General features: G+C 46.7%; 2 protein-coding genes and 1 long non-coding RNA gene across 8 annotated transcripts; 1 reads left to right on the forward strand and 2 right to left on the reverse strand.

Annotated features, from left to right (window-relative positions):
* The first annotated feature begins 1,844 nt into the window (after positions 1-1,844).
* On the forward strand, positions 1,845-21,231 carry ANGEL2 (angel homolog 2). Of its 3 annotated transcripts, none has more exons than XM_016224623.2 (9): positions 1,845-1,918; positions 4,158-4,483; positions 7,569-7,825; positions 8,411-8,480; positions 9,802-10,223; positions 11,356-11,482; positions 11,904-11,961; positions 16,079-16,242; positions 17,866-21,231. In XM_016224623.2, the coding sequence occupies exons 1-9, from the start codon at positions 1,860-1,862 to the stop codon at positions 18,015-18,017; spliced, it is 1,635 nt and encodes a 544-aa protein (XP_016080109.2). In that variant the 5' UTR covers positions 1,845-1,859; the 3' UTR covers positions 18,018-21,231. The 3 variants fall into 3 exon arrangements, with proteins under 3 accessions (XP_016080109.2, XP_016080110.1, XP_016080111.1); XM_016224624.2 differs by lacking the exon at positions 1,845-1,918 and adding an exon at positions 2,777-2,877; XM_016224625.2 differs by lacking the exon at positions 1,845-1,918 and adding an exon at positions 6,833-6,891 and having other exon boundaries at positions 4,395-4,483.
* VASH2 (vasohibin 2) lies at positions 20,534-54,690 on the reverse strand. 4 transcript variants are annotated; one of them, XM_087827820.1, is made up of 8 exons: positions 54,480-54,503; positions 54,396-54,436; positions 46,439-46,527; positions 43,146-43,202; positions 42,542-42,616; positions 35,810-36,191; positions 34,329-34,444; positions 20,534-23,541 (listed from the first exon to the last, which is right to left on the reverse strand). In XM_087827820.1, exons 2-8 carry the CDS (start codon positions 54,432-54,434, stop codon positions 23,472-23,474), a joined length of 828 nt encoding a protein of 275 aa, XP_087683946.1. In that variant the 5' UTR covers positions 54,435-54,436; positions 54,480-54,503; the 3' UTR covers positions 20,534-23,471. The 4 variants fall into 4 exon arrangements, with proteins under 4 accessions (XP_087683946.1, XP_016080112.2, XP_016080114.2 ...); XM_016224626.2 differs by having other exon boundaries at positions 54,396-54,690; XM_016224628.2 differs by lacking the exons at positions 42,542-42,616; positions 43,146-43,202 and having other exon boundaries at positions 54,396-54,690.
* A 106-nt stretch (positions 54,691-54,796) lies between these two features.
* On the reverse strand, positions 54,797-55,513 carry LOC148090923 (uncharacterized). The gene is made up of 3 exons (XR_015716115.1): positions 55,467-55,513; positions 55,040-55,083; positions 54,797-54,868 (listed from the first exon to the last, which is right to left on the reverse strand). It is a non-coding gene; the product is annotated as an uncharacterized LOC148090923 (long non-coding RNA).
* Between the last annotated feature and the right edge of the window lie 14,935 nt (positions 55,514-70,448).

Below are 70,448 nucleotides of genomic sequence, written 5' to 3' on the forward strand. Positions count from 1 at the left end.
GTCCACATGTTGCCAAATCCTATGCTTTAAGAGCAAAAGGGCAAAAATAAAATTTTACCCCATATTTATATATGAATGTTAGGTACCTGTATATATGATTATGTAACCTCATTAACTGGGAGGTTTTCATCAACAACTGTACAAGTTTCTTGAGGAATAGAAATTTGTATCAACCAATAATTCCAAACAGTATACATCAGTATACCCATTCTTGGCTAAAAAAAAACCACCTGAGAGTATCAAATGGATACTTTACATATTGAATCTACACTATATTACTTTTCTAACATTTTTCTTCTTTTTAAAATTTCCTCTGACAGTTTCCCAAAGGATCTGCATAAAGTTCTGTTGTATGTGTAGTATGTACTCAGTATATGATAGTTCATTTAACCAATTTTACGTAGTCAAGTTTGTTTTGCAAACAGAACTGATGCACAATAAGGCAAAACATTTCTGCCTCTCTGTGTCTTATAACAGATTCTTCACAGCTACATTTCAATCCTCACAATATTTCAAAAGTACTATTACCTCCATTTATGGAGATGTGCAGGGTGGTGAAATACTCAGTTGCCCAAAACACAGGTTCCCTTCTGAGGCAGAAGGAAGCAAAGCTTTGCCTTCTTGTTTCAGCTCTCACACTATAAACAAATATCCTCTTCACAATCTACTTAGTGCCACATTTTTCACATTTTTTGTGCTTTTTTGTTCCCGATTTTTCTGTTTAAAATGGCCCCAGGTGTAGTGCTGAAGTGCTAGCTAAGGCTCCTAAGTGCAAGGAGCCTGCGATGTGCCCTGTGGAGAAAATGCGAGTGTTAGATAAGCTCCCCTGAGCACGAGTTACAGTGCTACTGGCCAGGAATTCATGTTAATGAATAGAAAATACATATATCATAAAGCGTCTTTAAATCACACGCATAGAAAGCAAGGGTCTGTATTGATCAGGGGACCGACACGTGGCGACCTGGCTCGCGGGCACCTAGCTCCGTTTTCCCCCGGGGCGCGATGGTTCAGGATTCGCTAATTCAGCGTTGGCAGCAGTTTTGCAGAGCTTAACTATCACAAAGAACGGGAATGAACTCTATTTATAATGAAGGAAAGAGTTCTTCAAATGCATCTGATTTCCTTATTTACCCAAGACCCGGGCGGGGGGTGGGGAGCCTTTCCAAGGAATTACTCCACTGCTCCCCCAAAGAGCCTATAAAAGCGGTGGTCCTGCCTTCCGTGCCCTTGGCCCCCTCTGCTCTCTCCATTCTATTCTTGTGCAGATCTGTCTTTTGGACGGGGTCTCCACTTAAATGTTTTCCAGAACTCGAGTCATGTACCAAATGTGATAGAAGGACGCACGACGCACAGGTACGTTTAAATGCGAACTCTGCGGATGTGCTTCTGCAGAATTCACCGCACAACTCCTGCTACCTCAGTGCCACGGGAACCCAGAAAGGGGAATTTCCCTACCTTGGGCATCCATCTTCCGAATCTCCCAAGAACATTATACAAATACGAGAAAATAATATTTTTTCCTTCTTACTCTCATACAGTAACCACCCGGTACCCCCTCCCATAGGCCTTAAAGCTGGTCAACAGTTTATTTCTGTTTCTTTAAGACGGAGGGCGGGTGTTTTGCCCTCTTCGGAAATGGCTGCCCGTGCTTCACACGCTCTGTGATGCTTACGGAACGCACTGCCAGGACTTTCCCGGCGCAATATGGGGACTTGGCCGCGCGGGACTGAACCTCCCAGCGTGCTTTGCAGCCCGGCCGCGAGGGATGGGGAGCCCGCGGAGCTTCTGGCCGCCCGATCTCCTCTAGAGGTTGCGATTGAGCCCGGGGCCTGAGGCCGGGACAGCCACCAAGGGGCAACATGGAAGCGTGGCGCTGTGTGAGGAGGGGCTACGGCCGCTGTGTGGTGGGGAGAGGCCGGTCAGTAAGTGTGGGTGGCGGAGGGCGGAGGCAGGGGCGGCCGCGGGGCGGGGGCGGGCGGCCCGGGTGAACCGGGGCGGGGCGGGCGCGGGAGGAAGGAGGAGGAGGAAGAGGGTCGGGGAGGTGGTGCTGCCGGGAGGAGCCTCCGGAGACCCCCAGGGATAGGTAAACGGGGCCCGCAGCCGGCGCGCGCTGGGCTGACGGGGACCCGGGCGGACGCGCGGGGCGCATCTGCCGCCGGCCCGGCTGGTGCCCGCCCGATCAGGCTCGGCCTGGGAGCCCCGGCCCGCTTCCCCCCGCCCAGCCTCCGGGGCAGCCTGAGCCTCTCGGTCCCCGGCCCCCGCCGCGCCATCCGGGCGCCGCGGGTCCCCGGGGGAGGCCGCCGGTCACAATAGGTCCCGCGGCCTGACCCCGACGGAGGCGCGCGCGCCGCGTGTTAGCGTCTCTCAAACTTCAGCCACTTGTATCCCGACCTTTACGATTATTACCAAAAGTCTCGTCCACTATTTACTGGATATTTTTCTTGAAACGGATTCGCTTTCAACGCACTTCAGCAGGTGCCGCCTGCTTGAGCGTAGCCCCGAGCAGTTACCTGCGACATCTTGGCTGTGATGGACCGATTGGGTGGTTTTTTTTTTTTCTTAATACGCTTTAAAATAAGTATTTCGATATTAAAAATGAAAAAGTTTAATTTTCATTAACCTACGGGTGTCCCCACGCGGGGAGCACAGCACCGTATGAATGATCACATCGGTTGCGGGGGTCGGGTGCCAACTCCCGTAGCCCGGGGACCCGGCGGCGGTTCGGTTGGGCAGCGTTTTCTCGAGTACCAGCTGTGTGCCAGGCACTGTGCTGGGCGCTGGGGAGGAGGCTGGGCTTGAAACGCTTGAGAAAGTTCTGGCTTTGAAGGAGCGCATCGTCTTAAGAGGAAAAGACATCCGTATCAGGGTGGGGCAGTTGTGAGTACTCAAAACAGCTTATTCTTATATTGTTATTTGTGAATTATTGTATGAGTCTCCATATGAACAACTGTAAGCCTACTTTTGCCCCGCTCTGTAAGTAACTGCAAATGCAGAGACTTTTGTAGTGCAAGTTTTGTACTTCAAACACGGCAGCTTGTTGGGATGGAAAGTGTATTGAGCAAGTGCCCAAATCTCTAAGGCTTTCATTGTGGTCACAAAACAGGAGAGTCTGCCCATGTCGTGCCTTTAAAGATTTACAATTAAGTTGAGTTTAGAGGACAATTTGAAAATGCGTGAGCTGCAAAAATAAATAATAAAAAAAAATTTAAACGTTGAAATGAAAAGAACACAACCTATAGAAGTCAAATAACAGAAAATACACCCTAAGCAAAACTCCTTCGGTAATAGAAGTGGATGTTATTGACACTATTTTGGAAATGTACCTTTAATGAATTCTGGAGGAAGGGATAGAAGTCCTCAATCCTAATATTTTGCTAGAATGGTAGAAGAAGAAGAAGATGGGGCCCAGTAGAGCCTGAGAGCAGCATGTCTATCCAACATAATGGTAACACTGCTTTGGAGATATTTTGGATGATAGGTTAAATTGGTGCTGTTGTGTTGGAGTGTTGGTGAATTCCTAGTGAGTAATCTCTAGCCTCTTTCATTTCCCCCAAGGAAATGCGTGCTTTAAAAAAATGAAAAATAAATAAAGATAAATTATCCACCTACCGATTAGCAAGAGAGGTAGTTTTGTGACGTTGTGATAGGCTTTTGTTTTCTTAGCTATACAGATGTTTGGAAAATGTAATCTTGGTATTAAAAAACTGTTCAGAAATGTGTTTTTACTCCAGACCAAGTTGGAAGAGAGATTCGCTTTAATTGTAGTCAGTTTATGTGTTCCATATTTGATTTAAGTATTATGTTTGCTGTGGATTTTATTTGTCCGTTGAGTTTTATTAGATGCTACAAAGATAATCAGAATACCAGTTTGATGGTGGATTTATCTCTCAGTTGAACTGTGGACTTTTTGGAGTGTATGTGGTGTTTGGGGAACCTGGTGGATTCTATGCTAAGTGTTAGAATACCATTCAATAGGGAGAGTATTGAGATACTGCTCTCATAGTTAAATCATGGCTGCTTTTCCCACATCCTTTGTAGATTTAGACATCAGATTTTAAATGTGAAACCTTGTATTCCGTTGAGGAAACAGATTTGGATTTTGTGTGCTATAGTTGAACCTAAAGTGGTGCCTCAAGGAGTGTATTTATTTCTTTTAGATACCCCATGTTACCCCATCACCAGAAGAGTCTGGGCAGAGACTGGACTACACCGTGGGAAAATCTGCAAAGGTGTTGCTGGAACAGACATATTTCTAGTTGTATGAGGTGGCCTGGACATTACTCTCGTGCTCCTTACCCCTACTTCAGTAGTAGGCATTTTTCATTAAATTGGAGACCACCTTGTTTGTTTGAGTCTAGAACTCAGTTTCAGTACTGGAGTTGGAGACCTGACAACCTGGGCCAGACATCTTTGATTCATCTCTCTAGTTCCATCATGAACTCTGAGGGAGATGAGCCTTCATCAAAACGAAGAAAACACCAAGGTAAAGGTGACATTTATCTTGGTGGAGAAATAGAAATAAGCCATAGACTGATTGAAACTTTCATATCTAATCCTCAGGAAAACAACCTGCAGGTTTTAGAGGTGTTTGGTGGTTATTTTCAGCCAGTAGTTCTCTATGAAGAAAAGGGAAATTATTTTTTTTAAATGACGCTTTTATTCTTATCTTTTAATTAATTGTGTATTTTTGGCAGTAAAGATAGAAGTGACTCTACATATAGAATAAGGTGGAAAAGAATGGAGGACTACATTAAAACATTAAGTTTAACTTAAGAATAATTTTCAAATCCAGTGTTTTTGAAACAAAGGTTCTTAGACTTCTTAGAAATTGGTGGGTGAATAATTATTGGAAGTCCACAGATGTATAAAACTAAATTTTGTGTTTTCATTTTAAGCTAACTTTTAAAAATGATAACTTTTAAAAAATAAGACAAAAGAATTTTCTTAAATAGAAGCAATCAAGTGAAAGATATTTTCTCAGAATAGGATTTTAGCTTATTAAATCTGTATTTTTCATACTGGAGTCTATAGATATAATCTTGAGAGTCTGTGGGAAGTTTTGTCTTTTAAAATATCTTCTTCAACTTTAAGAAACAGTTTTTTCTAAATATGTTGATTATTCCTATTTTTCTTATGTTCTTTTTACTCTAAACAATTGACGAGACTCCCTCTGTGCTTCCAGTCCTGCCCCTTGCCCAGTAGAATTTGGAACTGTCTTTCTTACTGAGCTGTGGTTTTCAGTGAAGATAATGCCTCTGAAGATATGAAAGTAGGCTGTGTAGGTGTCAATGTGTAGGGAGCAGATGTTTGCCAAAGGAAAACATTCACAGTGAGTGTCACCTGGAAATCAGAGCTAGAAGATGAGTTAGTGCTCTTTTAGGAAGAAATCCTACTACACATTTAAGCAGAAATTCTAACCACTCAGTAGTAAAAATCTCTCTGTATAGTACTTCACTACAGCTTGTGTTTATAAACATATTTATTTGAATGAATGAAAGGTTTATTTAGAGGCATTAAAATTAGGTTCCTAAGAACAATCCATAATCTATAAATCTAGGGTTGTATGATACGAAATTGCTTTTCATTGACGTATTCATGGTCCATCAGGTCAGCACACTTCTCTTTTGTAAACCTGGTAGCTGTCAGGTGGAGCCGTGCCATAGTGACATAAGCTTGGGCTTAGAAACCTCTCCCTGCTGTCATTCTGCTCCACCACAAATTGTATGAACTTGGCATGTTACTGAACTTTCTGCTCCTTGGTTTCCTAGAGTAAAATAATGCTTACTTTCAAAGCCTGTTGACAATGAAATGAGATGTCAAAGTGCCCAGCACACTGTTGGCTTCATAGTAGGTACTCAGAAAATTGTGGTGGTGGTGTTTTCCCTTTAATGGATGGGGAATTACAATTACACACTGATAACCTTGGATTGCAACCTGACTCTTTATATGTCCATTCTTCCTAGGTATTGTGAATAAGGAAAATGCTCTTCGTTAAGCCATATTTGTGACTTCCGATATTTCACTAATACTTTTCAATCAAGAGAACAGCATTGCTAACTTGCCTATCACTTTAAAGTGGTATTTGAAGGATGTTTGTGATACAATTAAGACTTTTTAATTAGGCACCCTAAAAACCCGATCAGGCCTATTGCTTACTTTCTTTGATTCACCTGTCTTCTCTGCTGTGATCACCTTGTTCCTCCTGACATGGAAGGTATATAAGCTTTTGTGGTATGAATTTATGTTGTGAAGTATATGAAGGCCAAGACTCTTCACTCCATCAGTCGTTTTCAAATGGTCTTCCATGGAACTCTAGCATTCGAACACATTTCTGTATGTTTATTCAAAGCAATGTGGTCAGTATAAATGTATTTACCCCATCATTCCAGCCCCAGTCCCAGCACACCAGGGATTGATTGATGTTCATGACATGAAAAGTAATGCTCAAGGGTTGTATATGCTATAGAGGTTGAAAAACCACTGTATTGGTGGAATTTTATGTATTGTAATGCCGTAAAATGAAAGTCTTCATGCAGGAAAAGGGAGAGATTCTAGGGCTGAGATTTTTTATATTATCGAATCACCTCCTAGTCTATTTCTCCAAGGTCTTCCCATTTCTTGTTTTCTCCTTCATTTGTGTTTATAGGTTCTCTAAAAGTTCCACATTTTGCTTCGTGGCTTCCACTGCAGTTAGTGTATGCCCTTTAATGGTGGTGTGAGGGAGACAAGATCAGAGAAGAAAACTGCATATGTGGTGGTCTTTTCTAAATTGAGGACTGCCTGTAATTGCAAAATCTCATGCTTTTTGATTCTCTTTTCATCACTTTTTCAGGGTGCAGGATGTCTTTGCAGAATATAAACCATTACACATTCCTGGTTGCTGCATGCTAGGTTCGTCAACCAGCCATTATCATTTACCAGCATTCTGTAACTATGTTACATGTAACTTTTGCTTTGGTATGCATTAAAAATATTTCTTTTGTTCGTTTTTTTTTGTTGTTTTTTTTGCATTGTTCCACTTCAGTGTTTTAGACACTAGCTACTGCTTCTATATCTTCTATATGTTTTCATTATACACCTTTCATTCATGTCTAAAGCAGATTCTGAGATAAGTTCTTTTTAGAACTCAGGTAATCATTGGATGATCTTATCTTACTAATAGGGATAAAATATGTGAAATGATTTTATTGGAAAGCCAGCTCTGATATACAAGTAATATTATTATGGTTATAAAGTTGCTAAGCCACTTCTTTACCATAAAGAAGTGAGAAACCATGATCCCTGTATAGTCTTAGTTTGCCTAACATACACTCTTAGCCTCCAGAATGACTTGCTAGATCCTTTTAAACCTGTTGCAGACCTCTTGGTCAGTATTTAATTTTACAGCCTTTTAATCTATTTGGTGACAACTTATGGTTATTCAGTGCTACATTGCCATTTCCTAGGGGAAAACATGTGTTCATTGCCTATGGAAAATTTTTAAAAACAAGAAAATACTTATATACAGGAAAACATATGGTCTGTTTTTTAAATTAATTCTTTATATTTCGTCCAATATGTTTTAACAGGCACCATAAAACGGCATTGGGAATATATATGTAACCATAATAAAGAAAAAACGAAGATCCTAGGAGACAAAAATGTTGACCCCATACATGAAGACAGTGAGGACAAGTTTGACTTTTCAGTGATGTCCTATAACATACTTTCGCAAAATTTATTGGAAGATAATTCACACCTCTATAGACACTGTCGGCGGCCAGTATTACACTGGAGTTTTAGGTTTCCCAATATTCTGAAAGAAATTAAAAACTTTGATGCAGATGTAAGTGCAAAATATCACAATTCTTCACACAAGTTGGGTTAAATGGTTCATTTGTGAACTAAATGGTTTTCTCTCTTTTGTTTGGTAGGAAGGGAAGACATTTAAATATAGTGATGGAACAGTTTTTAACAAGGCATCATGACTTCCAAAGAGTCCTTTGCTAATGGTTGTTGGCATACATAATCATCTAACTTCTCAAAAAAGATCCAAAAATCTTAAGTATTGATCAGTTCTGAGATAGAGACTGGCAACATATTAAGCGTTCAGTATATATTTCCTTTGATTTTAAATTTAAATAATTCATGCAAAAATTAATTTAGAAAATGACATATTTTCTTTGGGAAATACCAGTTTGGGATAGTAAGAAAGCTTCATGTGATTAAAGGCCAGGGTTTGGGGAACTGATGAAATTTGGAAACATGAATTTGATCTGTAAATTGCAAGAAAAAAGGATTTTTATTTCAACTTTCATTAGGCTTTTAAAATTTTAGAAGCTTGTATTTACAGATAGAAGCACCATAAAATTGATATTTATTTATATCTCCCTGTTTTAATTCAAAGCCTTTTTTTTTTTTTTCTTCCAAGGTACTTTGTTTGCAAGAAGTTCAAGAAGATCATTATGGAACAGAGATCAGGCCAAGTTTGGAATCGTTGGGTACAATGTAACTTTTATTTTAGCCAAATTTACTTTGGAAGATTGGTATGTTGTTAAAGCATAACTTGGTAACAAAGAAGTGTGGCGTATTTGGGCCAACAGTGTTAATTTTGAAAAATTTAATACCTTTCAAAAGGTCAGGAAAAGATTGAGGTATTTCAAGGGGAAACTTTTGTGTTGGTATATAATTTTAATTCAAAGGGAAAAGTGTGTAAGAATCTCTTAATAGCTTCCTTTGCTGGAGTTCCTTTGCCCATCATTAGACAGACCCCTAAGATTCTCAGCCCCATGAGATCAAGGACCAGCCTGTCTAGGGCATCATTATAACACAGGTGTTTACCAGTACTTAATGGATAGAAACTAACACTTCTAGAAACAGGTTATCTGTTTGAGAAATGGTGCCCACTTGGCATTTGCTCATTTAGGAAATATTTTTTGAGTGCCTACTATACATCATGCAATCTTCTAGGCAGTGGGGGATGCAGCAGTGAGCAAAACAAATAAATTTCTGCCCTTGTGGAATATACATTCTAGTGGGGAAAGGCTGACAATAAACCAAATAAATATGAAAATAGTGCCCGGCCAGGTGTGGCTCAGTGGTTGAGCATCGACCTAGGATCCAAGAAATCTAAGTTCGATTCCTGGTCCGGGCACATGGCCAGGTTGCGGGCTTGATCCCTGGTGGGGGGCGTGCAGGAGGCAGCCAATGAATGTTTCTCTCTCCCTCTCCCTTCCTCACTCTGAAATCAATAAAGATTTTTTTTTTTTTTAATAGTTCATTAAGTAATTATAGTTTTCTGGAGAAATACAAGAAAGTAGAATGGGTCAGGTTTCAATTGTAAACAAATGGTCAGAGGAAGTTACATGTTAGCAAAGACTTGAAGGAGGTGAATGAACAAGCCTTACCTGGGGCATTCCAGACTGTGGAAATAGCAAAGGAAACGCCCTGAGGTTGGAGAGGCTAGTGTGTATGGAGTAGAGCAAGGGGGAAGAGTTAGAGGCAAAAAGATCTGAGGTACATAGATGGCTAGATTATTATAAGGCCCTGCTGTCTTTGTCATGACTCTGACTTTTACTAGGATGCAAATGAGAGCGTGATAATGCATATTAGCATATTTAAGACTGAAGTCTGCCCTAAAGAGACCTATTGGGCCCAGTCCCAAACTTTTTTTTATTCCAACATGTATTAACATTCAACATTACTAATGTTTTGCAAAATACACTTTGATAAACATTGTTTAAAAATATTAGCTGTATTTTGCCATATATATGTGTGTGAATATATATAAACAGTCCCTTGTTTTAAATTTCTTTCTTATAGGTTATCACTGTGAATATAAGATTCGGACAGGAAAGAAACCAGATGGCTGTGCCATTTGCTTCAAACATTCCAAATTTTCACTCTTATCAGTGAACCCAGTGGAATTCTACCGCCCTGATGTTCCTCTGTTGGACAGAGACAATGTTGGATTAGTATTACTCTTGCAGCCCAAAATTCCAAGTGGTGCCTCTCCTGCAATCTGTGTAGCTAACACACATCTGTTGTATAATCCAAGGCGAGGTGATATTAAGCTGACCCAGTTGGCAATGCTGCTGGCAGAGATTTCAAGTGTTGCCCATCAGAAAGATGGCAGCTTCTGCCCTATTGTTATGTGTGGAGACTTTAATTCTGTTCCTGGTTCCCCGCTCTATAGTTTCATAAAGGAAGGAAAATTGAATTATGAAGGACTTGCCATAGGAAAGGTAAGTGCTTCATCCCTTCTAGTAGGCAGACTTAGTCCTCTGTTCACTGTAGTGTGAGGATAGTCATCACAGGGCTGTTTGAAACCTTGGATAAGCCAGTACCCTCACATTACCAAGCTATGTTGAGTTTCCACAACTACTGATAAGTAATTATACCCACTTGGTTGAATTTCATCTTTTCCGTCTATTTGTGGCAACATTCTGCTTGGAGGAATTGGCAGGCTACAAAAATCCAAAATGGGAGAAGAAGAAAAAGAAACATTGACAGACAATACTTCATAAATAAGAAACTATTCACAAGGTGACAGAATAGACTTTTGAATGTTGGATGTGAGCAATACAGTTAGCAAAACAGTCATTTAATATTTCTTTATTACATAATTTTCCTTTACATATGATATTTTAATTCCTTAGCTGAGTATAATTTATCACATTTTTATTTTCATTGTGCTCTCTTCTGCTTGCTTTTGATCATTTGATCTTCAGTATATTTAACCAAAATAAGTTTTTTACTACTAACTTTTGAGCGATGGTTTAAAATTTTATAAGCGTTTATCTCTCTTAGTATTTTCTATGATAGGAGCTATATTGCAGGTAGCAAAAATGGAGGGGTAGAATTAGTCCAAAGCTAATCATTTAGATGGCCAAATTAGAGAAAAACACATGTAGGAAAAGATTCCCATTTCCATGTAAATAAGTGCTTTCTGAACGTATTTGAACAAGATTTTATAATCACAAATAATCAGTATAATGAATAAAAAGTACTATTTGCCCTGGCCAGTATGGCTTAGTTGGTTGGGCTTCGTTCCTTGTACCGAAATGTTGCTGGTTAGATTCCTGGTCAGGGCACATGCCCAGGTTTTGGGTCCATCCCTGGTCAGGGTGCGAATGGGAGGCAACCAACTGATGTTTCTCTCTCACATCGATGTTTCTGTTTCTCTCTCTCCCCCCCCCTTCCTCCCTCCTTCCCTCCCCCTTCACTCTCTCCCTCTCCCTTCCCCTCTCTCTAAAACCAATGAAAAAAAGTAATATTTACCATTCTTGGATTCCCTTTCATTTAACACATAAACTTTTCAATACATAAACTATTTAAAATCTGCTCATTTAAGATACCTGTTGAAATTTTGTTTAGGTGTCTGGCCAGGAACAGTCTTCACGGGGACAAAGAATTTTATCTATTCCAATTTGGCCCCCAAACCTAGGTATCTCACAGAACTGTGTGTATGAGGTACCGCAGGTACCAAAAGTAGAAAAGACAGGTAAGTGTTTGCAATATGTTTTGGCAGTCTTCTTCATTATACTTTCCCTTTGAACATAAAACTAAATTTTTAAAAGGACTAAATATTCGTATATGAAAACATGTAGTTATTTGCTTATTCCTTTTTTTAAAGAGCTCTAAGTTTACCTTTTTAAAGTTGAACTTCCAAAATTATCTTTGCATGAATTACTTGCACGTTGCTTTGGAAATGTTTGCATCTTATATTTGCTAATTTTGGAGATCATCAAAACATATAGCTTCTATGATGAAACATTTAACTAGGCATCTGTCTAAACTAGATATGTCTTAAATATTGTTCCTAGAGTAAAAGGACCTACACTAAGGCAAACTAGAACAAAACAGTGTATTGGTAGTATTAAAATACTAATACAATACTAATAGTATTTTTCTTGTTCTTACAGACAGTGATCTGACACAAACAGAGCTGGATAAAACAGAAGTCCTAGCGACAGCTGAAAAGTGAGTTCTGGGAAGCAGCAGTGGACATTAGCTGACTTTAGTCAAGTAAAAAAGTCATTTCTCAAAACTGACTTTTTAAAAAAGTGATAAAAAATGAAGGTGATATTCTGTGCTGGTGAAGAGTGATGGTTCTTAAGTCAGATAGACCCAAGTACCAATTACAGCTTTGCTGCTTTACAGCTGTGTGATTTTGAACAAGAATCTTAACATCTCTGAGGTTCATTTCCTTATATATATAATTTGGGTTGTTGTGAGGATTCGATAAAACGAAGCATGTAAAGCTCTAGTAATTACTTAAGCAGTGTTGTTATTTAAAGGAATCAGCTTGTCAATGGATCTTGACCCGCTAGTGCTCTTTAAAGTTTATTGCTATTACAAAGGTCAAGATTGCAGAAAAATATCTGAGAGTTCAAGAAGATCCTTAGCGTCCTCTGACTTACTAGATCTCAAAACAATCTATAGGAGAATTGATCCGAAAAAGAATATGTGAGTAGGAAAGATAATTATTTATACGTATCTCTTAAACTACAGGAAAAGGTCATCAGAGGTAGAAGGGTGAAGATGCCTGGATTTTTAATTATTAAAGAAGCATGAGTGTTGAGGCTATGGCTGAGAAACATGTATTTTAATTTATCAGGTGGAGGCTTAAATCTTGTCTTTTGGGGAGTTTCTTAATGTCTTCATTGTTTTATAGTGTAGCTCTTTCATAGTTTAGATTTTGTTTCAACATTTAAATTTTGGGACCAAATTACAGTCACCTCTCATTTTGTTTTCTTCTCAGTCTTACTTTGTATACTTTGTTTTGAGAAAAATATCTCATGTATGAGAATCTAGTAAGAAAACAAAAATTATTTTAATTTTTAAAACAGAATATTTAAAAATTCATCATTAAACCATTCAAATATAGTCAAAACTTTCCTGAGTGAGGTTAATAAAAAAGTTAACTTTTCTAATGAATACTTAGTTTTGAATAATTCTAAAATCTTTTTAAACAAAATAGGGTCTAAGAAAAGATACTTTTAAGTATCAATATATAAGTATAGTGTTTATACACAGCTTATATGAGTAAACTGAAAAGTTGTTAGTAAGATAAGAGCTTGCAGAAAAATATGACACCTCTGACAGCTATAGCCTTCTGAATTACATTTCTTACTGAGACTTGTGATTCAAAATTATTCCTTGGTCCATGGGCTGCAGAATAGTCAGTAGTCTGGTGGGTTCTAAATGGCATTCCTAAAGGGCATTTTGATTTTCTTTCTTAAAAACAAACCAAAAAAAACATACAGGCATCCATCAGAGATACTGCAGGTTTGGTTCCAGACCAACCGCAATAAAGTATCTCAAAAAAGCAACTCACACGATTGTTTGGTTTCCCAGTGCAGGTACAAATTATGTTTACAATATACCCTAGTCTATTAAGTGTCTAATAGCATTATATCTAAAAAATGTTCATGCTTTAATTTAAAAATACTTTATTGTTAAAAAATGCTGACCATCATCTGAGCCTTCAGTGAGTCATAATCTTTTTGCTGGTGGAGGGTCTTGCCTCACCCTTATTGATGGCTGCTGACTGATCAGGATGGTGGTTGCTGAAAGTTGGGGTGGCTATGGCAATTCCTTAAAATACGACAATAATGAAGCTTGCCACATCGATGGACTCTTCCTTTTATGAACTATTTCTCTGTAGCATGTGATGCTGTTTGATAGTTTGAAACTTTCTCCACATTTTACCTGCAGTAGAATTTCTTTCAATACTGGAGTCAGTCCTCTCAAACCCTGCTGCTACTTTATCAGCTAAGTTTATGTACTATTCTAAAACTTCCGTTGTCATTTCAACAATCTCCACATCTTCCCCAGGAGTAGAAACTGCTTTCTTTGCTCACTCATAAGAAGCAGCTCCTCATCCATTCAGGTTTGATCATGAGACTGACTGCAGTGATTCAGTCACATCTTGAGGCTCCACTTCTAATTCTCTTGCTGTTTCCATCACACCTGCAGTTACTTCCTCCACTGAAGCCTTGGAACCTTCAAAGTCATCCGTGAGGGTTGACTTCTTCCAAATTCCTGTTAGTGTTGATATTTTTACCTCCTCCCATGAATCACCAGTGTTCTCAGTGGCATCTGGAATGGTGAAGGCTTTCCAGAGGTTTTCAATTTATTTTGCCTGGACCCATCAGAGGAATGAATCACTATCTATGACAGCTATAGCCTTCTGAATTATATCTTACTGAGACTTGTGATTCAAAATTATTCCTTGGTCCATGGGCTGCAGAATGGATGTTGTGTTAGCGGCATGAAAACAACATTAATCTCATTGTACATCTCTGTCAGAGCTCTTGTGTGACCAGGTACATTGTCAGTGAGCAGTGATATTTTGAAAGGAATCTTTTTTTGCTGAGCAGTAGGCCTCAACAGTGAGCTTAAAATATTCAGTAAACCATGTTGTTGTAAACACATGTGCTGTCACCAGGCTTTGTTCCATTTATAGAGCACAGGCAGAGTAGATTTAGCATAATTCTTAAGGGCCCTAGGATTTTTAGAATGGTAAATGAGCATTGGCTTCAGCTGCCCTAGCCTCTTACAAGAGGGTCAGCCTGTTTTTTGAAGCTTTGAAACCAGGCACTGGCTTCTTTCTAGCTGTGAAAGGCCTAGATGGCCTAGTCTTCCAATTGAAGACTGTTTCATCTACATTGAAACTCTGTTGTCTAGGGTAGCCATCTTCATTTACTATCTTAGCTAGATCTTCTGGATAACTGGCTGCTTCACCTTGTGCTTTTATGTTCTGAAGACTGCTTCTTTCCTTAAACCTCACAAACCAACCTCTGCTAGTTTCATACTTTTCTCCTGCACCTTTCTCACCTCTCTCAGTATTCATAGAATTGTAGAGAATTGGGGCCTTGCTCTGGATTAGGTTTTGGCTTAAGGGAATGTTGTGGCTGGTATGATCTATCTAAAACTTTCTCCACATCAGCAAGAAGGCTGTTTTGTCTTATCATTCATGTGTTTGTTCACTGGAGTAGCACTTTTAGCTTCCTTCAAGAACTTTTCCTTTTCATTCACAACTTGGCTAACAGTTGGCGCAAGAGGTCTAGCTTTCTGCCTATCTTGGCTTTCTTTCTTTTTTTTTTTTAATATATCTTTATTGATTTCAGAGAGAGGAAGGGAGAGGGAGAGAGAGATAGAAACATCAATGATGAGAGAGTCATTGATCAAGCCCGCAACCCGGGCATGTGCCCTGACCGGGAATCGAATCCTGATCGCTTGGATCCTAGGTCGACTCTCAACCGCTGAGCCACGCCCGGCCGGGCCGTATCTTGAGTTTCAACATGACTTCCTCACTAGACTTAGTAATTTCTAGCTTTTGATTTAAAGTGAGAGACATGCAACTCTCCCATTCACTTGAACATTTAGGAGCCATTGTGGGGTTATTAATTGGCCTAATTTCACTGTTGTGTCTCAGGGAACAGGGAGGCCCTAGGATAGGGAAAGAGGTGGGAAATGGACGGTCAGTGGAACAGTCAGAGCACACATTTATCAGTTAAGTTCGCTGTCTTATGTGAGTGTGGTCTGTGGAGCCCAAAACAATTACAATAGCAACATCAAAGATCACTGATCACAGATCACCATAACAAATATAATAATAATGGAAAATTTTGAAATATTATGAGAATTACCAAAATGTAGCACAGAGACACGAAGTGAGCAAATGCTGTTGGAAAATGGCACTGATAGACTTGCAGGGTTGCCACAAACATTTAATTTGTAAAAAACGCAATAGCATCTGCGAAGTGCAATAGTGAAACACAGTAAAATGAGGTATGCCTGCAGGTTGTTTTAGATGTGTGTTTATTAGTAAGTGGAGGTTCTCGAATATAATAACAAACCACATGAGTATATTAATTATTGAGCTCTTCCCCCCCATGTTTCACAGCCTTGTTAATGGGTTTTGGATATCACTGCATAAATAAATGCCAAATTGTGATGTCGTCTATTTAAGTAAAACTTGTCCTAATGTCTAGTTTTGTCTGGAAATTAAATGAAAAAGTGCTTTAATAGGAGGAATTGTAAATTCATGAAAAACCTGATGGAGGCTGAACACTTCTTCTTTTCAATTTAGGTTATCTTCACACTTACAGCACCATTTCCGCTTGTCATCTGTTTATTCACATTATTTTCCTGACACTGGAATTCCCGAAGTGACCACCTGTCATTCCCGAAGTGCCATAACCGTGGATTATATTTTCTATTCTGCAGAAAAGGAAGATGTTGCTGGGCAGCCAGGTAAAGAAAGCATGTAATCTTTTTTTTTTTTTTTTTTTTTTAATATATCTTTATTGATTTCAGAGAGAGGAGATGAGAGGGAGAGAGAGAGAGAGAAACATCAATGATGAGAGAGTCATTGATCGGCTGCAGCCCGCAACCCGGGCATGTGCCCTGACTGGGAATCGAACCGTGATCGCCTGGACCCTAGGTCGATGCTCAACCACTGAGTAATCTTAAGTTCTGCTTGAGAACAAGGGAACTAAAACCTCAAGGCCGAAGCTGACAAAGGTAGCTACACATCTAGATGAAGTTCTAGGTTTAGAAGTTAAAAATATTTTTAAATTGGTAGTATATTTGACAGATTGGTAATGTATTTGAATAAATGAGTTAATCACCTGTAAAAGATGGAGGCAGTGAAACACCTCAAAGCAAATTATTGCCTAGGAATTCTACCCTCAGGCTCTGGCCTCCAGTCCAGTCACCTTCTGAGTTCTAGGTCTTTCATACTGCCCTTTGCTTTTACTTGCCATAAATTTACTGTTTTCTTCTGCCAGCAACATCATATTGTTTGTACTTAAATTTTACCACAGTATGCTGCCTTCACTGTGGGACCTTGCTTAAACTTCCAATGATGGACAATTTTGTCCTGTTGGCCTTGGAATATTGTGTTTTTCTGAAAAGAGGTCTATGACTGTATTTTCAAAAACCAAAGGTGATAAAACACTTTTCCTTGTATGAGTCAATAAAAATAAGACTTTATTTAACCAAAGAATTTAATGTGGAGAAGAAAATGCAGTTTCATATAAGTGGAAGTAAGAAAACACCATTCAGAAAACTTTGAAAATCCATAATGTGGGCAGCTATTGTCTTTTCTGATTCTCCCTATTTTCTCTTCCTTTTTTTTTTCTACTTTTTTCCCCTTTTCCCTTTTGTTTGTTTTTTCTTCCTACTGAGGCTAACCTCATTAGTAATACTCAGAAGATGGCTTTCTCCCCCCCACTAGCTCAACTCTTCGGAATATGCCCGCTACTTTGAATGTGTATTGAGGTTCCGGTAGTTGTCATGCCATAACTGGTCACGAGGTGGCGGAAGTGTGTCATGCACCAGCATCTCAAATTTTAACATTAAGAGCATGTCCCCTTTTACTCTACTTCCTATGGGTACTGACTCTGGGACCAAATTATAAATTTATTCTCCATTCACCTTATAAACTTCCTACTTATCTGTGGCTGTGTATTTCTGGTTTTATACAACAACAGAATGGTTGATGGATGAATTTCTTATGCAGTTGTCAATCCCAAATCGCCCGTAACGTTCTTATTACATTGATGTTTTCTTCTGAATTATTTTCAGAAGTTGAAATAGAAAAAATATCTGAAATAGAAAAAACAAACATCTGAAACTTCTGTGTATTGAGAATTATAATTAGGTTACATTCAATTAATATTTAACCATATTCTGAAAATTTTTTGAAACAACTTGTTAGTAAAAATTTAATCATATTCTGAAAACTGTTTCATATTTAGACTTCCAGAGGGGTCTCAAGTTCTAGATTATTGTTGTTTAGAAAGTAGAGACTTTTGTATGATTAACTTGCAATAACATGTTGACACAGTTTCACTAAATGTGTTTCTTTAACAGGAGCTGAAGTTGCTTTGGTTGGTGGCTTGAAACTTCTAGCTAGACTGTCACTTCTTACAGAACAAGACTTGTGGACTGTTAATGGACTTCCAAATGAAAACAACTCTTCAGATCATCTGCCTTTACTGGCCAAGTTCAGACTTGAGCTCTGACTCTTCTTTGATTACATACATACTTTTCTTTCCAATTTTAACTCTTTTTCAAAGACTGTAAAGTTGTTCTTAAGAGTTTGCATGTTTATTTTTGCGCCGTGGAGTTTCTGAAGAGGTTTTGTTAAATGCTTGGAAAAGATATCAGAAGAAACAAGTTTACAACAATTTTCTTTTCATAATGAAAGAATATTTTCCTGACAAGTGAGATCTAAATGCTCTTTATTGTAAAATAATTGTAAATATTTTTTATTCCAAATACCAGTAAAATAGACTGATTTTTAAATATAGTGCATCTTCTTTAGTCCTCTTAGTAAAAGCTTCCATTTCATGTTTTTGGCAAGTCTTACGGTGGGTCCCAAGTGTCTTTGAGTTCTTGCAAACCACAACTCATTTCCCTTCCAGAAGGCCGGATTTATTGTGAGGACCATAAGTTTGTTGAGTCCTAATTTGTTCATCTCAGGAATCATTGGGTCATTCACAAGTATCCAGCCATTTTAGTTTGTTTTTGAGGGGTTTATAATGCTTTTTAACGTTGTGCAGATTGTTTAATCCATCTCGTTACTATCCTGGGACATGTAATACATCTGCATTTCGTTGAGGACATAGAAGTTCCGTAACTGGTGGGATGAGGACTTTCCACAACCCGCCCTTCCATCCTATACAGACCGACCGTTGCAGGAGGCGCAGATGGGGTTTATGCCTTCATTTCCCGAGCAATTTTTTTTCTTTTTTCTATTCAGTTTCAAGAAAAGATCCCTGGGTTAGGGAGAGATTTTATTTTAGCGAACCAATGCTGTAGAAATTTATATTATTAGGAAACTTGTCTTTGGAACAAAGTGGCAGCTATAAGATTATTTTTGTTTTTACCTCAAAAATTTGAGGAAGGCAGCAAAAGTCTAGTGGGGAAATACTGACTTGGAGACCTAATGTTCTTTTGTAATTTTAACTGTTTAGGGATTTTGTTTCTAAAATGTTTTCTATTATGATGCAATAGTGAGAGATATGCTGACATTTTTTATGAGTGGTTAAGAGCCGGTCTAATAATCTTGCAGTTGGCTCTGTATGTTTGAATCAACATTTTTAAAACATAGAAAGTGAAAATTTTCTCATTTTTAGACATGGAGATCAAAGAATTATGTGCATTTTTACTGAGTAATTTTATATTGAATTATACTAAATTATAAAAGTTTTACAGTGGGTTTTCTGAATAGGATGCTTCATTTTAAATCAGAAAGCAGTAGTTGCTTTATAGTCTTAGACTTTAAAAGTTTTTGTACTGAACTATTGACTGCCATTATTTAAAAAAATTTTTTTTGATGAATACCCCAAAAAGGCATGTGGGCAGGTTATAAGGATTTGTCTAGTAAAAATTGTAATAATACTTTTAAATGTTTAATTTCTCACTTTGGGGTTTTTAGTTTATGGTATTAACTATAGTTCTAGGATTTTCCACATTTTCTAGTCACAGTTTTCAAAATATTATAAGCTGTCCTAATTAGCAGATATTATCATCATCAAATAATAACAAGATAGTATAATTATCCCCTTTTAGTATTGGAGAAAGAAAAATGAAACTTCATTGATTGCTTTCTGTTGTGTGAATTATTAACAAATAACTTTATAAATAGGTAATTACTGACAAACTAACATCTCTGAAAACCTCTGTGGAAATTTAATTTTTCATATCCTGATTAACATATCGTGACTTTAGTCTCTTTTCATGTGCTTCACTTTGATAGAGTTAATCCATAAAATTGCTTTCTACTTTACCTTGTAGAATGAATTATTAGTTTGTGGGCTAGGTCAGTGTAACTTTTTCACAAGTTTTTAAGCTCCACCAGGATCCACTTGTCTTTACTGATTTTGGTCAGAAGAGTTGGTAACTGATGGAGCCTCGTTTTCACCTGCGAAAGCAATTAAATCCGGCTAACTGCTGAAACCAAGTCTCGCGCAGCCTCAAGTGCTATCCTGTCCAGGTTTTAAGTAGGAAGGGACATGGAGTAATGAAGTTTCAGTTTGACTCTTACTTTTGATGTCGAGAGAACATGCATGTTTGAATCCTTTTTTTTTTTTTTTTTTTTCCATTTAGCATTTGTCTGCTTTTAAGCCTTTGTTTCCTTAAAAACTAAGTTAGAATCCAGAGAGTTTAAGGGATTAGGGAAATAGACGTCAAGTCATTTGCACTTTGTATCTGTAAATTACCTAATAATTATACTAGTACATCTGCTCCCGAAGGCTTTTTGGTAGGTGTACTAAGCTGTGAAAGCTGGCATGTTGCCTCTTCTAAACTATTCCATGACCCTTTTCCGCCTTTATTACTTAGGCTGATGCTAAAATATAAGTGTATTACGATGTGCCAAAGTAGAGTGATGTTCAGTATAGAGGCTGAAAATTGTGAAAGAAGACATGGCTGAGCGAATGATAAATTAGTTTACTAGAACAATTATATAGGGAAAAAATCAACTAACAAGGGAAAAAAATCACATCGTCTTACATATTGAGAAGAAAAACAATCCTTAGGTTTCCAGGATAATTTTATTAAAGTCCCATGCTGTATAAACATACAAGTGATGAGAAAAACATGAACTTGAAACATGCACTATCTGGCATTCTCTAAAATACATTATACAAGTTGTCATTTACTTAGAAAAATACCCACTAAAACAATCACAGTTTTTCTTAAAGATTTAAAAAAAATGTATTGGCCAGAACAAAGTCCAATAGAATAAACAAGATTCTGAATTGTATGTCAAAAAAACTGTACAAGGTTGTACATAAAACTAGGTTACAAAAGCCTTGGGTATAGTAAGAATACTGAATTAAGATTTCCAAAGTTCTATTTACCAATATCTATTAATAAAATCCTTATGAAATAATTGACTTAGAAAAAGTGAAATGCTCATGATTTCAGAGTGTATAGAAAATACTAAATATCACTTTCTGAAATAAAGTGTACTCAAAACAGCACAGCATGAAGTCTAAAATCAAGATTTCTGTCATTCATTTAAACTTTGCATATACTGCGCCACATCGGCTTAAGCATAACAATTCTCTTGCATTAGTAACTTTTTCAAAACTAGATTTCAAATCATTTCAGTTTCATTTTTTCTAATTGTAGCCAGTTTCAAAATCAGTTTGGGGGGGAAATCATATCATGGGGTTTGTCTATTTGTTTGTTTTGCCTTAATATTAAAGTTACATTGCAGCACTAGAATTTAGACGTTTGGTTCCTTTCTCATCTTTAGAAATTAACATTCCATAGGCATTAAAAACAGAATGACAACTAAGAATATCTTCAATGAATTTTCATGTTTCTGTGACTGTTGCTTTGGGAAAATTATTAAAGTCAAGAAGTTAGTGTGAAAGGAATTAAGTTAATTGGCCGATTGGCAGTTATAAGGTTTATCCATCAGCATATTAGAAACAGTTTGTATTCCTGTTTCCCCCCCTTTTGTAGGAGATGAGGCTGTGCAACTCTTGACCTGCATTTTAGTTGGGACAGTGCATAGGTAATGCTTGGAAAATCCTATTCCAAACTCTAAGAATGACTGCAATGTTATAAGTAGTCTTCTTATTGGATAGTTTCAGATTGATAAACAGAAGATACATATATATTTATATATATCTTATATCTCAGAATTGTTTTCAGAGTGAGAATGAAGTGATTCACTGCCCTAAAGATGTGGTCATGAGCTGCAAATGGATTTGCCTTGTGAAGATATACAAAGAGAACTTTCAAACTCTGCTGACTGATAATACTGTTCTTGAAGCAATTAAGTTCAGAATTGTTAACTTATGCTACATTTTATTTTAATTGAGATGTATACCTACTTGCTCCTGTTTATGTAAAGGACATTAGACTTCCTTCTTTTTCAAGAAAATACTTTCCAGTAATAACATTGATTTTTAGGGTCAAGTGAGTTCACATGCACATGGCTAAAGGGTGAAGTCCTTTTGCTCTGTGCATCACCCTCAGAGGTAAAGAATCTGAATAAGCAGATTCTTTTTTTTTTTTTAATCCCTTCCTAAAATCACCTCCAGTCAGAGAACAGCAGAGGGGAAGCACTAAGACTGGAGTAACACTTTTCTTGACTAGTGGACTTCACTTAACTGTGCCTTTTGGTCTCATGAGTTGGCGGGGTTACTAAGATAAAACAAATGAAATAGCTGCTATACTCTTGATATTGCCTTGGGCTGCTGTTGGAGTTACTCTGTGTGGTCTGCAGCCAGAAGTCACACTGGCTACCTACCATGTGCAGGCCAGCTAGTCATACTGTGTGCTTCATGGACCAAGTCACGCTATAAAGTATATCATCGGACCTGAAGACTTTTCCATTTAAAAAAGGTTCCATGCTTCTCTAATTCATTGCATTTTTCCAATACCAGTTCCTAAATGTCAAAATCATACTGAAAAGCAAGGTACGGGGAAATAATCATATTGCACCCCATTTGGTCTTAATATAAGACATCAGTAAACATCTCTAACAACAGTGAGTCCTTCAGAATCAAGGCCCCGCTCAGAGTTTAAAAATCAGATGCAATGTGAACAGAAAGATGATCTGTTTCTCAAGACCTACTGTTTCACTGCTGGCCTCTTTGCCTTTCTGAGTTGTTACTATCAGAGGTAAGTAATCACCATGCGGCTAAAATTCCCTAATATTGCACGACCGCTTCTGCTTTTTGTAGAGTCTGCAAAGTTTAAATGTTAGTGACAGAACATAGACTAGCTTCTGAACGCGCTGTTTTTGTTTTGTTTTGAAAGAACAAAAGCTACTGTCAGTGAATGCTTTAAGAAAGATTAAGAAGTAACTCCAAGACCCTAAAAATGGTTTCCCGTATTGCCAGAAGAATTTCAGTGCTTTTTAGCAAAACACCTGCATATAATACCTTAAATCTCATCACATGTATGCACCAGGAAAGAATTCCAAACTTTGTGGCGGTCCCCATGGGAAATGTTGGGGAAACAATACAAATAGAATATAAAAAAACAAAACACCATTAAGTTTGCATATCTGATGTCAATGCTGAGGTAATATTGACAGCTTAAAAAAAACCCACCAATCTTTGCCTCTGTTATTGCTACAAAAAACATTAATACTGATTGAGTTACCTTCCTATATCAAAAGTGGGAGGGAGGAGTTCATGAACATTTACTTGGTGAGGGGTAATGCTGAAAGCAAGTAAAAACGTAGGTAAATGGAAAAATATAGAACTACAGTCATGGTATCCTTTCCATCTGGAGTGAGGGAGGCAGTCCAACCCCGGTGGGGTTACTTTAGCCTTCATGGTGGCCCCTTCGTGAATTATTTTACGTTGTACCACACAGTCTAAGCGAATCCTGAAAAATAAAATCCACAGGTTCTTAAATAAATAGTTGCAGTTCCTCCTGAAGACGCTGGGTAAAGTGCAGAGAGAAGCACCACAGAAGCCCTCGGGCTGGCGGGCATGGCTTGTCTAAATCCGGATCTGGTAGCCCACTTCGTTCAGAGCGCTGAGATCCGCTGCCTTCTCGGGCAGAGCGGGCCTAGGGCAAAAGACGGCGGGGCAGAGGGAGGGGAGGCGGAGAGAACAATTAGTATTTTCAGGGGCCGCCTCTACTCAGTTTTCCTAACCCTACCCCACCCATCAGCCTCAGCTCCCAACCCTGCCTCTTGTTCCTGTCCACCTTTTACGGGTTTTAAGGAGCATTTTAACAGGCTTTCAATCTAAAGTTCAAAAAGATGTACAGGTTGCTGAATGAGTTTGTTCATTGAACTTTAAGCCTGAATTTGATCACACTTTAGCTTGTGAACCTCACAAGGGTCTAAAACGTCACATATACTACAGTAGAACTAATAATCTGAGCCAGAGTCTCCTTGAAACCTTGGCTTCCTAGTGTCTGTGCCCTGGGGGAGGCCAGAGCTGTATGGAGGGACTCTGTTATCTTTGAGAGAAGGTTACTACCCCAGACTTGAATGTCTATAATCAGGGTGAACCTTTGAGAATACACCTGAAAAAGCATGTCACTGTGCCAAATCATTCAGTGGCAAACCACCTCGCTTCCCTAAATACATTCCCTAAGGTACTTTCCAACAGCCAACTACACCTACGTGTGTCTTCCCCTCCTCTGTGTGCCCCACTTTCAGAAAATTCAGTAACCAGAAATTCACTTTTTCAAAGATTAAGCTTGATGTACTCACAGGAAATCTTTCGTAGGGCAATTCAAATATGATGTCTACACTACCTCTCCCAGTATTGTGGCTATGTAAGCATATATTACCTAATATAAGTCATATTTGTCTTTAGCCAGTGGTTTTAATGCACTGTGTGTGGTTGAGCTTGTTGGTTGCCCCTTCACATCGCTCTCTCCTCCTTCCTCAGCGTGCCCAGCTAGAAACCTCTGATTTCTAGCTGGGCACAGAGCTGCCCAGGATACAAGCCACATTTCCCAGCCTCCCTGAAGCTGGGCATGGTCTTGACTGAGTTGTAGCCGATGAGGCTGAAGCGGACCTGGGGTATGGCCATCAGTTACCAGGACACCTGTTCAAAGGACAATCGGAAGGTGCCCCTCGCTTTCTTTCCCTTTCTCTTCTTTCTTGGGGGAGTGAGAGCAGCTGGGGCTGGGCCCTCCAGGGGGCACACTAAAGAGGCAGAGGTAGTAAGGGGCCCCCATCACCGCCTCTGTTGAGCTTCTTTCACATATGGTGACTCATGGTTAAGCCACAGCTTCATCCAAACCTTCCCCACTGCCAAAGCCAATCCTAACGGGTACCATTTCCCTCCGTGAACTCACGAATACAAGGCGAATTCAGACACGATGCTGGAGCGGCGGGTGCTGAGTAGGCCTGAAGACGGTTAGTATGTGGAGTAAGGAGAACATGTTTCTAGCAATTTCTCTATGATTCCACTCAGGACAAGCTGCCACACCCTGAATGAAGTCCAGAGACTCAACTTAGAGGCAGGCTCTTCCCTGGAGCCCTACGTAGGACCTAAGCCCTGGTGGTTCTTTAGCTCTCCCATTGTCTCTGAAAATGAAGCAATTCCTTGTGCCTCACACGAGAATCCCTGTTCCACGGTCCTTGCAGCGTCTACCAGTGAGCTCACCCAGTCTCTGAGCCATGTGTGCACATGCTTTCTTCCTGGCCTGGGATCTTCCTCCACGCCGAGTCACACTTCTCCTGAAACTAAATGTGCTGCCCTTACTGCTAGTAAGACTAGCTTACTAGTTTTTTCAGGTGTGAAAATAAATCTACACTCACCTATTTTTCCTCCCTCAGTCCTGTGACCAACAGGCCTGCTGGGAAGCTGGTGGCAAGACAGGCTACAGGGTTGGTCAAGGAGTGGGCAAAGCCTCCCCACTCGGCCCTGTAGTGTGGCTTCCCCAGGGTCGAAGCAGCAACCAATCACAGCAGCCACTCCTCAGGAGCTCACTGTGGAGCCCCTCAGCCTTAAGAAACAGAATTTTCACCACAATTTTCATAGTTTGTGTGCTCCTAACACTCTACCCTTTACCTTTACTCATGTTCTGCTGTTGGCACCCTTGAAAATAAATGCACTTTTATTTGGGGTCTTTGGTTTCCTTTTTCTAAACCTTTCCTGAGCACTTCCACCAGTTCCCCCACACCTTCCAGGGGCCGAGAAATCGCCATTATAAAATAAGTTTTGTTTGTTAGGCCTTACTATGTGCCACGCAATGTTCTAGGAGGGTTCTAAGATCGATTAATTATCGCTCTAACCTTATGGGTTGATACTGTGACTACCCACTTAACAGAGGAGAAAACAGGGGCACTGAAAGTTAAGGAACATGCTCAAAGCACAGTCACATGGCTACCAAGTGGCAGAGCCAGCATTTGTCCCCAGAATCTAGAGCCCACATCCTTAACCAGATGCAAACCACCCGGTCCTCCCCACCCCACGCAAAGCATCCTCCTAGGCACCTGAGAATGACGCCACGGCCACTCCTGCCTCCGCACCTTGGCTATGGAATGCCCTCCCCATGTCTTCCTGTCATCCCTTCAAGGTCCAGCCCAAAAGCCCCTTCTCCCATGGAGAATCTTCTGACTTCCTAGGGCATTTCCTTCTGTTCCTTTGTTCAAGAATCCTGCATATTCTTAACCTTGTGCCTGCCTTGGAGACTGTGACCAGCTTGAGAGCAGAAACAAGTAAATTCATCTAGGAATCCTCATGGTCGAATATCCTGAATCTCTCAATAAACTTTGGTCCAGTTTTCACTAACATGTAAATGGCTGATAGGGCTTCATTACATTACCTTTATCAGGGGATGTTTTCATTTTCACAGAGACAAAGTCCTAAGCCAGGAATTCAAGTCACCATGACATCATTTGAAGAATTAACAAGTAGGTACAACATTGTTTTTTCTGTATAGGAGAGGCTTTACCTCACCCTGAAAAGCCACTTAGGGAGCCTGCCTACTGGGAAAGCTCAATGTGGTTCTGCAGTGACAAGTAGTTTGAGGGCTTCCAAAGGAAGCAGACTAGGTTGTCTCTTTCCTCTGTACCCCACTCCTCCTACCGCCCCATAGGTACTCAGGAACTAGGGGAGGTAAAAGGCTAACACTAGCAGGAAATGAATGGAAAGGAGATTCCTGGTGAACTGCCTGGAGATGAAACCCTTTTCTTCCACGGCCACACTGGCTGCCGTTTCCTGGCCTGGCGAGGGGCAGAAGTGGGTTATCACAGCATGCCACCTGCCTGAGGGCCTGCCAGCTCCGCTCAGGGCCAGCGCTGGGCGAGCCATTGCACAGGGAGGGGCTCTTCCAAGGGCTCCCCCGGCTATAATTAGAACATTGCCAGGGATTTATTTTTAAGGAACACAAGCACCCACATGATGACTCAGCCGGGTCGGCACTTGCCCAGAGCCTCTCATCACACCCAGAGTTATTCTTTTAGACTGAATAAAATAACGCATTTCTCCAAACCCCTTCCCAGTCCAAACAAGGACAAGAAATCAACAGATTTTCCTTTGAAAGGCTCTCAGGCCGCCCTCTGTTTTACGGGGACTTTTAAGTTTTCTCTGCGCGCTCTGTGCAAGGAAATAGGGGGCACACAATGGGTGACCCCAGCTGTGTCTGTTGTCACGTCAAGGTATCCAAGGAGAACTAGGGTGACAGTTTGACAGCCTGGTCCCATGTCGACGATGAACCCCAACCTCGGGCCTGCGTTCCAGGGTCAGCTGAGGCAGGGGCTACTCAGAAGGAGGCAGGCTGGGGAGGAGAGGCGGTGGCCCCACAGAGAAGGTATCCCGTGGGAAATACATCTAGTATTCGCCATGCTGCCTGACCTCGACAGTTCGGGGAAAGTGGACCGTGGATGCGTGGCTCATGGAGTCTTTCACGCGCCCTGAGGCAGCCTCAGCGCCGAGGAAGCGCTTTGGCGGGGAGGTTGATGTCAGGGAAGCCACGGGAAGCCTCAGAGCCAGAAAGTGATGGCAGCATGTTGGGGACCCACCGGGAACTGCATCCCAGGGCTGAGCGTACGAGCTGGCGCGTGTCTGTGTGAGGCTGGTTTAAGAAAAGCAGCAGTAAGTGGACAGAGAACCTCTAGGGTTCCCCCTAAACCACCCAGTCCCTTTCCTGCATAGTCCCCCCTCTGCCACACTCCACTTGGCTGCTGTGAGGAAGGTCAGAGGACCCGAGTGGCAGCCGGGGAAAGCAGGGCTCCTGAGACCTGCTTGCTCCACACATATTCACAGGAATTGATTTAGCAACACTTCATGCCAACAACCTTCTAGGTCTTGGGGTTACCAAGTCAAATAGCACTCCCTGCTCTCAGTGGAGCAAACATCCAATCCGTTCCCTTCCTTCCGATGCAGATTTACCTCCTACTTTTCCCCTGCACGTGTGACACACTTCAGGGACACAGGGCCTCTGTGTCCACTCAGGGCTGCCTGATAGGGACACACAGGCCACCAGTCAGTAGAGCTACGCTTCTCACTTCTGTCTCCCGAGGTCACAGCCCCTTAGGGTGGGGGTGCATGCGCCCATGTGTTCGCATGCACACACCCTCACACCCAGGCACGCTTTATTCTTTGTGGATCTGGGATTCTAGGAAGGGATGCATGGAAAAGGTACAGCTCTGACATCAGCTTCTTACTCTGTTAATGATGTGGACCAGGTCAGATCAGGGTGGTGTTGGCCCAGCATTCACAAACTTAACTGGAGACCCCAGGTCCTCCGCTCTTGTCTAGTCTGGTGGGAATCAGCTCGGGCCAGGCCCTGATTTAGGACCATGGCCTATTTGAGTAGCGTCCTCTGGAGGAACCCTGGGATGGGGGACTGATTCCTTCACACCTGTCACCCTCTTTCAAGGCCAGTCCTGCTCTTCGCCCACATGTCTTACTTCCCAGGGCTGCAGACACCACTGCTGGCAGCTGACAGGGCAGACAGCTGAAGCTGCGACATCAATAGGCCTGAGCCAAGACAGGTTTCGCTCTGAAGAGACTCTCCAGCCCTTCACCCTCACTTCAAGCCCTCCCCAGGAAGGAGGCTCTGGCCAGAGACCAAGAGCCAAAGCTCTTGAGATTCCAGGGCACACCCTCTGGGCTCTGATCTCACGCCTCCTTTCTGTGATGAAGAACCCTCTAGGATCCCCACCCCTGTCTGACTGTCTACAGTGGTCAGCTCTGGAGACCCTTGCTCTCCGCCTAAGGGGGTCTCCCCTGATAAGGCCCATCACTCCATCTTGGTTTCTCCAAGCATCCCCAGGGACCCTGGACCATGTGAAATCCCACGTCAACCTAAGCTGGGCAGTCCTCTGAGCTGGGCATCTGGAAACATTCCACATCACTGTGGAGGTTTTATGTTTCCCTCCAGAGCATTTCTAGTCTCTGTCTGTCTTTGTTCCCCTCTATTTTCCATGCTAAATAAATTTTCTCCTTTCCACCCTTGGGGATGGTTTTTGATTTGGGATCTAAAGAGAATGACTTCTTGGGCCCCATTCAACACATCATCAATGCTATTAGACCATGGAACCAAAACTGATTCCCTGTGACTTCACTAAACAGCCCCAGACTTCTCCCTCACTTAGCCAGATGCCTGGAGACATCTTCCTTATCCTCCTTGGCAGGATGCAGCAGGAATTCAGTGCCCAGCTCAAGGCCCAGCAGTGAAAGAAGACCTTATCTTAAGGCGGGCCTTACTGACCTCTGCAACCCTGAGGGTGAGCAAAGCCCACTAAAGCCATGACCCGCCACAGAGATTGGGACATCGTGATTTATGATAAATATTTAATTTTGGAGGTCTTCATCCCCATTTTCAGCACAGAGCTCCTAAAACACTGGAACTCCCTAAGTGATTAGAACACTAGGCACATTTTTTGTAGTAATGAGGTGACTCTGGGTGGGCTCCTGGATGGGGGATGGTCATCAGAAAGGCCAGGCCATGATTAGAAGTTTGGAATTTTCAGCCCCCTCTCCCCCTATTCTCTTGAGAAGAGAGATAAGGCTGAAAATTGAGTTAATGATCAGCCATGCCTCTAAAAAATCCCCAAAAGTATAGGGTTTGGAGAGCTTCCGGGCTGGCAAACAACATCCACACCGGGAGGGTGACACACTCAGCTCCACGGGGACAGAACCTCCTGCACTTGGGGCCTCTCACCCTAAATCATGCCCTTTAATATACTGGTAAATGTAGGTAAGAGTTTCCCTGAGTTCTGTGAGCCGCTCTGGTGAAGCAACTGGACCTGAGGAGGGGGTCACTGGATCCTCCGACCTGTAGCCGGCTGGTCAGAAGCACCAATAACCTGGGCTCTGGATGGCACCTGAAGCATGTGTTGGGGAGGCAGTCTTGTAGGGCTGAGCCCTCGGCCTGTGGGATCTGACGCTACCTCCTGGCGGACGGCGTCAGAACTGAGTTACACTGCAGGACACCCAGCCGGCGTCACAGAGAATTGCCTGGCGAGGGGGAAAGCACACATTTGGTGGTGACGGGCAGGGTCAGAGATGCAGTGTCTGTGGGAGTCGTGAAGGGGACACACAGGAGGGAAACAGCAGGAAAGACCTGCGGGGTTGGTCCCTCCACAAAAGGATAAAGACTGGGTTTTCCCAGACAGAGCGAGATGACGAAGAAGGCGAATAAAAGAGGAAAGAAAAATAGTGAAAGAATCCTGAACAGCACGAAGGGTGATTGGGGGGGGGGGGGTGACGGGGAAAAGGCATCAGATGGGGGGGAGAAGACAGAGGTCTCACGGCTCCTCCGGGACTCCTGCCTCAGTTCACAGCACCGTTCCACGTGGTCACTCCAGTGGGCATGAGCTGCTTTCAAGCTAACGTAGGCAGTCCAGCCAGAAAGCCACTGTCCCCTCACCCCTACTCTCCCAGGGGCAGGCGGCCAGCATAGAGCCACGGGCTGTCAGAGTTGGAAAGGACCCCAAAGGACATTCTCAGTGGAGCCGCTGCTGCATTGTAGGTGGCCTGGCTCTTTCCTGGGGAGGGAGGCCCTGCGCTCGCTGGGACATTTACCATCCCTGGCACCCCCGGGCCCCAGTGGGGAGCACCCTCTTCATTTCCCCTCCCACTGCATTTCACAACGCCCCTCAGTGAGGCCAGGAACTGTGAAGACGGAGGGTTCACCAAGTTCGCAGAAGACTCTCCAACAAGGATGGCAACCTCCACCTCCCTGCCTCTAAGAGCCCCGGGAAACAAGGCGACTGTTCTGTGTGGAGGTGCTTTCGACGCTCCCCGGGAGAGAGTACGAGCAAGGGCTCGTGGGTGGGGAGCGGGGGAGGCCGTTTCCCTCCTGAGACTTTGTCTGAGCTGACGCAGGTGCAGCCACTGTTACGTGCCACTCAGCTGACTGTCAGCCCAGTGACACTGATCCTCCTTTCCAGAAGGATTATGTAGACAAGTGCAAAAATAGAGAGGAATGCAGGGCTGGAAGCAGCTCCAGCTGCGGGGATGGGGAGGGGAGATGTACAGCCCCTAAATTTACCCACACAGATGGGCTGGGGCCCCACAGCTGATGGGCCTCTTGCCCGTTATGGCATTTTCCACCCTCTGGGCCACTCCTCAGCAGCATTATGGCACCCAACACATTTAGAAATGACTCGATGGCCTTATGTCATGCAGAAATAAAAACTCGGTGACAGAGTCCCCAAACCCTACTGCGTCCTGACCGTTCTACAGCAGGGTCCCAGAGTTGGCAGAGTTACTGGGTCATAACCAAACTCATCACTTTCTCATTTTCTCGCCCACAGCAAGGTTACCTGGGGAAAAGCCTGCTTGGTGGAGGCCATGGGCGAGTGAAAAACTGCTTTTCTCTGGACACGCCTCTGGGAACCAGGGTGTTGGGGTTCTAGTCTGAGCCATGGTGGCAGCAGGGATCTGGAAGGTGGGGGGCTTGGGGCTTCAGTTCTTCCAGTGGCCCCCACCTCTCGAGGCCTGGGGGAGGACTTCTCGAGAACCGGGTTTCTCTATCTGGCCTCCAGGAGAAAGAGCCATTGGGCTCCTCCCAGAGTGACTTCAGTGGGGCCAGGCCAGGGTCATACCCTCTAGTTTTACCTAAGCAACCTCATTATCTAGAAGCCCAGGCAGGACTAGGCAGGGCCGAGCCCCTGAATCACACTCGATGGCCTCATCGGCCCCTCTCAGCAGACCATCTTGACATTGTTATTTTTTAAGGCCAACGCCCCAGTCAGTTCTCCCATTCTGACTGATCAAACAGTAGATCTCCACGTGTGGTCCCGGGACCTGCCCCTTCAGCATCCCCTGGGAACTTGTTAGGACACCATGTTCTCAGGATCCACCCAGATCTGCTACATCAGAAATGCTCGGGGAGGCGCCAGGCAATCTGCTTTAACAAGCCCTGCGGGTGATTCCCTGCTTGCTCAAGGTGGAGCACAGGGTTACGGGACCCTTTTTTCTCCTCCACTGAGCCCGGTGCTGTGTGCAGCCCTTCCTTCACCGGGTACCGATGGCCCGCCCTCTCTTCCTCACTCCCAGGTGACTCAGCCCCCTTCACAGGCAGTATAAAAGCCATTTAATGTACAGTCCATCCACTTCTACTCCTCATCTACTGCAAACGCTCCCCATTTCCCCGCTTCCCTTGCCGCTACTCTCTTAACAGTTGTCCTCTGCAGCCCACGATGCCCTTCACACTGCTCCAACCTCTCTGACTATTCCCTTCCAATCTCCTGTTCAGGCTCTTCTTCCCCTGGCCTGCTCAGGGCCTTGGCATTACTTCTTTCTTTCCTTGCAAACTTATCCAGCTATCATTTCAACAGTCACTTCTAAGTAGATGGTTCTCTATTCCCCAACTTCCTCAAACTCCAGATCTGAGTTTTCATCAGCTTCTAGGACACGCTCCCTGGATGCCTAAGAAGCATCTCATATTGCACAGTCCAACCTCAAAGGCACCTTCCTCCTCCACTTTTCTCAAACCACCACCACCACCTAGCTTATCATTCTGACTTTTGTCTGCACAACCAATTTCTGAGATGTTATTGGCTTTACCATCACTGGTCAACCACGGTAACATTTTCTGGTTAAAAACTGAACATGCCATGGGCTGCAAAGTTCTTGTCGGTCCAAGTAAAAATGGATCCAACAAGAATCATCTTAAAAGCCAACAGCTGTCATCCGTTCTGTGCTTAAATCCATCAGGTAGAAAGTTTAGGGTTTTGCGAGCTCTGGGCATGAATCTAGAGGGAAGATCAGGCTTTGTGGACTGCTCAACATTTGCTGGAGATTAAGAGCTCCTAAGAGAAGGCCTCAGCCCTCTTTGGGCAGAAAGGATAATAAATCAGACTAGAAGGCCCCCTCCCCTGCTTTATGAGCAATCAGATTCCTATTTCTGGGTCCCTCGCTCGATGCTAAATGACCCTCTGGGGAGGGTTTACATGTTCATAGTCCCCTGAGACCACTGCTACTTTGTTAGTGAAAGCAATGAATGGATGTTTGAATCAGAAAGGAGAGATAGGGTTAGGGTCAGAGTTGAGGGTCAGCATTAGGGGCAGGATTAGTGTCAGAGGCCATTGCAGAGAGGTTTAAAGCCATCCTGCTCCCTAAAAGGACAAACCTATGCTGAAACCATCCTGATCTCCAGCTTCTCTTGCTATGGGATCACCCAACCCTCCCAGTTGGTCATTTCTCCCTTTTCAAACCCTGGACTCCAGTCACTTTAGCCAAGGCCTTCCTGGCTGTAGATGCTGAACCCTGGGATTGGCAGTGGGAAGTGAATGGAGACAAACAGGGAACCTCCCTTGGCACTGATGATACTTTGTCCTGTCCTGTTCTTCCAAAGACAGAACCAACACTACCCGCCCCACACCACCTCCTTCTCAGAGCCAGGGAGGGGAGCTGGGTTCTAGCCCCTGTTCCATAACTGGCCAGCTACAAATAACAACCTTGTTTTGTGTTCTGGTATCTTAACTAGAGAAAGAATATTGTAAAAGTCTGCCTGCTTACTCTACTGGGTTGACGTAACAATAATAACATCATTAACTAGTCATTCCCATGTCGCCCTCTAACTTGCTCCTGACAACACCTTGTGAGATGGGCGGGGAAAGCACTGTTATCCTCTTAGTCGGATGAGGGAACGAAGGCTCCAGAAGGATGTGCGGCAAAGCAAGGGCTCAACCTGGATCTCAGTGCCGTGCCATGTGGTCCCAGCATGGTGAGAACCTCATGTGACATAGCAGGCTGCTGCTGTTAATAACAGCATTATTTTTCCCCAGTGTAATTATGGCCCAAATATCTGCCAGTGGATTATCACTGGTTACTTTGGGCACCCTTAGCATCTCTCATCTGTCATTTTGTAAGTGGGTCGTTTTGACCTAAGATGTAGGTGTGCAACTACTGGCCTCGGGGCTAAAACAGGGGAGAGTAGAGTCAGCCAAGGGAGAGGATGAGCCTGTGGGTATTTCTGAAGCCACCACCCACAGAGGGTGATCACACTTTCTGCTGGGTACAGAGGGCTACAGGGTTTTAGGAAAGTTCATCAATTCCAACAATCCCATTTTGAGGGGTGGGAGCACTTAAGCCCAGAAAGGTTTCATGATGTGCTTACGGTCACATAGCTCCTCAGTAGCTGAGCTGGCTCCAGACCCAGGATCCTAATCCTAAGTCTTTCCATGCTGCCAGGATTTGGGGCTATTCATCTCACACAGTCTGGGGCTTATCCCTCCACCTGTGTCTACAGTTGACTATCAGTAGAGTAAGAGTTAAAGGGATGACATGCATGGTGGATGCTTTTCAGATGTCTCCTGAATGAGGATTGGTCCTTTTTGAGATCATGGTTTGGTTCAAATGCGAAGCCCATGACACAGCTTTGTCCCCAGGGCCAGGAAAACCCCACAAATGTGAGGAAATACTACTCACGACTTGTCTCGCCTGCCGAGCCGTCTCGGGGGGCTTGCCTGTCTCCTTCGGGGGGACAAGGATTTCCCCCGACTTCTCACTTGGGTTGGTGAGTGGGCACTTGCAGGTTTCAGGATCTGGAGGAGATATAAGGAGTTAGCACGCTGGTTTCTAATGGCCCCTGTTCTTGAATATTCCCACAGCACCGTATCCCAGCTCCCAGCCCACTCATGGTCCCATGGTTTAGAGGGCCCTGAGCTGGGAGACTTCCAGGAGGAGGTCTGACACACAGATGCTCCTCTCTCATGCTGCACTGGCAAGAGGCAAAGGGGAGATGATTCTGGCGTGCACCCTCTACTGTGGCAGAGAGAGGGGGGCAGAGCCCAGTGTCTCCACTTCCTGGGGCTGTGTTTAATTGCTCAGCACGTTCCTCTCTCGTGAAGGCAAAGTCCCATCAACATTGCCCCAGAAATCACTGTGTTCTTTCTTTGACTCTCTAGCCACACACACGCACAGAGTGGTTTCAATTTGCCAAGAATCTTCACTCCAGGTCCTGCACAGTGACGATGACAAGTCCCCATGTGCTAAACATAACCAAGCCTGAATTTGGATAATTCCTTTCCCCTGTGGTCCTCAGTGCCTGTACAGGCTTCTCTCAGTGACTCCACAGGCCCTGGAGTGACAAGGTCAAGCAGGCATCATGTCCCATTGGAAGTGACATGGTAGAAGGAAGAGGGCTTATGAGTAGAGTTGATATAAAGCCAGCACAGTGCCTGCTCTTTTGTTTGCCACTGTGCCGCCAAGTTGGAATTTTTTGCCAAAGGGCTTTGCAACTTCTCAAGCAAAGCAGAGATACAACGTGACTCTGAAATAGGTTCTAAAGCTGGCAACCCATCACTCATCCTGATGTGCCCAGGACTTCCCTGGTTTAAAAAAAAAAAAAAATTTAAATTGATTTGAGAGACAGAAAGGGAGAGGGGAGATTTGTTGTTCCACTTACTTATGCATTCATTGGTTAATTCTTGTATGTGCCCTGACTGGAGATCAAACCTGCAACCTTGGTGTACAGGAAAGACATTCCAACCAACTGGCTACCCGGCCAGGGCAGGACTTTCCTAGTTTTAAGTACTGAAAATCTCAAATCCTGGGAAACCCTTCAGTTTCAGGGAAACTGGGATTATTGGCCACTCTATTACAAAGACAAAACAAAACTAGGGCCTTAGTAGAAAATGACTAACATTTTAGACTGATTTCATGGAAGGAACTGCAAACCAAGGCATTGCTTTAACTGTAACATCTAAGTTGACTTTAGCTCTCATTTTTGAGGTAGTGTATGCAGAGAGAGACTTTAATAGGGTGGCTACCATGGAAGATAACCTCCAGGAACTTTCGACTATCCCAGAGATTTGGGGCATGGGGCAAGAGGGGGTGGGGACGTGAGAGGGGGAGAGAAAGCCAGAGGGAGCTCTCTTGTGTCGCTCACTTGCCTTCCCAGCACCTACCTTCATTCTCATGTCCCTGGCGTATTTCTCCAGCTCCTTCCTTATGTCAGCCCTCAACATCTTTGAGACATTGAGGACCAGCTGCTTCCACTCAATGGGCTGGAAGCTGTGAGGCTCATGGGGGACGTAAAGCCCAATCTTGACCTTCTTGACTGTGTGCAGGTACTTCTTGTAGGAGTCTTCAAAGTCAAAGATAAGGTCGCTCAGAGTCCGAAAGGTCAGAGGCTTATCCATGAGCTCAGCCCTTCGGCTCATGCCCAGCGAGCCATAGCGGCCATTGCAATAAATCCCCAGCACGACGTGGTGAAAGTAATTTCCTGAGAAGTAGGTTTTAAAGCTGATGGGGAACCGCTCAATGGAAGGCTGTCCATTGGTTAGGTATCTTAGATAATCTGAGTCAAGGAAGAGAAAGGAGGCCTGGAAAATTCACGGAGCTTGGGCTCCCAGGAAGGGAGAGTGGCCCATGGGTCAGTCCATCCCTCTGCCTCTGGGCAGGCCCACACCCAACCTTTCCAGACTAATCCTCTTCGAAAGGATTCACTCCCTACCTGTGAGTACCTACTATATGATGCACCAAAACCAAATTAATGTGGGCAAAGGGGAAGCACATGCCATCTTCTTTAGTGCTTAAATAAATGCAAAACAAAACAATAACAAGGTACTTTCTCCTCCCTCGGTTTTACACAGGATGACAAGCTTTTAAAGGGTTTTTTAGTGCAGTCGGAATGATGTTCTCAAACATTAACCTGGCTGGAGTATGTGGGACAGACCAGGAATTGATCTGAAGGCCTCTGCTATGTTCAGGGGGGAAATGACAACCAGAATCAAGGCAAGGCAACGGACACGTGAAAGAGACAGACTGGCTGATTAACGAGACGGTAAGGGGCAGGTGTCAGAATGGGTCATATGGGCACCTTGTCTGCTCCACTCAATGGCCCTGTCACAGCACTGACAGCAGTCTTGGGGACCACACAGAAAGCTGCCTGCAGCACCCGAACCTCCAGCTCCCCTCAGGCCCCTACCCACCTGGCATCACAGCCCTGCTCTCCCCACACACTGGCCTTTTGGATGGAGGAGCCCAGCCCCTTACTGTTACCTCTGTTTGGGCTCAGGAACCCTACAGGGTGCAGCTTCCAGTAACGGCCCCACTGACTCCACGTTCTGGGACAACGGACAAGAGGCACCGCACCCTCAAGTCCATCTCAAAGTCCCTGGACAGCCCTGGAGAGGCCCTGGAGACCCAAGGACACGGCCTTTATGGAGAGGGATACTGGCATCTCATAAAGTCACTCCTGGACTGAACATGTTCGGTGACTCCAGAGTGCTCCTCGGGTAACAACAATCCAGGTGCTTAACTGGTGGCTGGTGCACAGCAAGGGCTCTGGGAGTGGGGACAGTCCTCCAGTCTCTCGAATTTGTCTTCGCCACTTCTTGCCCCCACTCTAATTTACTTTCCACACAGTGGCCAGAATGATCTATTTAAGCCAAAATTTGGTACATGTCACTCTTCTGCTTATGTTTTCAGTGTCTGTCATCCTCCCCAGGACTTGCACCCAATCCCTTAGCAAAGTCCTTCCACGACTGAGTTCCTGCCTGTCATTCCTTTGTATAGTCTAATTTTCCCCACACCCTGGACTAGCACCCTGACCAACAGCAGACCTGTGACATTTTTGAAGGCTACACCCTGAGACCATAATCAATGCCCAGATCTGTGCCCACTGCCCTCAGCACATATATACCCTCCCATAATGTGAAGTCAAATGTCACTAAAGAAATGAAAGCCTTTTAAATGACGTCTACATTCCCATGCTATGAGGCCCAAGTGATCTATGCAACTTTTGAAAACATGCCACTAAACACATTCTAAATCATGTCCCTATCAGGAGTCTAACTTCTTTTATGCCTTCACTCACCACTGGCCTCTCAGTATGAGGGGTTCACACCTGGCAGAGATCTTCAGGGTCTCCTAAGAATCATGAGTAACGAGGATGCCATGGGCTCACACAGCCTGCACCCCTTGGAACAGCCTCACTACTGTCCCCTCGCCCTTCCCAGGTAGACAGCTTCCCTGGCCTTCCTCAGCCCGGGTTAGGTATCCCCACCCCGGCCTCAAGAACTCCCGACGCACTCACACAGCGTTCTAATTGTCTGTTTGTACACTGCGAGGGCAGGAGTTGTGTTGGGCATCCTGGTACCCCTCCCTGGCACATAGGGGGGCTAATGCAGGTACCCTTAAAAGCAGGAGGCTGCTAGAACTCAGCCCACAGCCCTGGGGTCAGCCTTGTCCTCTGCCCTCAATTGGATCACAGAGGGTTGCTCTCTCTAAAAATGATTTCTCTGCTTTCTCTTCACTTCATCATGTGAGATGAACTGGCAGTCAGGGAGGGAGATCACATCCTTCTGGGGCCTCTTACATAATTCCTTCTCGCTTTCTGGGGCGAGTTCTCTGGGGCTGGCATAGGGCATACCGTCGTTGTTTAAGTCAGTGTGACAAACACTGACTGAGTGATACCTCCTGGCACATCAGCCTGCTGGGCAGGGCTGTGAGGCCAAAGGTGGAGAACGCAGCCCTTCTCTGGAAGTCTGGTGGGGAGAGAGACTCCAAAGGGGCACACTATGGTCAGAATGGCGATCCCTAAAAAAAACCAAAACTAGACATGGACTTACCCTAGGAACCAGCAATTCCACTTCTGGGTCTAGATCCACAAGAATTGAAAGCAGGGATGATATTCGCACACCCGTGTTCCCAGCAGCATTTTCACAACTGCCAAAAGGGGGAACCCACCCAAGGGTCCGTGGACAGGTGAATGGATAAACAAGTGGGCTATCTACAGACAATGGGATATTATTCAGCCTTAAAAAAGAAGATAATTCTGTGAGGACTGGGGGGAGGTGGGTAAATCAATTTTTTAAAAGAAGATAATTCCAACACATGCTATGACGTGGATGAATCTTGAAGACATTATGCGAAAGGAAACGAGCCAGTCACAGAAGGACAAGTACTGTGTGATTCCACTTTATGAGGCACCTGAAGCAGTCAAATGCACAGAGAAAAAGTAGAATGATGGTTGCCAGGAGCTGGGGAGAGGGGGCACTGGGGAGTCAGTGTTTAATGGGCGCCCTTTCAGTTGGCAAAGATGAAGTTCTGCAGATGGATGGTGGTGATGTCTGCACAAAAATGTGGATGTTCTCAATGCCACTGAACTGTACACTTGAAAATAAAGGGGCAGCCCCCGTCGGGTGACTCGGTTGGTTGGAGTGTCGTCTTATATACCAAAAAGGTGTGGGTTTCATTCCCAGTCAGGGCACGTACAGGAAGCGACTGATAGATGTTTCTCACATCAATGTTTCTCCCTCTTTCCCCCCCTTCTTCTCTCTCTAATGTCAATAAACATATCCTCAAGTGAGGATTAAAAAAATATTTTTTACCAAAGTGGTAAATTTGTATTATGACTTTTTATCACAATTTTAAAAAACCCACATTCACAATATATGTAAATAAAGGCATTATGCTGTACACCCTAGATTTATATAGTGCTATATGTCAATTACATCTCAATAAAACTAAAAAACAAACAAACAAAAAACACAATGTGATGTGTGCTATAAGAGACAAGGCCAGCAACCTAAGGGAGAGCAGAGAAGAGGCCCCAAAATTAGTCTTATGGAACAAGTAGAGTCAGCCACGTGGAGAAGTAAGAGCGGGGAGGGGACAGGAGAGACTACCAATTCATCCTGTCACACGTTACTAATCTCTAGGACATGTTCCATCATTAGGGCCATCGGTAAAGTCTTGGGTTGTGGAACAACTGGGAACTGGGGGGGAGGGGGCAAGGATATGTCATATGGATGAGGGCAGGTAAGTAGCCTGAGCTTTTCTAGGGAAGCGGGAACAGCAGGGCCCCAACCCGTGGAAGAGGTCCCAGCATCCAGCCTGCTGGGCCTGTGCCTGACGTGCCTCTACTAATGAACCTGTTACGTAAATAAACCATAATACTTTAGGACCATAATTAAGCCCCACCAGGGTTAGCAAGGGCCCCAAAAGAGTTGCCATTATTCAAAAAGTAATTTGGAATCAAAGGTCTATCACGCCGGCATGCACAGAAAGTGCACATGAGCACAAGCAAGACGAAAACAGTGGCTCTTTGCAAATGAATCCTGAATTCTGGGCTAACAACGAAGGACACAGGCTTCCAAGCAGCAGTCAAGGTTGCCAAGGCACCAGTTTCCCAGGACCTGTGGGGGAAAGGGCGGAGGCACAGACAGATGACCCAAGTCCTGTCCTTCACTGTGCCCCTGAGTAAAGCAGGCCACAGGGATGCTGACACAGAGCAAAGAGCAAAGACAAAGATGCTGTAACTTTTAGAATTTAGGTCTGTGTTTCTGGTCTGTGTTCAAGGGTCAAATTTCCCTGAGTTCGGCAGTGTGAGCCGAATTTCTCCACCCTCCCCACACTTTTCTAAAATGTCACACCAGTAAGAACAAAGGAAAACCAAGAGCACACTATCCTCGGATATGGACAGGCACAGAGGCTCATCACAGATCTATCCCCACAAACCTAAAGCTTTTAGGTAATTCCTGCAACTTCAAGTAAGGCTTGAATTTATAAATGTGCACAGGGACAAGACTACCGTGTGCATGACTGTTGTAAAGCAAGACGGCCTCTGTCCAGATGCACTCAGACATCCATCAGCAGATGCTCTGAAGTGACCTGGTCCACCCAGCAAAGGGCCTGCACTTGTGATCGCCTTCTCTGATCTCTACCAGCAAATCCCCAACAATTGTTCACCCCATTAAACTTGCAGGAGGCTCTGCCCAACAGCTGTGCTGACTCCTGCCACCGAAGGAGCAGGGGCCCTGAGCCATCTGCTGCCCACACCTATCCAGGTCCTGCCCTCCTGCTGGGCTCCCTAAGCACCCATTTCATCTCTGTGAGGAGCAGGGAGGAAAATCTGACAGGGGGTTGGGAAGGGGCTTCAGTAAGGCTCAAGTTTCCACTTTTGAAATGTCAGCCCGGGCACCTGTGAACATTCTTGTTTCAGATCAGGCCTGCCAGTGCTCTGCAGACTGCCGAGGGGCAGAAAGTCCCCTTTCCATAAAAATGTCCAGGAGACCAGAAAGCAGGCGGGGCCTGCCTCACTGTCCCCAGTCTGATTCTGAGCCACCCATCCTTCTGATGATTTCTATATCTCCTTCCCGGTTTTCCTTCTACCTCTCGAGCTGTCCTTTATGGGCTCTTTGTGTCAACTAGACCAAAAAGTCGTGAAATTTCATCCTGGAGTTTTTTCTCTTCTCCAGGAACAGCATCTGCCACCCCCTAAACACACAGCTCCCAAATTGGTATTTCCAGTGCAGAGCCCCTCTTGCGCTCCACACTCCAAATATCCCACCCGACATCCCACAGGCAGCTCAAATCCAACACGTCGAAATCTGCGCCCAGCTCCCCATAAATCTGATCTTCCTTTTTAAGTCATGCCCTTGGACTGTTGCAGTGTTATCCCATCACCTAACTTTCCAAGCTAGAAATGTGGAGTCACTGCCTCTGTCTCCTCTAACTCCTCACAGCTAATCAGTCCACAAGTGGTGTCAATGACACCCCAACACCATCCGTCGCCTTCACTGCTGCTTAGTTCACATCTGTGAATTGTCTCACCTTTCTGTCATTCTCACCCCTCCAGCCCATCCTACACAGTCACTTAATCCAGAAACCTGCATTTGTTGATCCCTTCCTCATCAACTTCTACACCCAGCTGGCCTCCAAGACTTGTAAATTCTACCTCCTTCATATCTCTTGAAACTGTCGTTCAAATCCATTCCCATTGCAGGACCATTTCCCTCATGCAACAGCTCCTACCTGGCTCTGCAGATCCAGCCCCAGCCCTCTCCAGTCTGCCCTTCAATCTGCCCTAAGAATGACCTCTCCGAGACACACCCCTGATCATGTCACACCTCTGCTCTAGAGCTTTTACTAGGGCCACCTATGCCTTTCTGAAAAAGGTCACACTTCTCAGGCCAGCGCCCAAGGACCTAACTGGCCTTACTTGGGACCATCTCTCAAGCCCATGTCTTGCCCTGTTCTCTTGGTCGCCATCCTTTCTAGCCATCACCCCAAAGGACTGGGGGTTTCTTTGCTCTTCTGTCAGAGCATGTTCTGCTGCCACTGCCACTAACAGTGCCATCGGTTTTCCGGACCATACTGAGCTAAGGAGTCAGGAGTCTAGTGGGAAATGGAACAGAAAGCATGGGAGACACCAGACCTTCGTTACGGCTCCATGTTCTGTAGAGTCAGGACACTATACCATTACACGGTCTCCTCCACAATCCACTCTTAGAATCTTCCCTGGAGTTGGGTTTGGAGGACCTCATTTCCCCTTGAGTAGGGCCTTTCCTGTTGCAATGCCAGATGAATGCAAAAAACAATGATGCACACTCTCTCTCTAGTCCCTCCAAGTTAGCATTCTCCTTGCGACTAGTGATGCTGGCCTGAGAGCTGGCCCTGATGCAGGCTTTAGCTAATGGGTTACACTGATGATGGTCCAAGGAGCCAAACTCTGATTTGGTTCAACTCCAGAGAGTGGGCGCTAAAGAGAAACATCAGGGGAGCTTGATACTTTCCTCCAAGGAGACAATGGCCATCACTTCTGTGGCTCTAAGACGTTAAAGACACAACCGGCTCCATAGTGAGGCCACCATCTATGGCGTAAACTAAAGCAAACGTGACGTAAAGGATACATGCCCAGGATGACAGCTTCAAGGCATTTAATAGGCAAGGACTCGCGAGTCATTTCTTTCGCTGTTTCCATTAACCTGTAGGATAGAGCACAGCAAAAGGTCTCAGGACTTATTTAATGATGCAGCTGGTCTGTCTTCCAATCCATCAGCATGCCTGTCTCCACACTAGGCGCCATGCAGGAATCCAGAGGGAAAGGGGAGAACGCCAAAGCACATCTGCACTTGGCAGAAACAAAATCCTAAATTCTCCACTCCTCTCTCCAAGAGCTAGTTCCTGGATGTTAGTGCCCATATCCATAACATCCTCCTATTGCCCCAGGACTAGGGGCATTACATAGAGCCAATAAAGGAGGCCACATGAAACAAGTTTCATAGGCTTCCCCCACCCCCTGAACAAGTTATTCTCTACCACTGAGCTTAGCTGTCAGCAGAGTGGTCCAGACCCCAGCCCCACCCCCAACACGGCCCTGGGGCACCCCCCATCTCCACCCCTTACAGACTAGGATATTGAGCACTGGGATACAGGAATAGAAGGTGGTAGAGGGAGTAAGCAGCTCTTGGGTAGGAAAGAGGTCACCTGGCCCACAGATCATGCACCACTTACCCACTCAGTGGTCTCATTTTTCTAATTTCAAAGAACTGGGTCCCTGTGTGATTGTATCTGTGTGAAGTATGTAAAGGGAAAGTAAGAGAAAACTCAAAAGGTCCCAGGAATCCAGCAGAGGGAGCTATGCATTGATTTCTCAATGACATGAGGAAATAAGGGCTTTCCAGAAGGTGTCCAGTAGCCAGAAGGTAGTCAACATCCTCTAACTCCTCACTGTCCTGCCTGGAAATCTAACTTCTAACTTAGGCCCCAAAGCACTTTGGGCCTTTAGAATAGCCATAGTTAATCTGCTCTGTATCCTGGTTAGCTGAATACATGTCTTAATTCATCTACTAGACTACAAGCTCTTTCAGAGTTGGGACCATTTATTTATCATATATCAACCATAAAGCCTAGCACAAGCCCAACATATTCCAGTTAGCAAATATTATTAAATGAGTGAGGAATAAGTGAATGGATGGGTGGACAAATGGATGGACAGATGGTTTCATGGATGGAAGGGCGGGAGGGTGGATGGATGGATGAGTGAATGGATGAAAGGAAAGAAGAAAAGATAAATGTAATTGATGAATGGATGGATGGATGGATGGTTGGAAAGATGGCTGGCTGGCTGGCTGGCTGGCTGGCTGGCTGGATAGGTAGAAGGGTGGGTGGGTGGGTGAGTGGGTGGATGGATGGATGGATAGATGGACAGGTAGATGGATGAATAAATGATGGAAGGAATGGATGGAATCAACTGCAGCAAAGCTTACTGGGGAGACATCACTTTCATTTTATGCCCCAACTGACGTTTGACATTGATCACTAAATGTGAGATGACAACATTATCTACAACCTGGGATTTTAGCTGGTTGCCCAGAGGTCTCAGGTCATTCTGAATGAGACCAAAGATTCCCTGATGTCCTGTTCTCTTCTCTGAGATCGGACCTTGATTTTTCTGAGCCTAAAGAAACACTGCTTTGTGCATTTTCCTATCCTGCCTCAAACAAAACCCCATAGAAAAAGTATATACTGGGAATTGCTAATGAAGCATGAGCTATTAACATGGGCAGGGTGGGTGTATGAGATTAGATGTATGTCCCTACCGTGGTGGAGGCAGCTGCAGAGAGTGGTGTGTAGGAGGCAGCCAATCAAGTCAATCAATGACTCTCATCATTGATGTTTCTCTCTCCCCCCTCCTCTCTCTGAAATCAGTAAAAAAAAAAATTTTTTTTTAATAAAAATGAAAAATCACCTGGCCATCTTTTCTGAATTCCTAATAATTAGCTCCTGCAAGTGAGCTGGGGAGGAAATTTCTGTAAACACTGCTTTTAGGTGAGAGACTCACTGATCGTGTCCACCTTCAGCAGAGCTCAGGTGACACCTCTCTTTCCAGAGCCCCATGCAAGATCAGCACTCCCGTTGCCACAGCTCTGAGGCTGTCAGAGGAAAGGCAGGATTTATCCTTCCGTATTGTCACTGCCCACTGAGCACGTCTATAATCACGGGTAGCCCAAGAGGTCCCCATACCCTAGCACTGGTCACGCCCTTCAGGACAAAGCAGTAGGAAATCCCAAAGAACTAAGCGAAAGTCTGGTCAGAAAGCAGAAAAAAGAGGCCACACTCTGCTTTCTTTTTGTGGTGGCTCCACTGGCCAAGTGACAGAGAGCACAGTCCACAGCCTGCTGGTGTTTTCCCTTCTCCAGCCCTCTCTGCAGTCAGTGATCTGGGTCAGTGACCATCATAATGCATCAGAGGAAAGTGCAAAAGCAGCTCCTCCAGGGCAACAGTAAAAACTTGGCTGAGGATGTGCTGCCAGGTTCACCCGCGAATGCAAATTCACCCCATCAATGCGGTCCCCACCAGGCTCATTCTCTTTCTTCACTGGTCAAATGATAGAAGTGGGGAGCCATTCTAATTTGCGTCACCTTCTGGAACGTTCTGTGAGGAGTCAGTCACATCCAAGAAGGCTCAGGTCTTGGGGTCCAGTTCTACCCTGGAAGGAGTTTATGCTTCTGGACCACATGAAGCTCCCCATGTGGGGGTCCCAGCTTGGGGATCAGCACAGCACCAGCTAGTCTTCCCAAGGCTGAAGGTGCCCGCCTCACCCCTGGAGGCTGGTGCTACCTTCTCCCTCTAATATCATTTCAGGATTCCGCTGGGAAGATGCCATGATCTGTAAGGTGGGAGGGGACTGAGGCTAATCAAGTAACCTGCCTACCCCAAAACAGCAGAATTGGTGTTATTCTCATCTGGTAGTATTCATCCCCTCATGGAAGTCACAAAAATCCACAGGCAAGATTCTTGCCTATAGCACAGAGAGGAGGGCTCTCTTCCAGGGCACATGGGACAGGGGTCAGTGCCCTGTCAAACCCTTTCTGCTAAGCTCTAGGTCTGCAGGGAAGAAGGACAGAGGTCAGCAGAGGCTCGACCTCCTGGACAACCTGCTGGGTCTGTAGGGAGTCTGATGCTGGCGTAGCTCTGAGGTGCTACTGACTTGCTTGGGCAAACGGCCTGTAGCTCTCACCTACACCTCTGCCAGCCCAGCTCCCATCTAACTCCCAACCCTGATAAAACACCAGAGCAGCCAGTGGACCATCCGCCTCTGGCCCTTTGTTCTGACATCGTGTTGCTCCCGCGGGCCCTCAGAACTGATCTAATCCTGACTGCAAACAACCTGAGGACACTGGAAGAGAAAACCATAGCCTGGCTGGTCTGAACCCAGCCTGGACCCGCAGGGTCCAGCTCTCCAAGCTCAAGTGAGGGGAGAGGGCCCCGTCCCAGAGCCCCGTTCATTCATGTGGGACGGAACAAGGCCACCAGTCTGGGCCACCTGTGGAGCAAGGCCGCCAGTCTGGGCCACCTGGGGAGCCAAAGGCAGTGCCAGGTGGGCCCTCCAGTAGATTATGAACAGTCAGGATGAAGGCAAAAGGGAGAGAGGAAAGGAAAGGTACAGAAGACTAAGAGGGAAGGGGGAGAAAGACAGACCGTAGAGGAAGAGAGGAGGAAAGACGACTGAGGAGAAGAGGGAGAAAGGAGATGGGAGGCAGGGGGCGTGAGGTGGCCACCTCTGCCTCACTGCTTTCTTGCCATCCTGGCCCATGTCCTGCTTGAAAGGGAGGAGGGTCTGATCACTGCAATTACATCCTGCTATCACTCCTAGATTCTCACATAGGGGCATCCCTCCATGCCCAGCCTCACCAACCTTAGAGAGCATTTGCTGACCAGCTGGGGAAGGACATGCCACCAGGCTTGCGATCACCATGCCCGTCCCCTGGCTGGGTCTGCTCAGACCCTGGTTGGAAGGATACTGTAGTGTCTTCATGTAGTTCTGAATTGCCTGGAGCCAGTCAGGGATCGTCATCGACAGCCTGTAGTTTGGAACCTGGGGTACTGAAGGCTGCAGAGAAGTAGAGAGAGATTTTTTTTATCAAGGAGATGCTCTGGGGCCCAGTGCTTGGGGGCAGGCACAGGGCTGAGGCCACCTGAGAGCTGCTCCTGGGAGCAGACGGTCACCCTACCATGGTCACCTGTTCAAATGGTACCTCCTGGACAAAGTTTCCCCACACCAATCGGTCCCTTGCTGAAGTCCTCTCTGCATTCCTTGTATACACACTCCACCATGGGTCACAGTGACTCTCTATGGCCCTGTGTGTTGTCAGTGTGAACAGAGCCAGCCTCCTCAGGGAGCCTCAGCCACTCACTGAGGCAAAGGACCATGTCCTGTAGCATCCCCACTGAGCCTAGCCCAGGATGTTCACAGCGGTGCTCCACTAGCCTTCACATTTTTACTGTATGGCTACACCTTTTGCTGCATGGTTGGCGTAACACATTCTATGTGCCACTCCAGGGCACCACTGAATGCAGATGAGTGGTGCCCTGAAGAAACGCCACATAGCACCATGGCCACCATTTCTCCTCAACACCATCCCCTGCAGTGCCCATCGCCTCCCTTCCCCGAGTCTGGGCCCAAGTGGGTTAGCAAAGAGTCCCCTCCTGCCTTGACCTTCCCAGGTAAGTGCAGCTCCTCTGACTCAGGAGCCAACTCGCCCCTTTCCCCTCAGGGCTGCCCAGCCAACTCTTCATTTCCTAGTCTGCCTCTTGGTCAACACTCATCAAGTGTCTACAAGCCCTGCAGGGAAGAGAAAGGAGCAATGGCAGAAAGGGATGGGGGGGGGGGGGGTAAACGCCTCTTCTCAGGAATTTAGAGCTCAGACAGCACTTAGCGCTGCACAGGCTGCCAACGAGGCCGTGAGTGAGAACAAGCTGGGGCTTCCAACACAGTCACTTCTGGAAGCAAGGGAAGGTTTTTGCTTTATCCCCCCATATGTTCCTCAGTCTCTTACCCTCGGCCTCTCTGGTGGGGCAGTGCCGTTGGGGACAGGCACCCGGCCCACGTGGGTCTGGGTCCTGGCAGTACAGCTGGCAGGAAGGAGAGAGGAGGCTCCTCCAGGCCTAAGCACCTAGGAGGGAGCAGGAGGGGCCTCAGGACAGATTAGTTCCCTCCTGGGAGAAAACAGGGAAGGGGAGGCCCAGGGGATTTAGAGCTTAGCTGATGGACAGAGACGCTGCTGGTGTCCTCAGCTTGGGGACAGTGCTGGGCAGCCTGGCTGGGCACCAGAGCTCTCCCTGGCTCCCTGGGTTCAGGCCCCACAGTGAAGCCGGTGGGCACGTGGGCCTTGGGCCTGAGGCGGGTGGCAGGAGGAGGGGAGTGGTAGGGGGTTGCTCATACCCTAGGCTGCATTTGCTTAAAATGCTACTTGACATTCTTTTCCTCTCGGTGCCTCTGTCTTCTCTTGGCTTTGAGACTTCCTACTTGACAGCCAAGGTGCTGTGTGTGTGTGAATGTAAGGGTGTGCACACACACAGCTGTTCTGTGGACTACGTTTTGATTACAACACATCAACTCAAATCACATTCTTGTCTTGGAGAGTCAATTTTGGGAACAACTGTTCCAACTAGAACATTTGCTCACATGGTTCCCCACTCCACACACACACACACAGAGTGTCAAAAAGTGAAATGTAGCTCTGGCTGTTGTGTCTCAGTTGGCTGAGTGTCATCCCAAGCGCCGAGAGGTCACTGATTCCATTCCTGGTCAGGGCACATGCCTGGGTTGTGGGCTTGATCCCCAACAGGGGGCGGGGTGTGCAGGAGGCAGCCGATGGATGTTTCTCTCTCTCTCTCCCTCTCCCTTCCTCTCGCTTTAAAAATCAATGAAAACATGTTTAAAAGATGAAGCGTATCTTTGTGTTTCTGCCCTAAACAAACAACAGGAAGTGTCCAGCTTGTCCTTGATTTTTGTGCAGTAACATCCACTGATCTACCCAAACTGGGAATTCTGTGTAAGAACGTGCCAGAAATTCCTCAGAGAAGCAAAGAGAGAATGGGAGATGCGCACAAACATCTCCTTAGTACTTGCTGTTTTCCCAGCTCTAGAGCAGGTACAAAGGGGGAGGGACATAGAGAGGAAGGGTGGTGGATGACACAGTTTATTAAGTCAGGGGCATATTTCTACACAGAGAAGTGCTCTTGGTACCTATTTAATAGAAGAGCTGGTAAGCATGGGGAAATGCCCCATAGAAGCACAGGCCACCTAAGGGATGCCCAGAGCGGGTTCTGTTGGCCACAGTCCTAAAGTGGCCAGAGTGACTGGGTTCCAAGGCAGCCGTGGGGCCAACCACCAAATTATTTCAACTCCAGCAAGCCCAACAGGCCCACAAGAGCAGGGCCATGGGGTGGGAGTCGGGCGGCAGCTGGTCCTCAGAATAGCAGCTCAGTGGCGCCCAAGGGCTTTTAAAAACAGCTGCCTGGTTACCTCAGCCCCTGCTGAGAGCGAGTGGCCACATTCCCCAAATCCCAGCTGGGGAGCAGAGCTGTGGTGGGGAGAGGGGCTGAGGCTGCTGAAGGGATGATATCATCCGACTACAGCTCACTCCGACATCTGGGAGAGTTGACTGGGGCTCAGACTGGGACTCTGCTCCCAACCAGCCCCTGGGCTGACCATGCCCCCGCTGGACGATGGACTATTAACCAGGTGGGCTCCTTCAGGTGTGATTATGTGCCCAACGAGGCTCGAGTCCCTGCTCTGTCACTTGCTGGCTGTGGACCCTAGTCAAGCTGCATGACCTCTCTAAGCCTCCGTTTCTTTCCTGATAAAATAGGAGACTAACACCTACTTCGACCTTTCTGGGCTGGTTATGAGGATTACATGACCTATGTATAAAGCAGGCAACTCAGGGCTTGGCACTCGGTGGTGTCGAAGGGTTAGCTGTGTTTTTAGAATTCATCTGAAGTGTGTCTTCAGGGGTCGAGAATGGGGAAGCCTGAAATGTCTTTACTTTTCAGGAAAACAGAATCAGCACTCGGGACACTCGGGAGCATCACTAAGATGTCTTCTCACTCTAATAAAAGAGAAGGAAGCCTTCCACTTCCCCTTGGGACCATGAAGAATTCACACAAAGTGGTAAGAAAACCTTTTAGGCCTCAAAGGAAAAGAAACGGCCCCAAAAGGTGGAAGCAAACCAAGTGTCCATGGACAGATGAACAAAATGGAGTATGTACAAACAATGGAATAGCATTCAGCCATAAAAAGGGCATTTTGACATGTGCCACAAAATGGATGAGCCTTGAAGACCTTATGCTAAGTGAAATAAGCCAGTCACAAATATTTTACGATTCCTTTTATATGAGGTTCCTCGAGTTGTCAAAGCCATAGAGACAGAAAGGAGAAGGGTGGTTGCCCCGGCCTGGGGGTGGGAGGGAGGAAGGGGGAGTTACTGTTTAAGGGGTACAGAGTTATAACTGGGGAAGAAGAAAAGGTTTTGGGGATGGAAGGTGGTGATGTTACACGCTCAACAATGCACAGAACTGAACACTTAAAAATGGTTAAAAAGGTAAATTATATGTTATGTATATTTTACCACAATTTTTTAAATGGCCATGAAAACACAATTTGCACCAAAAAATTAATGCAAGTAGTGAATAAATATTTGAGGGAAAAAAATTCAAACTCACTAATAACTTAAGAAATGCAAATTAAAGCCAGTGCAGAATGTTATTTCCACCTCTCCATTTAGCAGAGATACCCTGAAACGCGGACACTCAGTGCTGGCAAGGATGCTCCCATACAGTGCTATGGGAACGTAAATGGGGACAACCTTTGATGAAAAGGCCAGGGCACACTCCTTTTGCTTCCTCTCCAACAGGGGACCTAAGAGTCCCTCCTCATATCATTTTCCTGCCCTATTTCCTGAAATGCCAGCCTCGATTTTCCATGGCCCCTCCCCTCAAGGTTCCCACCTCCTGCCACCTGCATCCAGCCCCCTCAAGCCACAGCCCAGCTGATGGAGGCAGAATTTAGAGGGCACAGATCAAAATGACCCTTCCCAAACTGTGCCTGTGGCCAGGGGTGGGGGGCAGGAGGAGGAAGTGGAGTAGACAGGAAGATGGCTGGTCAAGAATGGTGAAACCAACCACAGGCCAGGCCTCTGTGGACAGGCTCCCTTTCATTCCATTCTTTCCCAATGCAATGACCTGTCAGAGGAATGCAAGGACAAGGCATGGGGATGGACACAAGTGCATATCATCACCATGGCATCACCATGTGGGAGAGAAGGGGGGAGCCAGAAGAGGAGCCAGGGAGGCAGCGAGACCCCCACAGGCACCGGGAATCCTTTAACAAGAAAGAACAAAAACAAAGCAAAGCCTTTTGCTGTCCCTGCTCTGAAAAATACACTTGGCAGGCACCGGGCAGGAGAATCTCCTGGAGGAGAGCAAGGAACATCACTCATGAGTCCAGGATGGGCCCCAGGCCCCTGCATCAGCGGCAGCCGGGAATCTGTTGGTGGTAGCCTGCCACAGAGGCCCAGGGGTCACAACCTTGGGCTGAGCAAGAAAGACACTGAATGCAGAACAAGAGAGGGAGGGAGCTGCCTGTGTGAGCCAGTGGGAGGCAGGAGTGGAGCCCTGACTGCAACGAAGTCTCACCCCACGGCTCTCACTTCTTCACTCAGGCAAAGCTGAGTCCTCTAAAGGTGAATTACTTCCCAATTTGGGATCAACGTGAGAATGAGGCACAAGGACGCGGGTTCTGTAAGAAACAGCCCAGCTGTCCTTTTCTGAGCCAGCTACCTCTCTGCCCCTAGCTTCCCATCCTCTATCATTTTCCAACTTCCTTGAGCTGCTTTCTTGCACTATCCCTGAAAACTCCTGGCCTTCATCTACTCAACTGTTAATGCCAGACCCAGCAACCAACAGAAGAGAGGCCTTCGGTAGAAAATTTAGAAGGAAGATGGCAGAGCAGGTGAGCTCCCCCACCTCCTGCACCCCAGGAGGCACCAGGACCTTCAGGCAGAACTTACCATGGCTGCTAACAGAATGTCCTGCAGTCAAAGGTAGTATCATACAGTCCCCCTCTTAGGCCTCTGACACCTTCCCTCCATCCACTTAATCTCCCTGAAACTCTCCAACCCTTTTACCACTACCCCCTCTTCTCTACAAATTCCTCAGTAAAACATTGTTTTGGTTAAAGGAGCAAAGGACTTGGCCCCAGAGGGAAAAGTCTGCCAAGCTGAGTGCAGGAATAGCCCTTGAATCAGAGAGGAGAGGTCCCTAAAAACAGGAGCTTTTACAGCTGGCCCATCTCAGGGTCTGTGTAAGAGTCAGGGTTTGAGGAATGTCAGGACCAGGGAGGGGATGAAGCCATGATGGGGTTGGGGATGGAGAACCAACCATTACGACACACTATAAGAGAGGGAAATGTTATGTTCTTCACTTAGGTTCAAAAAGCCAACACCCACACTCAGGCTGGGGTTGTCCAGGCTTGGCAGAAGTTTGCATGAGACTTTCGAGTTACTACAAAAGTACAATGTGGCCTTGCCAGGTGGCTCAGTTGATTGGAGCATCATCTCATACACCAAAAAAGGTTGCAAGTTCGATCCCCGGTGGGGTCACGGACAGGAGGCAACCGATGGATGTTTCTCACATCAATGTTTTTCTCTCTCTCCCTTCCTCTTTCTCTCACATCAACAAAAACATATCCTCAGGTGAGAATTCAAAAACAAAAAGTACAATGTGGCCACTCTATAAAAAAAGGGACCGCTGTTTTTTAAGAACACAGCATTTAGCCACCATAATGGAGGTCTCTGAAAGCAGTGATCTATGTTCTAATGTTCTAAGCTGCTCAGGCAACATTTAGAATACTGTGTTTCATATGTGCCCATTTTAGGGGACTGGCTGATGACAAACTAGCGATTGTCCTAGAAAGAGTCAGAGGAGAGTGAGTTGATCTGGGAACTCTAACACATAAGAAAAGGTGAAAGGGGCTACCTATGGACAAAGAAGAGGATGCAGACTGACAGAATGTCACAGTTCTGAAGACTCATAATTCAGTGCACCTCTGCTGTCACAATGGTCAGCATTCAAGACCCAGAGACTCACAGGTCATAACATTGTGGGATTTGAGAGCTGGAAAGAACTTTACTTGAAGTCTGGTCTACTCCTATTTTATAGATGAGAAAACTGAGACCAGAGATTTTAAGCGAGTGACCCAGGCCACAAAGCTAGAGGTAGCACAGCCAGGACTGGAATTCAGTCCCTTCCTTACTCTAAGGGCCCTGTGTAGTGACATTCTAGGGAGCTGTGAGTAGCAAAGAAAGTTGACATGTGCTGTCCTGGCTCAAAGGGCCACACAAGAATCAGGGGTGACTTGTGACTGACGGGAGAGAAGGAGGATTTCTGCTCATTCTCAGAAAAGATTTTCACACCAATCAAATCTGGCCAGGCCTGGGACCAGCTGCCTTGTGAGGCACCGAGCCTCGGTTCTCAGGAGGTCTTCAGAACGAGGAAGGGAGGCTGATCTCCACCAATACTAACATTCCCTGATTCCCATAGAGAAAGGGGGTCCCACATACAAGATAGGGAGAAAGATGAAGACACAATTAGAAGCAGGGTTGCCGCTGAGGGTGCCAAATTAGAAAGGCAGCATGGGACAGTAGGAGCAGGCCCCCGTTCCCTTGTGGCCACCTCTCCTCCAGGTTTAAGGGCTCCTAGCTCGTCCTTAAGTAAAGAAAAGCTCACTTAAGTAAGGACAAATTCCGAGTCAAAACCACAAGCCAGGACCAACGTTGTTCTCATACTCAAGGAGGGCTCAGCAAGGGTAATTACAGCTGACACTAAAAGCAGGCAGTGAAGAGCTCCTTGACCAGCAGAGTAATAAAACACTGTCACTGACTGCAGCAGGAAGCATACAGACTCTGTCATTTACCCCAAGGGCACAGACAGCTTTCTGGCCTGTAGGGCTCAGATGCTCAGGTCACCAGATGCTCCAGGTTGGGGACTTGACCAGATGGCCTTCCAGGTCTCAGGTCTGGCATTCCTAGACCTGCCCAGGAATCTTTTCAGCCATGACAGTGTCCCCAGGGTGCAAGGGAAACCATCTGCCATGCTGCAAACCCCCAGGCTCTGGCAGCATTTCTCCCCCAGTTTGCACGGTATGTTTCACATAGCAACTACTGCACATCTCCCTCCCTCCACCTTGCGAAGTTATCCTTGGCCACCAAACCCAATCAGCTCACTGGCTTCTCTCCAAGGCAGAAAGAGTCCCACTCCTGAGCCTCTTTCTCTATCCACTGAGACTAATTTATCATGTAGACTGGAAAGTCCCTTTTAAGCCGTGGCCGAAACTTCTTTTTTTCTTAGAGCTCAGATAAGCTGGGAAAAGAGACAGTTCACTGTGTTTTCAAGTTTCAGAGGTGAAAGTCACTGTCATAAAAAAAAAAAAAAAAAAAAATTTGGCAAAAAGTCTAGGAATGATTCACGCTGAGAAGTCTGACTGGTTGAGTCAAATTCATTCATGGCCTAATAAATCATTTGCTAGGGGGAGACGGCGGGACCAAGAGACTCCAAAGAGGAAAAGCAGGGTGGGATCCCTAGGGGACCTATGCATTCTTGGCATCGCTGATGCTACAAGAGGCTACAGCTCTTGCGGAAGAATGGACTTGGGGGTGAGTAAATAAATAACAGACTTTGGATAGGGATTCAAAGAAACCTCGGCACAGCCAGACCACCAACTCTCCCTCCCCCATTTCTAAGGCTTCCAAGACAAACATCTCAATTAAGCGAAGGGGCGGGGTATGGGGAAGGCTGGAGAAGGGAAGGGAGTTTTCACCAGGACCCAGATCATGGAAATCGCCTCTTATTTGCTCTGTATAGACCGAAATGGTCCCATCACCGCCCACCCCACCCCCCTCCTTGGAAGCCACTGACCTTTGCCAAGAAGGTGGCATTCCTGATGGCGCCCACCATTTCTCCCCCCTTGGGGTGCACCTTGGCCACGTGCATCCACATGCGCTCCCAGGTGTGGCTGTCGATGGGGAAGCCGCTCTTGTTCACGTGAAAGAGCACCCCGCCGTCTCTGTCCTCCTCCTCCGAGCCCCCGCTGGTGGCGAGGCTCACGGGCCGCGCGTGGCTGCTCCGGGACCGTGTGCCTTTGGCGCCTTTGGGGTGCGGGCAGCGGTGAGTGTCGGCTGCGGAGCCGGTCATCGTGGGGCCGGGGCCGGGAGGGCGGGGCGGGGGTCGCGCGGCGGCGGCGGCGGCGGCGGCGGCGGCAGGGGGCGTGTGCGCGCGGGGGCGCGCGCGGGGGGATCAGCGCCCCGCGGGGGCCGCCTCCTCCATGCCTCTCGCTGCGGCAGGACGCGCCAAGGGGGAGCGGCGGCGGGAGCTCGGCTCACGGGCAGCGCCTGAAATCAGCGGAGACACACAGCACACGCCGCGGTAAGTGGACACCCCGAGAAACCGTGTCCAACGGTGGTGGGGCCTCAAGACTGTCCCCACGTCACTCCCGCCCCTCCTCCCCCGCGCGGACAGACCCTCCAAGGACCTGAATAGGAGCTTTCCAGCCCTGCAATTACCTCGAAACGGCGACTGGAAATTTGGCACACAGCTTCACGCGCACCTAAACACCGGGAGGGAAATAAAGAAGCGTGGAGGACGCGGAGTGGACGGGGGGGGGGGGGGGCAGCTCGTGCAGCGTAAAGGAACAGGAGGTCCCCCGCAAGGCTCCCCATGTCGCTTGGTCGCCAGATGTGGCCGAGCGAGCCAAGAACGTGCCTGCACGTGAGCGCCCGGGGTGGGCGCGAGGGCGCAGCAGCAGCCTCGGCTGGCAAAGGCGGCCGCGTTTCTTCCAGGAAGCCCTCCTGGAGCTACCCCCGCCCCCCGCGCTCGGCTTCAGTGGTAATAGCTCCATCCGCCCCCGCTCCCCGAGTTCCAGCGCCAGGCCCCCGGGGGGACCGGCTGCGGGCGGGACGCGGGAAGGGCGCCGCGGCACCGGGACCTCACCTCGGGACGCTCCGCCTCATGGCTGCGGCGCCTCTGCGGGGGGCGGGGGAGGCGAAGGCGGCGGCGGCTGCTGCTGGGCCTGGGGCTGCGGGGGCTGCGGGGGCTGCGGCGGCTGCGGCGGCCGTCCCCTCATTCCATGTCCCATTCTCGAATGTTATTCTGTGACATATAACCGAGTCACCCGGGCAGCCGCCGATGTTCCGAACGCGTCCATTGGCCGCCGCAACAAAGAGGGGCGGGCCCCGCGCTCGGAACCCTGCTCCCCGGGGCTCCGCGGCGCTCTGATTGGCCGCGCGGTTCCCGGGCCAGCGGGGAGCGGAGGAGGGGGAGCTGCGCGGCCCCCGAAGCCCCAGCGCCGTCGTGTCCGGCGAGCCCCGCGGGGCGCCGGCGTTTGTCCTGGGGTCTCGAGACCGAGTTCCCCCAGGGGTCGTGGCGCGGCGAGGGTTGGCAGCTGTGGGAAGCAGAGGAGAGGTGCAGTCACCTGAGGAGTGACCCCTAAGTAGAGGAGGGCTTGTCATCAGAGCATCCTTCCCTGAGGAAGGCTGGGCACAGCCACCTGCCTCTGCCAGGGGGTGATGGATGTTCAGGCAGGGGCTGTCGCGTGAAGGTACAAAACTAAATTGTTGTTTTTAAATCCCACATTACAAATTCCCCAAAACTAACAAGGGGGCACAGTCATGTACTCTCTGGCGTTAGCTGTGAGTGATCCAGCCCTTTGCAACCCAAGCTGACATGTAACGCTGCAGCCCAGGTGGTCAGCGGGGCCCTGACTGTTCTGTCACAGCTACAGAGTTAAGAGGAGGGGATGGAGAGATGCGTGAAGGCCGTGGAGAAGTGTGGCCTTTCTCACTCTCCGCTGGAACAGCCTGTCCTTAAAGGCCTCTGCCTCTCCCCTTTAAAGAAAGAGAAGAGCTTGGTGAGACCGGACGGCCACCAGACTACTGGCTCTAAGTCCACATTTGTCACTTGGTTAAGCTGTGTGACCCAGGACAAGCCACCTGCCTGTTCTGGGCTTTAGCTTCTCTTTCTGAAAAGAGGAGAGCAAGCCCCTCACTCTCTAAGGTCTACTCTGGCTCTGAGGTTCTGTATGGTCCTCTGACTTCCTCTCTTGGGGGCACTTAGGAACCTGGCTCTAATATCCAATCTATCCAGCACGCCGGCTTGGAGTGTCATCGTTGTGATAATGATGCTAAGTTAACCTAGAACTAAGAATGCAATTGCCAGAGAGCCACGGATGACAGATCAGGGTCTGGAACTTCTCTTCCGTGGAGGGTGTGGTGAGGGGGCAGTGCCAGCAGAGGCCACTGGAGGGTAGCTGAGAGCCAGGACTTGGGTGAGGATCCTGGGACTCTGGACCAGCCCCGCACGACTGGGGACAGAGCCCATGCCTAGGGCTTTGTAGAATCAATACTGAAAATAATAACTTAGGTCCAAAACCACAAAGGAAACGGGCTTATTGCGGAAATTATCTAAATAATTCAAGTGGAACAAGCACACCTGAAAACCATCAGGAAATTGAAAAAAATTATCCTCTCACCGTATAATGGCCTCAGTTTTCATTTCCTGGTTAAAAGAAAAGCTGCCTCAGCGAACAATCTATTTTCTCATCTCAAACATCCTTCCTCCCTCTTTCCTCACCCATCTCTCAGATCTGTCCCTTTCTCCACACTTCCCTGGAGTTTCAAGACCAGGAGACTAGGATTTCAGGATGAAGACCTGTGTGCGGAGGGTGAGAATTTGGCCTCACACTCCCTCAGGAGAAAACTGAGCTCTCAAAGCTCAAGTGATCAGACCAGTTGGTGAACATCGAAGAATGTCTGGCAAGTGTCACCTTCCCTGGCATCGATTCCCAGTGTGGACACTCAGGCCAAGTCCAAACAACTGCAGTTACCCTGGTCAACCAAGGCCTGGATCCTGCTCTGCCTGAATCAAAATCCTAGGGACAGAGATTGTTATCAGTTCATCTTCCTGCCCCAGGAGCATCAGGGCTCCCTGACAGTGCAATGAAAAGCTTTTGTTTTCATCTCCAATATTCCAACTGTCCAGTCTCTTCTTCCTTCTGGGTGGGGTGCAGAGGGAAGCCACGTGACATATGAAGAGAGCTGTGAGATTTAGCTACTTTTCCCAAAAGGTGGTAAGAAGGCTTCTCAAGTGAACCGTGCTGTCCCAGTGAGGGACTGGGGAGCAGAAGAGCCCTTTAGTTCAGAATCCTCTTGCATTTGAGAGTTGTGCTAGTTGCATGGACCAGCCAACTCTGATCTTCCTTTCCTTGTGTATTTTGTGTTACATAAGTCTCAGATGAACCCAGGCCTGACAGACTGTGGGTTTTGAAAGTTTAGGTCATTAGTAAGACTGACGTAGTGGGACAGGGCCAACTTGTGACTTGAACAGGAACACCTGGTAACTACATGCTCAGCCTCTGAGAGCGTAGTCACTTCCATTCAATGGCATAATGACTGGCATAGCAGAGATGTGTAGTGGGAAGTCTTGAGTTTAAATAGCATCTCATTATTCAAGTGCCAGCTGCTGGGGTCTCAAAGGTAAATAAGACAAAATCCTAACCTGATCCTCATTTTTCTAGCTCCACCACTTGTTGATGTTAATAGCCTGTTAATGAGTGTATCAGACACATCTTATGTCCCTGCTCACATTGGCTAGACCTTGCCTTTCTGCTGGCTGCCCAGCTGCCTCCACAGCCCATTAAATCTATGTAGTTCAGCCGCTGGGAGCTGACTAGTCACTCGCCCAGCCAAGTCCCTCTTGGCTGCTGCTGCACAGCCAGGCTGGCCAGCCACATGTCTGGAGTCTCTGACTCCTCCACTTCTTCTGGACTCAGAGGAAATGCCTCACTACAGGATGTGGCTTCTAAGCAGCCATCAAAGGGGCTCCATGATGCATCCTAGGAAATTCCCTGCGGGGAGCATTTTAACCAGTGAGAAACAGGAGATGGGAGGGAGCTGGGCAGATGCATTCTCTTTCATTCCTCCCTCCTGTGGAGTTATGATTTTCCAACACAGCCTGCCTGGATATGTCCTGCATGGCTACTGAGACAGCCTACTGAGTAACCTACCGTGGCTCTTTGCAGCTGGTCCCGAAGCAGTTACCTGCATGATAACACACCACCCTGCTTTGCTTCTCACCTTAGCCTACTTCATTTCCCTTTCACTCACTCTTGCTGCCTTCTCAATCAGATTTAATTTTGCTTGAGATTTCTCTTTCCCAGGGAAATTGAGCTCAGGCAATTGGTTCCACCAGTGGTTCTAGGGTAGATTTGGAGGTTGTATCACCTACCTGTCTGATATCAATAGAGACCCCTTTGCTGGTGATAAGAGAGATGGTAATGACTCTGATAGGCAGTCGCTCCACAACTTTCAGTTGGGCTAGAGAGCAAGACGCTGGGAGATCAAGTAGCTGTGGCACTCAATCTGTTTGGAAATAATAATTATAAGGTATCAGAGATCTTGGAAACAGACAGTGACAGGCTCAGGGCAGTTAATTACCAACTCATAGAATGCTCTGGAAGCCAGAGCACCTCCATGGAAACCTTAAAAGAGAGCCTTATTTCCTGGAGCCATAAGAGAGACTTAAAATCAAGCCCAGAACCTGACCACAGGGTAGCAGAACTGCAAAGGATACTAAATGCATGGCCTTCACAGGTTTCCATGGCAAATTCAGGGTGGGACCCTGACACCTGGAAAAGTGATGTTTAGGTAGATGAGCATTTTGACCCTTCAAATCCTCTGAATGCTCCTGCCCAAAAAAGGCACCCTTCTCCTAAAGACCTGGCCCCTCCACTAGTATCCAGAGTCAAGTTGTAACACAGCCACACTGGGAAGAAAAAGCCCTGCTCCAGACAGAAAAAGCATACCTGCCAAAGATACTTGCAGGATTTGGCCACTGTGTACCGACAGAAACTGTGGAAATGTGTGTGGGATTGGATCTTGAAGATGTCATATGTGGGGGTAGGAGTGAAGCAAAAAGTTCAGTGGAGAGAATTCACTAATTTGGGAATACTCATACATAACTCAGGATTTAATGTTTTAGCCAAAAGCTTGTCCTAATAGTTTGCTGAGGTGGCTCTTTGAGGCCTGGTTTCAACAATGGCCTATAATAAGCAAAGTGGAGAAGCCAGACTTCCTTGTGTGGTGCTGAGGGAGACGTCAGGAAGGTGGGGATATTAGAATTTATTATGTATGGCTCAAGAACTTACCACCTGGCTAGTTCCCTGGGCTGGCCCAGAGGACACTCTCTTCACTAAGGCAATGAAGAATACGCTAGTAGGAAGGCTTTTGAGCTGTCACTAGTGGCTGTCCTTGTAGTCCAGGTCAATGGTAGGGGGAAGACCACCATGGAACTGGGTTTCCTACTATTAGTGAAAATGAAAAAATCCCAGAATTGCAGAGGCCAAGTGTGAGCACTAATTCATAAGAGCCAAGTTTGACAGACTTACCACAATGGATAGCAAGGTGGAAGAGTAATCAGGGTGACTTTCTCTGCAAGTATTCATGGTGTTGGCTAATAGATCATAGTGTTCCTACAGGAAGAGTATTCATATAATTTATTGTCCAAATTGAGCTACTTTTGAGGGTAAGAAGGGGTGCTAGTAATGATTACATGAGGACCATTGACGTACACCAGGACCACCCTACTCAAACTGACACCCGTGTTATCCTACCCAGGGTAAAATAGATAAGCAGACAAACATACAATTGCTCAATGTGTATAATCAGAAAGACTAGCTAGTGAGCTAGTGAGCAGAACACTGACTTTGGTGAAAAATCATAGACCCTCACCTAATTTCCAGATCTAAGTCAGATCTGGCCCAAAGCTGTTGCCACTGCTGAGTAAGCCCAATGGTCAACTGCAAAACTGATGCTAAGCCCTTAATATAGCAGCATTCCTCAGGGAAGCCAGATAGCCACCTGGTAGCAGGTATATTTATATTGCATCTTCTGCCTTGGAGGGGGCAGTGCGATCAATGTAAACACCATATATGGGTTTGCCATCCCTACACACAGGGCTTCAGGCAGTACCACCATCTAAAAACCTGCAGAATACCTTATCTATTGACAAGTTACCCCATGCAGCATTTCCTCAGAACAAGAGGCCCATTTTATGGTGAAGAAGGGGACAACAATGGACTCATGACCATGGTCTACTGGTCTTACCATGTATCCCACATCCAGAAGCAGCTGACCTGATAATATAGAGGAAAAGCCTGTTGAAACTCAGTTAAGATTATTACAGTTAAGAGTCATAAATGGATGCTAAATCTAGGGGGGTGCATTTTGTTGAGGAGCAGGATATCTTCATGGTCTTAAAGTGTCTTCCTTCATATTTCTTATTAGTTTCCAGGGAAAAAATAGTAACTATTTAGTGGAGTAATTACACAACATCTTGACCAGGTAATCAAATTAACATCACCAGTGATGGGCAGATGGACACCATGTGTCTCTGTATGTGATGTCCTGAGGACACAGCATCCCCTCTGCACGACTCTTGCTGAGAATCCATAACGTGACTCTAGCCATGAAGAAACATCAGACCAATCCAAAATAAGGGAAGTTCTACTTTAAAAACTACATTTTAAAAACTGTCAATGTAATCAATGACAAAGAAAAATCTGTGGACATGTTGTAAAGACTAAAGAAATATGACAACTAAATATGATGTCGAATCATAAACTAGACCTTGACCTGCAGGATATAGAGTGGTAAAATGCTCACAGTAGATGGATCCGGGGACAGGGCATACGGGCATTCTTTTCACTATTCTTATTCTTGCCACTTTTCTATAAGTTTAAAATTATTTCCAAGTACAAAGTTAAAGAAAAATGTCGGGGACTGAACAACACCTGAAAACATAATAAATGTCTCCTATAATCTGGTGAGATAGGTATTATTATTTCCATTTTACAAAGAAAGAAACAGGTTTAAAAACGTTTGGTAACTTGCATAAGATGATACAATTAGTAAGTGTCAGAACTGGGAATAGAGTCTTCGAGTGTTGTAATACAACTTTCTCCTTTCCTTTCCTTCTTTTTTTTGGTAATAGCAGGAAGAACATGGATTTAAATGGTAATCACAGACAATTCTCAGACACCTTTATGATAAAAAAGTTTTATTGTCCTGATGATTCAAACTTTAACCCCCAGGGAAGTCCCTTGAACGTTGGGCTCATTTGTTTTTCTAACTTATGCCTTGGAGAGGGGATGCCAGGGAAGGGGGAGCGTGGAGAATTAGAAACAAAATGACCAAGACCAGGGGGAGCCACCAGGGAAAGGACCACGGTAGGGCCTGAATAACCCACTGGCAGCAGCGGGGCCCTGGACAGTGTCGTTCCTGCCAGCTTTAGGGTGCTAAGGTACTTTGAGGACATTTGGCAAGAGGGAGCAGAAATTTAAGACTTTCTTGGATTACAGCTACTTTTTGCCCAGAGAAGAAGAGAATCATCTGCTGTAAAATCACTGCCTTTTCTCACAATGGCAGCCTTCAGGGAGGAACTTCACATCTCTCTACTAAACAGTGCAGTTGGAGGCTCTGTGCCTACCCCTTCCTAGGACAGCAACTGCCTTAGTCCTTTGGGGCTACTATAACAAAAATGCCACAGACCGCATGGCTTATACGCAACAAACATTTATTTCTTATAGCTCTGGAATCTGGGGCATCCAAGTTCAAGGCACTCACAGATTCAGTGTCTAATGGCGGATGGCCTTCTGGTTCACGATGGCCCTCTTTTCATTCAGTTTTCACGTGATAGAAGGGACAAAGGCTCTCTCTGGGGCGTCTGATATAAGGGAACAGATCCCATTCAGGAGGGTTCCACCCTCAAGACTTAAGCACTTCCCATCGGCCCCACCTCCTAATGTCATCCAATTGGGGGTTAGGATTTAACACATGAATTCTGGAGGGACACACATTCAGTGTCCAGCAGCAACCGTCTTGAGAATACTTGGATTTGGCCTCTGTAGGGCTTTCCTGAGGTTCACAGAGAGGAGCAATTGCTCAGATGCCTTGAGACCGTTGGGGTTGTGTGAAGAAGCTCCTCTTTGGGCTCTCTGGCACTTTAGAAAGATGAAGCAAGTTTAGCGAGACAGCATCTGTGTCCCAAAAGAAAACGGGAACACACTGCCCCAGGCCTGCCCAGTCTGACGGGCGAGACCTACGGCAGTTGCTATGGAAGCATGTGATTGGGGTCACACGGAAACTCCGATGGGGAGTTGCTGAAGGTTCATTCTGAACCCTTGTGATGTGAAGGGAGCTCCACCTGCTAATCTTCACTCTGCCTGTCGCATCCTGGGAGTGTGATGAGTGCCCCAGCGTGTGTGTGATGAATATTCACAGAAATTGGAGTTGGAAGTCTTCCCTGAGCAGGGTGGATGTATGCCCTACCGTGCCTGGCCATTGAGCAGATTTTGGGGGTTCAGATCTCTTTACTGTCCCCTGAAAAACTATGTACAAATCTAGTTCCTCTTTTGTCAGTCAGGGGCCAAGCAGGAAATAGGTGGAACGCTCAAAAAGGTTTAAGTGAAATATATTTTTGAAGAGCCTGTTGACAGAGGCATAGGCAGGGTGAAGGAAACCGTCAAGGATGGCAAGGAACCAGAAGCTGTTACCTGCCCTGGGCCTGAAAGAGACAGGTGAGGGCAGGAGATGGGAGCCCAGTGCCCCGAGGGCAGTGCCCTGGGCAGAGAACAAAGCAGAAGGCGGTCTGGGGACAAATAGAGATTAGGATTCACCTCAATTTTCAGGGCCCGGGCTCAGACCCCAGTGTCCTCCAGAGGAATTTCACACGCGTGGGATGAAAGGGAAAGACAGATAAGGTATATTAGGGACTTAACACAAGAGGGAGGACATGGCATCCGTGTATGCAGACCACGGGCATCAGAGTGTGAGCCCGGGTTGTGTGCGGAGGTGGTTCGACTTTTCCTGAGAAGACCAAATGTTCCTGAGAGGAACATTTATTTGGAAAATCACAGGTGGAAGAAGTAATTCGTAGAAAAAAAAGGGCTTAGGAAACAAGTTATAGAGGTTAAGGAAAGGTCCTTGGAGCTTAGAGGTGAGGGAGGTCAAGGTGACAAGCTTGGGGCCATGGGGGGGGGGGGGCTCAGGCCTGCTTCCAGGAGGGAGCGCGCTGGGCCCTCCATCTTAAGGGTGTTAAGGGTGGAGATTTTAGGGGAGGCCCCAGGGGAAGATCTCAATAGACTATTCAGCAGCTTTCCAGGTGTGTCCTTTGAGGGTCAGGGTCTCCACTGATTGACTGGTCGGCACCAGGGCGGGGGGTCATTAGTCAGTGCAGCTGGTCCTAAGGTCAGCCTTGGCTTTGCTTAGCTGGTTTTCCTGCTTTTCTGGGCCTGGAGCTGAAATACAACTGAGGTCTAGATGTTTTCACTAGAAAGGAAAGGTCAGAGGGTCCAAATGGAATGGCTAGCAATCTGCTAGGGGAGGAAGGGTCACTCTGGGGACGAGATCCCACCCTGCAATTGTCCTTTGCTAGGTACCGGGGGCTTTTCACCCTGGTGACCTTCTGTACCTGGCCCATGGTCCTTGCTCTGCTCAGGTCTGTCTAACTGCCTCCCACATTCTCAGATCTACAGTTTTTCAAGAAAAACTTGAAAGTCCAGATCTTTTGGGGAATGTGTTTTTTTTTTTCAAATACTGGCAACAAATTCCATCATGAAACAGGCCAGTTAAGACATATCTATGGGCCATGTTTCACATGCTATGTCTGGTTTGCCTGCTCTGGACTAGATGATTCTCACACTCCTCTCTCCTCCTGCCTCTCTCGTTGGCGATGATTCTCTGCTTGGGCCATATCCCTGGGTGCAGACTAGACTCTAAGCCCCCTGCCATCAGGAAAACGAGTACCATTGTGACCCAGCTTGTTTAAGGTATAGTCAGTGCAAAGAGCCAGGTAGACTTGGCCGAGCCAGGTAACTCTGAATCCATTTCCTCTTCTACAAATTGGTCCAGTAACACCCATCTCACAGGAGATCTGGAAGGATTAAACAAGGCTATTCATGAAACAACTGGCAGATAATGAATGAGCTGTGTGTCGGGCCCCCTACGGCTCAGAGCCATTGCGCTCAAGGCTCTCCGTGCATTACCAGGGGTCCCCATATTGGGTGTTTCAGCGCCTTCCATAGAGGAGGCTGGTGGCTTCAGTGGCTGTAACATGCTTGACATAGAAATGACTAGCAGAGTTCTACGAGGCAGCAGAGGGTGTTCCGGGGAGCCCAGGGGCACGGTGGGGAGGTAGAGAGATTGTCAGGGACAAGAGCAACAGTGATTTTGCCCCTGGAAGACAGGAACAAAACAGCCCCCCCTGCTCATGAGGGGCTGGGAGGCATAATTAGTAAGAGAGTTTGCAATAATGCACTGAAAGTTCTACTTGATGCTTAATAGCTGCGAATAAAAATTCTGGTGGGCTCATTTTTAGTTGAGGCTAGTGAGGGTTAAAACTCTGACTGCCCAGCATACTCAGTGAGGCTCCCCGGGAGTGGTTATTTACTGCGCTGGCTGCGGATGGAAGAACAGTTTATCTGCTCGGGATCATCTTTCACCAAAGCCTTTATCAGTGTGTTTTTTTGGCTGCTAGTGTTTTCTTTTTTAAATAAATGAGAGCAGCTTATGTTCCAAGGCCATGTGTGTTCCAAGGCCATGACTCAAGTCAGCTGTTTGCCAGCTGTGAAGGAGACAGTGTCGGGTCCTCTGGGGCCTGCCCTCCCTTTGCAGAGCTGGGGGGAGTCACCAGTGAGGAGAAATGGAAAAGAAGACAAAACTCACTTTCTCCCAGGTCAGAAATGAATGGGGCGGGAAGGAGAGAGAGGCTAGGGATGGGAAGGGGATGCTGGAGACTTCCCCGAGAGGCTGAAGAAACTGATGCACATGGCCGCCCAGAGCAGGAAAGAGGACCTGAGTGAAGCAGCGTTCGGGGCTGGATTCAAACTAAACCCACTCGGGGCAGATCAAGGAAAGACTGAAAGGGTGTGGCCTTGGGGAGAACCTCTGCCCCCAAAGCCAGGATGTCCTAAATGGCATTTCAGAGGAGATGAAGGAGGGAGGAGCACCCACTGGGTCAAGGACTCTGCCCCCTGGAACTGGCTGGGTCTGTAAATGTTGGCTACACTTTAGCACCACCTGGGAAACTGCTGAACATTCTGACACCCAGGTGGCAGCCCAGACCAATTAAGTCAGAATCTATAGGACCAGAATACTGTTCTTAGCCAAGTTTGAGGCCCTCACAGCTAGGTGGCCTCTAAGGGGCTCAGTCAGCCCTGCCAGTTCATTAAGCCTCTAAGGAATGGAGAGGGAGGATGATTGACAGGCAGTGGTCAGCAGAAGCCAGGCATGGACCAGAGGCCACTTGAGAGTTCCACTGCCCTAAGATCCAATGGTTTGAGACTCCACGTGGACAGGCTCTTGCTGCCAAGTTTCAGCCAGCTGTGTTTCTCTCCCATTAATTCATTCCACAAATATTTACTGAGCACCTACTATGTCCCTGGCACTCACTGTTCTAGGTGCTGGGGATACAACAGTGAACGAGACAGACCTCTCTTGTGTTCACCCCGTGGGACAGACCTGAAGCCATGGGGCTAAAGGGGATTCAGGAGGGTGCAGAGCGTGGGAGGGAAGGGAAGTTTGTTCCCAGAACTTAAACATTATCTTATCAAACTCCTGACATTACTAGGGATCTGTCCTTGTTGCATTAATCACATCTGCCTTTCCTCTGTCTTCCTTCAACTGAGGGTGGGCTCATCATATCTGCATTTAGCCAGCAACCCTAGATTCAGAAAAATTCTGCTCCCCGATCCCAAATCCATACTCGGAAGTATACTCCATGTCTTTCCAACTCAGCTTAAGGTCCCCATAGCTGAGGGTCCGGCCTTGAGTCTTTGAGGAGCAGATGGTGTAGTTTAGAGTGTGCAGGCTACAGACTGACATCCTGGATTCAAACCTTGCCTCTGCTTCTTACTGGAGGCTACTACTAGGTGACCTTGGGCATGACACAGTGGCCCCAACTGCCCACCTCGGATCTGCTTCTCAGGTGGGGACTGTGGCAGAAGAGGAAATGAATGAAGGAAGGCTGAGCACATGATGACACTCAGCAGGTGGTGACTGTGATCGTCCTGGAGCAGGAGATGTTAACTGTGCTGTTCTGGTTGAACAGCACAGTTAACATCTCATGGAGAGACCAGTGAGGTTGTAGGTTGTAGGTTGAACTCATGGAGAGACCAGTGAGGTTGTAGGTTGTAGGTTGAACTCATGGAGAGAACAGTGAGGTGGTAGGTTGTGGTGGCATCTGCTCCCTTTCTCCTTCCCATCAAGGCAGGTGTCTGATACCCTGGCGAAGGGAATGCTCGATGCTGTAACAGGTAGATCCTGATATCTCAGTGCCTTAATTCAGTAGGGGTTCATTCTTCTCCGATGCACAGTCTAATGGGCCCGGGAGGGGTACTCACCTCCATGCAGTTGTTTAGCCTGCCAGAGGCTCCATCACCCTCAAGGCAACCCAAGGTTGTGACATCCAGGTGGCTCACAGCTGAGTGCAGGATCACACTTGAGCCTTTTGTGGGCCAGGTAGGGATAGCATCACTTCCACCCATATTCCGCCAGCTGGAACTCAGTCACATACCCCAAAGAGCTTGGGAAAGGTGCCAGGAAGAAGCGCAGGTGGGAGGGGGAGGGGGAGCTCCAGGGCCTGGCCTTCTCAGGTCTCCTGTGCTGTCTCCCCATCCCAGGTCCGGACCACTGGTGGTGGTGATCCTAGGATGAGCACTGGGCCACTGAGCATGTGTGAGGCTCACTCCTTGTGTCTCCTTCCTCTCTGACCTTCTCCAGTTACTTCCCTCCAATTCCTGTTCTCTCTCCAGTGGTGCCTCCCCTCTATGGAGCCCTTGTGATTGGAGAAAGGTTAATTGTTTGGCCACTGAGGGCTTCGATGGAGAGTTGCCCTAGGGATTCAGTGACAAAGGATGTTGTGGGGAGAGGATGGGAAGAGGAGAGCCTTCCAGAAGGAGAGGGCAGGGCACCCATTTCCTGTGAGATCAGAGAGTTGGATCGCAGGCTGCTGGCCTCCCAGGAGAGCTCTGAGCCTCTGACACTGTTCCCTGACCAGCAGCAGCCACAACACCTAGGAACTTGTTAGAAATGCCAGTTCTCAGCCCCACCTGAGCCCCGCTGAATCAGAAAGTCAGTCCAGAAAGATGAGTAACCTGCTCAAAGTCACACAGCGAGTGAGAGGCAGGACAAAGGTGTTTGAACAAGCCCCTGGGTGATTCTGGTGCACACACAAGTTTGAGGAGCCCTCCAGGCGGCAGGAATGCAGCCCCAGCAGGAGGGTGCCCATAGGAACGTGCTTCACGCTGCCCCTGAGTGGCCACAGAGCAAACAGCAGCCCAGCCTCCTGCCCCAGAGGAGCTGTGTACATAGACTATTGGGAAGCGAGTTCTGGAAAGTACTGAGGAATCCATAGGCCCAGCAGGGGCTCACCCAAGTCTGCCTTGTGGACAGTTTTTAAGAGTTAGGCTAGAGTCCAGCCCAGAGCCAAACTCAAAATCTGTTTCCATGAGGGCAAACCCACCTGTGTTTACATTTCATAGGGACCAGACACAGGTGGCTCAAAGAAGCCTCTAAGATCAGACTGAGGACCCCATAGGGGTCATGCCCCCAAATGTTGCCGTCATCCTCAGGGGGTACCCAGAGAAGCAGAGCTGCCCCTTCCCTGGGAGGACACAGAACTCCAGCTGCCATCCTGCCAACCTGCCCCCCCCTCCAACCCCCCACCCCCACCACCGGCCCTGGGCTCAACTGGTTTGGCCCTCCCTGGGCCTCTGTCAGGAGCTTGGGGACTCTGAGACGGGAGCAGAGGGAGAAAAAAATGAGATGAGTTTTCAGGGCTCTACCCTCTCAGCCTGTGTGACCCGGAACTGTAGGGATGGGGGTGACATCTGAGCTCAAAGAGGAGGAGACAAAGGCCATTTGCTTTCTCCCTTGGCCCCTGACCTCAGACACAGCAGGTCAGGAGGCCCAACACTCAGGGGACTGGCTCTGATTTGCATTTTTATAGAAGTTGCTGACAGCTGTGGGCTTCCCAGGGGATGCACTCAGCTTGCTGGGCAGGATGTTTGGTCTTGACATCTGGCTTGTCCTGGCTGTGCACTGGAGGGGCAGATGCTGGGGGAGGGCTGGGGGAGGAAGGGCACGGGAACGGCGTCTGGAGGGCATCTGTGCTGCGTGGGGGAACTCAGTCTCTGTCTCATTTAACCCATTCCCACCTAATTCCCAACAAGCAGGTGCTAAGACTCAGCTCAGAGAGGTTATTAACCTGCTCAAGGTCACATAGGTAGTAAGACGCAGGACAAATGCTTACTCTAAAATTTAACACCAGAGCCTATGGGTGCTCTGTCCGCCACTCTCTACTGCCCTCTTCCCCACCACAGAGCCCCTCTGGGCTGGCTCTCATGCCAGGCAGTCCTCATTCCCAGAAACTCATGGGATCCCAATAGCAAGAGAGAGCCCCTTTGCTTAGCTGCCATGTCTTCTGCTCCCTTGCCCTTCATTGGTGGCTCAACAGCAGCTGTGACAAGGGAGGAAGCTCCAGTCAACTTAGGAATGAGGGACACTGGCCCGTGTCCCCAGGTCAGAGGGAGAGCCTCCCTGTTCTGGGGCAAGGTTAGTGCCCACATAGTGGTCCCCAGATGCCCCACTCTTCTCCCGGGTCCACAGGTGGGCCACAACCACCTCATGGTATGTGTCACCCACAACCAAGGTTGCTTTTTAATGTAAATTTTCTGTTGCAAACTTGAAACTACTTAGCCATCCCTAAAATAAACAGGAGAAAAGCACAAATAAGTTTATGCTTTGAACTTCACTCAATATGCAATTGCCATCAAAGAGCCTAACATATATGAACCTCAAGTTCACTCTGCATGTCTGACCCTGTAGTATGTGGGTGTGGTTCGCTGGACTTTTGCCCTCCACCTGGCCGAAAAGCCCCAAGGACCCCCAAATTTGGGAATCAACAGTGTAGCTCATTGTCATAATTAGAAGCAGTTTGTCTACCTCTATCTGCCTGGAATTTCTTCCCCGACTGACCCAGATTCTCACTGCGAGGCCCAGAGGATGGGGTGGGCATAGTAAGGGGGCTGCCCAGAGAGGCTGGGTGTGGGAGGCACTGGACCCAGGGCCATGAAGCAGTCCCCGCAACTGTCTCATGGGTGTTGGGAGGTAGAAGTGCCAGCCACAGGTTTGTGCCAGAGCTAAGAGAGCCAGCACCTGACTCCCCTCGAGGCTGATAATAGCCCTGACTCCTTGGAGATGCAGGCCCCTCAGGGTCACTGGGGTGGACTGGCACCTGTGTGCGCAGGTTGCCTGCCTGAGGTAGGGGCTGCTGCAGGCCACCCCCAGCTTGGGTTTTCTGACCCCCTTTTTCCCAAAGAGATTGCACGGAACAGGAGGAGTTCTGCCCTGGGAATCTGTCCTAGTGCCGGCCCCATTCTTTCGAGCTATGCAACCCTGGGCAAAGCTGGGTCTGAGTTTACTCTTTTGCAAAATGGTTGTAATTAGTGAGACTCCAGACATTTTCATAGGCGGCACTTAGGGGTCCAAAGGAAGGAGGTGGGGTGCCGGGAAATTGCCTACAGGTGTACATACACCATTTTACTTAGATTGCAGGCTTATTGGGGTTGACTTGGGAGCCATGGGGATGCTGAATCCCCACACAGCCATCTTTTGGAGCTGCCGTGGTTACATGCATCAAAACCTGCCCCCCTCATGGGTGGATGTGATGGTCAAATGAGAGCATGGAGATGAAGCCCTTTGGGAAATATAATGCTCTCAACAGACGGAGCATATTATTAAACCCTCCACCCCTGAAAGTAGGACTCTGACCCTGTAGTTGGAGCCTGACCAGCATTGCTTGCTAATGGACCAGCGATGTCACCTGTGGACATTCTGCAGCAGGGCTGGCAATGAACACTTC

This window comes from Miniopterus natalensis, chromosome 19 (genome assembly GCF_054644295.1).
Source record: "Miniopterus natalensis isolate mMinNat1 chromosome 19, mMinNat1.hap1, whole genome shotgun sequence".
NCBI classification, from domain to species: domain Eukaryota; kingdom Metazoa; phylum Chordata; class Mammalia; order Chiroptera; family Miniopteridae; genus Miniopterus; species Miniopterus natalensis.

Coding starts and splice junctions, on each gene's coding strand:
- VASH2 (XM_016224626.2), bottom strand. CDS start 54,671: ATGACCGGCTCCGCAGCCGACACTCACCGCTGCCCGCACCCCAAAGGC. Junction 42,617..43,145: donor AAAATGAGACCACTGAGTGG/GTAAGTGGTGCA, acceptor TCTATCCTACAG/GTTAATGGAAACAGCGAAAG. Junction 36,192..42,541: donor GAAGCTGTCATCCTGGGCAT/GTATCCTTTACG, acceptor AGATTATCTAAG/ATACCTAACCAATGGACAGC.
- ANGEL2 (XM_016224623.2), top strand. CDS start 1,860: ATGGAAGCGTGGCGCTGTGTGAGGAGGGGCTACGGCCGCTGTGTGGTG. Junction 7,826..8,410: donor TTAAAAACTTTGATGCAGAT/GTAAGTGCAAAA, acceptor TTTTCTTCCAAG/GTACTTTGTTTGCAAGAAGT. Junction 16,243..17,865: donor AGATGTTGCTGGGCAGCCAG/GTAAAGAAAGCA, acceptor TTTCTTTAACAG/GAGCTGAAGTTGCTTTGGTT.